At 47.9% G+C, this 71,930-nt stretch overlaps 1 protein-coding gene across 1 annotated transcript; it reads left to right on the forward strand.

Moving 5' to 3' along the window:
* The first annotated feature begins 17,867 nt into the window (after positions 1–17,867).
* ENDOU (endonuclease, poly(U) specific) lies at positions 17,868–47,920 on the forward strand. Its single transcript, XM_084829740.1, has 8 exons — positions 17,868–17,961; positions 21,308–21,442; positions 26,700–26,865; positions 32,236–32,438; positions 34,908–35,021; positions 36,831–36,937; positions 40,446–40,588; positions 44,530–47,920. Exons 1-8 carry the CDS (start codon positions 17,868–17,870, stop codon positions 44,642–44,644), a joined length of 1,077 nt encoding a protein of 358 aa, XP_084685866.1. The 3' UTR covers positions 44,645–47,920.
* The last annotated feature ends 24,010 nt before the right edge of the window (positions 47,921–71,930 follow it).

Genomic DNA, 71,930 nt, shown 5'->3' on the forward strand with positions numbered 1-71,930 from the left:
CCCAAATAAGGAATGCAAATGGTGGCGCCCATGGGTGCTGCCATTTGCGTACGTGCTTCCCCCCCCCCAAAGTCAGCCGTGATAGGCTATGTAAAGATTCACGTAGCCTATCACGTCTGACTTTGAAAATCTAGCCATGATAGGCTACGTAAATCTTTATGTAGCCTATCACGTTTTTTTTTACTTTACTTGGAAGACCGGCCGCCGCCGCTGCTGCGCCACTGCCGAACCGCCGCCGGAACCCGCCGCCACGAGGGACATTTGCATGAGGTAAGTCCCATCCGGGGGGGGGGGGCGGGGGTGTCGGAGAATTTCCCTACCAATTTCGGCATTCAGCCTCCCGGAGATTCGTGGAGAAATTCTCTGACATCCCTACCTACGTGCCTGCCTCTAAAATGAGGTACTCCTCCTCTTTTTTACATCTTCTGTGGCTAGATGCAAGGGGATGTGAGTGGCTGTACCCATCCGTGCACCCTCTCCAATGCTTAAAATTCCCTTTGCAAGGTGCTCCTCTACCATATCCTATACCTGTGGGTCTCCTGATATTGTTGGACTCCAACTCCCATCAGCCCCAGCCAGCATGGCCAATGGTCAGTGAGGATGGGGAATTGTAGTCCAAGAATATCTGATGGGACACAAGTTCCTCACCTCCAATGTAGGGGCCTTTTTCTAACTACCCGGAAAATGGTACCAATATTGATGCCACAATTTAATAGGTGGATCTAGTTTCAGGGCTAGGGGACAAGTTAAGAGACCCTGACCCTGATGCTGTACCATGCCTGCAACTTCACACCTAGGGATATCAGAGAATTCCACGACAGATCTCGGTGAGGCTGAATGCCAGTGCATTCGGTCCCCTGAAATCCGTCGCGGAACGAAGCCCCCGCCCCCCCGCCCCCCAAAAGGCATGCGGGACCAAGTCCCCGCCGCCCGCACCCCACGAAAGGCGCGTGAAACAGAGCACTTACCTGCTCCCGTCCGCGCTGCTTTGCGAATGGCGGCCGTCCTGACCGCCATTCGCTTCCTCCTCTTCCTAGCCGTGATAGGCTACGTAAATACTTACGTAGCCTATCAAGGCTAACGCAGGGACGCCATTTGTGTCCCTGCAGAGGCCGTGATAGGCTATGTAATTATTTACGTGGCCTATCATGGCGGGGGGGGGGAACCCAGCATATGCAAATGGCGGTGGCTACAATAGCCACCATTTGCGGCCCTGCAGGGCTGCCCAGCAGCTGGATGTCCGGCTGCAGACGGCTGGAGCCGGCCGGTGGCTCTGCGGCTTGGCTGTGGAGCAGAGCTGGCCGGGCAGGATTCCGGGGGGAGGGATGGAGCGCCTTCCCCTCATCGAGGATTCTGGGGGGAGGGACGGAGCTCCTTCCCCCCACCGCGGATGCCCCTGCATGGAGCCAGGTAAGGGATTCGTACATCCCTATTCACACCACACTGTAGTATCGTAATGAGACTCTTGGCAATCTTGAATTCACACCTGGCTCAAGGTGTCATAAGAACACAAGAAGAGCCATGCAAGGGTCCAGCTAGTCCAGCATCCTGTTCCCACAGTGGTCACCCAGCTGCCCACAGGAAACCCACAAGCAGGACATGAGTGCAATAACACCCCCCCACCCATGTTCCCCAGCATGTTCCCCAATAGTGTCTGTGTGACATGGCTGCGGAAACACACCTGCAAATTAGTTTAAAATATGTAGGCTGCCAAAGACTTCTGTTTATTAACACATCAAATTCAGATTGTCTTTGTTTTTTTTGGAGCTGTGTAAGGGTTATTCATTCACTAATCACTAATCATCTGGCATTTCACTGTTCAACTGATCATTTAAATAGCAATATGAAATATTAGAACATTAGCTAATATTAGCAATATAAAATATTAAGAAAATATAGGAATACAAAATACATGATTTATCAGTATGATAAATCAACTGAGGCTGCAATCCCATGCACACGTATCTGAGAGGAAGCCCCACTGAACTTCAGTGGGACATATTCCCAAGTAAACACATATAAGATTTCAGTAAATGCCTCTTGAATAACTGAAATACCAGCCATAATCAGTCTGACAACCCTTTGTTAAAAAACTAACTTTTTTGTTGTTTATTTCTATCTTGTAGAGTAATTTATATAGGGTTGGCGGAGAATTTCTCCCCGAAACTTTGGGGGGCCGAGCGCCAATGTGTTCGGCCCCCGAACAAGTTTCGGGGAGAAATTCTCCGCCCCCCCCGCCCCCCGCACCCACCCTGGGACGGTATTTACCTTTGGCGAATGTCCCTCCCGGCGGTGGGTCCGGCCGGCGGTTCGGCGGGTCTTTGTCCGGGGCGGGAGCGGCAGCCGGTCTTTCGACCGGCTGCCGCCGCTGCCATTCCAATAAAAGAAAAAAAAAAAAACGCCCCCGTGATAGGCTACGTGACGATTAACGTAGCCTATCACGGCTAGATTTGCAAAGTCAGCCGTGATAGGCTACGTACATCGTCACGTAGCCTATCACGGGTGACTTAAAAAAAAAAACACGTACGGATAATGGCGGCCCCCATAGGGAGCCGCCATTTGCGTTCCTTATTTGGTCCCTGTAGTCTACGTAAATGTTTACGTAGACTACGGCGAAAATAAGGGCAACACTATTTGCGTTGCCCTTATTTTCGCCGTCGTCTACGTAAATCTTTACGTAGACTACAGCGACCAAATAAGGAACGCAAATGGCGGCTCCCTATGGGGGCCGCCATTTGCGTACGCGATTTTTTTTTTAAGTCACCCGTGATAGGCTACGTGACGATGTACGTAGCCTATCACGGCTGACTTTGCAGATCTAGCCATGATAGGCTACGTTAATCGTCACGTAGCCTATCACGGGGCCTTTTTTTTTAACTTTTTAGTTTGTGGCCGGGCGAGGCGAGGCGCCTCCTCCCCGGCCTGAATTTTGGCCAGGCGAAGTGGGAAGCCTCCCCCCCGGCCTGAATTTCGGCCGGGTGAGGCAGGAAGCCTCCCTCCCCCGGCCTGAACTTCGTGGGGGGAGCAGCGAAGCGCCTCCCCCCCACCGCGAAAAGCTTCGAGGACAGGTAAGGGACTTCCGTGCACCCCTAAATTTATATTGTTGTTATATAGCTGGCTTTAAATTGCATTTTTGTTATTGTAAATGGTGTAGAACGTCCTGGAAAAGTGGCACCTCAATATTTGCATAAATAAAATAAATATGAAAATGTTAGTTCTTTTTGAATGTAAGTACAAAATCTGCACATGGCAGGCACCATTTGAAGAGACGTGGGGCTATATAGCTCAGAGGCCATAGCTCACTGGTAGAGCTCCTGTGTTGCATTAGGGCTGTGCACCACTTCGGTCTGAATCCCGAATAATGAAGGGAAGTGGGCTGCTTCGGGGATGCCTCAGCATGATCTGAAGTGGATCCGAAAAGCACTGAGGCACCCCAAAGTGAAGCAGCTGGTCGCTGAGGTGCCTTGGTCCACTTCGGAGATTCGTAGCTCTTCTGATGCCTTCTGACCAGCCCAGATAGCCTGGCTCCAAATGTATCAACTTGAGAAAGATCAGGGAAGGGGCAAAGAGCAGAACAGAGTGGGAAAGGGACAGGAGGAGGAGGAGGGAGTGAGCCTTGGTGAGTGGCAACTCTAGTTGCCAAATTAGGGCTGAATGTAACCCAGCAGTCTCCAATCAGTGACAGTGGTGGTGGTGGGATACTGGTGGTGGTGGGATATCTCTCCACTCAATACTGGAGTGGAGAGATCAGCTTGCCTTTTTTGTTTTATTGTGAGAGAGAGCACATGCTGTTTTGGTGGTGGTTTGTTTGTTGTTAGAGAGAGATCTATATATGGTGTGTGTGCGCACAACTTTGTGTTTCTTCTTTATTCCCAATCCCATTTCAACTATCCTCTTTCTTCCTTTTGTAGATTCTTTACTTTAAACAACAACAAAAAATTTAGTACTTCGAGTTTCCTCCCTGGTTCTTTAGCTCCCCCCGCCCCACTCATTCTTCTTGTTTGTTCATTTAAAAAACCAGAAAATTTTACTTTAGTTGCCTTTAGCTTCCACACCAATCCTCCTCAATTCTCTCTCAACCATTAGTTTGCCCTTACTTTCATTCTGTCTCTCTCTCTCTCTCTCTCTCTGTGTGTGTGTGTATGTATATATATGTGTGTGTGTGTATGTGTATATATATATATATATATATATATATATATATATATATATATATATATATACACATACACACACACACACAAAAAGAGAGAGAGAGAGAGAGAGAGAGAGAGAGAACTTCCCTGTCCTTGTTCTTGGATCCCATCTACCCCTACCCCCCACCACCTGTCTCAATTCCTGTATTCCTTCCCTTCCCATTTTTTATCTCTTTTCCCTAAAAAACCAAAACCAAAACCCTTTTCTCTTCTATTAGGATTATAGATTGTCATCCCACCCACCCCTTGCTTGTAGGTAGTTCAGTGTTTGCTTTTCTTTTGCTCGTGTGTGTGTGTGTGTGTGTGTGCGCACGTGCTTGTGCTGTGGACAAGCAAACAGTGTGTGGCAAAGCACTATACAGTCCACATTTTAAAAAAAAAGTGGGCAAAGGACTACACACATTGACATCTATTATTTAATAATATAACACTACACTGTGTGGCAAAGCAAGCAAGCCCAATGTGAGGCATCTTCGGGGTGTTGTTGGCAGGGGCAGAGGTGGGTGAGGTGCTGCTGGGACCAGTCCAGATAGTGCATCTTTGGGCAGTGGGGCAGCAGAGCAGCAGAGCGCAGAGGCCAGTCGCGGTGCCCGAAGATCACTGTTTGAGGAGGCTGGTGCAGGCAGAGGCAATGGCAGTCTGGCCAAAGGAGCAGCATCTCTTCCTTCTCTAGCAGAAGAGGGGAGCCCACTGATGGATGGTACATCAGAGGTGTCTGATGTCTTCAGCGTGGTGGAGGGTCAAGAGGAGGGGCTCCTCCAGGGTGTGGGGGAAGATGAGCAGCAGGCAGAGGCTCAATCTCCAGCACCTGACCGCTCTTCCCGTGTTCCCCCTGCTCATATGGTGACCCCCGAGAGTCAAGGCAGGCAGTCTCTGTCTCCACAGGAACATCAGGGCAGCATCATCTGGGACCACTTTGAGGTGGGAGCGGATCACAGCACTGCCACCTGCCGCCACTGCAAGGCGTCTCTGAGCAGGGGGAAGCAGCCAGGGCATTACACCGCCAGCAGCCTGCTCCTGCACTTAAGGAGGCAGCACCAATCGGTCTTGCTCAGGGAAGAGGCCCCCACATCCCAGCAGGCTGGCAGCAGAGGCAAGCAGAAGGCTGATGGTGCCACAGCCCCTGCAAGCTCTCCGTCTCCCACCCCCAAGAGGCTTAGGCAGGCCACCATGGAGGAGATGGGTGAGGGAAGGATGGGTCCACAAGGTGGAGGTTTCCAGGACCTGACCAGATCACCAACTGCATATTTAAAGATGAAGTGGATAATGATGTGCATTTTACTACACTCTCAATTCCTTCAGCTCACTTGCATCATTTTTTTTTAATTAAAAACTGTATGAAATTTGACAGGTGTGGTGTGGCTAATTTCTTAAATTAAAATATAAAATAAATATAAAATATTCATTCTGTGTCCGCTAAAAACACACACACACACTAGCACAAAAACTACTCCAGCCTGTTTCCCCAGGTAATGTGTATTCCAAATTCAGCCAAAGAGAGCCTGAGGTCATCCACTGTGAAGCTGAATGGGAAAGAGGAGAGGGGTATTGCACTTCAAAGAAAACTGCCTCAGAGATTAGGAATAGTGACCTCTAGGGATGGGGAGAATTTCTCCCCGAAACTTCAGGGGGCCGAGTGCCAATGCATTCGGCCCCCCAAAATCGGCGGTGAAATTCTCCGCCCCCCCGCCCCCCCCCCCGGGATGGGACTTACCTTTCACGAATGTCCCTCCTGGTGGCGGGTCCCGGTGGCGGTTCGTCGGGTCTTCGTCAGGGGTGGGGGTGACAGCCGGTCTTTTGACCGGCTGCCGCCGCCGCCATTACAAGGAAAGTAAAAAACAAAACAAAACCCCGTGATAGGCTACGTAACAATTAACGTAGCCTATCACGGCTAGATCTCCAAAGTCAGCCGTGATAGGCTATGTTAATCGTCACGTAGCCTATCACGGGTGACTTTGAAAAAAAAAAGCGCGTACACAAATGGCGGCCCCCATAGGGAGCCGCCATTTGCGTTCCTTATTTGGTCCCTGTAGTCTACGTAAAGATTTATGTAGACTACGGCGAAAATAAGGGCAACGCAAATAGCCTATCACAGGTGTGTGTGTGTGTGTTTTACTTTTTTATTTTGTAATGGTGGTGGCGGCAGCCGGTCGGGAGACCGGCCGCCGCCCCCGCCCCCGCCGAACCGCCACCGAACCACCGCCGGGACCCACCGCCGAGAGGGACATTCGCTGAAGGTAAGTCCCATCCCGGGGGGGGGGGGGGCTGGGGGAGAATTTCCCCAACACTTTCGGGGGGCCAAATGCCTCGGTGCTCGGCCTCCTGAAGATTCATGGAGAAATTCTCCCTATGAAAGATCTTAATGTCCCTGATAGCCATGATAGTGCGCTCACTGAACTTGAGCCGGACATCCTCGAGAGTGATGTCAAGTGGGCCTTAGGAAGCATTACTAACAACAAAGCTAGCGGAGATGACAGTATTCCAGCTGAGCTATTTAAAATCCTAAAAGATGATGCTGTTAAAGTGCTGCATTCAATATGCCAACAAATCTGGAACACTCAACAGTGGCCACAAGACTGGAAAAGGTCAGTTTACATTCCAATTCCAAGGAAGGGCAATGCCAAAGAGTGTTCAAACTACTGCACAATTGCACTCATTTCACATGCCAGCAAGGTGATGCTCAAAATCCTACAGGCTAGGCTTCAGCAGTATGCAAACCGAGAACTACCGGAAGTACAAGCGGGGTTTCGAAGAGGCAGAGGAACTAGAGATCAAATTGCCAACATTCGCTGGATCATGGAGAAAGCAAGAGAATTCCAGAAAAACGTCTATTTCTGCTTCATTGACTACACTAAAGCCTTTGATTGTGTGGATCACAACAAACTGTGGCAAATTCTTAAAGAGATGGGAGTACCAGACCACCTTATCTGTCTCCTGAGAAACCTGTACGAGGGTCAAGAAGCAACAGTAAGAACCAGACATGGAACAACCGAGTGGTTCCAAATTGGGAAAGGAGTATGACAAGGCTGCATATTGTCACCCTGCTTATTTAACTTATATGCAGAGTACATCATGAGAAACGCCAGGTTGGATGAATCACAGGTCGGAATTAAGATTGCCGGGAGAATTATCAACAACCTCCGATATGCAGACGATACCACCCTAACGGCAGAAAGTGAAGAGGATCTAAAGAGCCTCTTGTTGAGGGTGACAGAGGAGAGTGCAAAAGCTGGTTTGAAATTCAACATTAAAAAAACGAAGATCATGGCATCTGGCCCCATCACTTCCTGGCATATAGAAGGGGAAGAAATGGAAGCAGTGACAGATTTTACTTTCTTGGGCTCCAAGATCACCGCAGATGGCGACTGTAGCCATGAAATTAAAAGACGCTTGCTCCTTGGGAGGAAAGCTATGGCAAACCTAGACAGCATAGTAAGAAGCAGAGACATCACCTTGCCAACAAAGGTCCGTCTAATCAAAGCTATGGTTTTCCCAGTGGTAACGTATGGCTGTGAGAGCTGGACTATAACGAAGGCTGAGCACAGAAGAATTGATGCTTTCGAACTGTGGTGCTGGAGAAGACTCTTACGAGTCCCCTGGACTGCAAGGAGGTCAAATCAGTCAGTCCTAAAGGAAATCAACCCTGAGTGCTCATTGGAAGGACAGATACTGAAGCTGAAGCTCCAATATTTTGGCCACCTAATGCGAAGAGAAAACTCCCTGGAAAAGACCCTGATGCTGGGAAGGATTGAAGGCAAAAGGAGAAGGGGACGGCAGAGGATGAGATGGCAAGATAGCATCACCGATGCAATGAATATGAACTTGAGCACGCTCCGGGAGAGAGCGCAGGACAGGAAGGCCTGGCATGCTATGGTCCATGGGGTCACGAAGAGTCGGACACGACTGAACGACTGAACAACAACAAATTATTTAAAATTACGTAATGTTTATAATACTATAGTTGGGTGTATGTGTTTTTGTTTTTTGGTGAAGTGTTGTGAACTGCCCAGAGAGCCTTGGCTATTGGGCAGTATAGAAATGAAATTGACAATGATAATGATGATGATGTCTGCCGAATTCAGACAAATAGGTACAGTTTTTGTGTGTGCATGCATGTGGTACATGCATTTTTTTTTTAAGGAAATTGCCAATAACTTTTTAATTTCTTGGCAGAATTGGATGACATTTTCAGGAATAATTGTCCCTTCTGAGAGGATCAAGAATGCAAAGTTTCAGATGAATAGGTTTAAGGAACTTTGTGCAAGAGCAACTATAACAGTTGGGGGGGGTCTAAAAATAGGATCCGCTTATACCCCTTATGCTTTTTGTAGGCAATTGGTATGAAAACAACATACAGCAAAGAGGTGGCTTTAGGTAAGAAGCCTGAAAAAAATCAGAAGGATAGGTGCAGCATTTTTTGTGGAAGGGGAGTGTTCACATTTTGAAGGGGGAGGGGTAAGTGATAAAAAAAAAATACTTTTCTTTGTCCAGGGTCAAACTTTGAGTGGTGGTGATTGGGATAGGGTGGGGCGGGGGCTGTTCTATAATGTTCAGGAGAAGGTGGCTGTATGGCAATGATTGACTTTTGCCCATGTTGCCACCAAGAAACAACATCTCCTTTCGAATTCCTAGAACAATTCTGCACTTTTTGAATATGTTTCCATTAAAAAAATAAAAATAATAATGAATTGGTGGATAAATAGATAAATGTACACTTAAATAAAGAAAACAAAAGATAGGCAGCTGCCTGAAACATTGGGAGAGAGGTAAGATTGAAAGCAGAGCTAGCTTTGGTTTGTTGGCATGTACATTTGTCATTCAAATTGGGAAGTGGGAAGCAAGGAAGGGTCCTACCACAACTGATCTTGCTTATGTTATGCTTTCACCTTTAGATCAGGGGTGTTGAACCTCTTTCAGCCTGAGGGCCAAATTTCATTTTGGAGGAGTTCTCGGGGGCAGCGTCCCAGTGATAGGAGGAAGCTTTCTATGCTGCATGAAACCCTTGTCCCATGACGACCAGATTAGGATTCCACTGACTCAGGCCATGACTGCAAACTTCCTGGAGATACTGCTGTGAAATTTCTCTGGTTATTCAAGTTTGCAACTCATTGTAATGCTCTGGATTTCAACAACCTTAGCAGCCAAGCCACTAGGAAGTTAATTTGGGTATTGTCATGACTGGTAAGCCTGAGTCGTTAAAAAACCTCTGAGTATGGCAGTCCTCACCTTTACAGAGGACAGTCACATAATCCAGATTGCAACATAAAATACACATCTGCAAAGATCCAGTTATTATGCCACACCCTTCACCATCCAGCAAAACCAGAATCATGATAGCAAAGGTACACACAATACAGGATGGAAGATGATGTATGTGTCACTCTGCCTCCGAAACAAAGTCTGAAATGTCACTGCATTTGTCCATCTGTTTCTTGTATTACCCCCATTCCTGTTCCTTCTCTCCCCTCTCTTCCTGTGGTATATTATTAGCCTTACCTTTCTCTCCTTCCCCAAACTGATATCTCCCCACTCCCCATCTGGATTTAAATGGTAAACTCCTCAAGACAACTGAGATGTGCCATTTGCTTATGTAAAGGGACACATACAGGATTGTCAGAGAAATCCACAATGGAACCAAATGAGTCCAGATTTTTATGACTCTGACCTGCAGATTCCACAGTGGACCTGTTTTTCCCCTGTCGGACAGATTCTGCGGACTTGTGGACCATTTTTCTAACTTTCCCAAATTTTGCACAAATGTTGTCATAGAAAAATATGAATTTAGGGGGGAAAAAGCAGGCTAAAAGCAGCCTATTTCCCCCATAGGCTAAAGCATATAAATGTGAATTTTGGGGGAATTTGCATATTTGAGGGGGAAATTTGCACATTTTCCCACATGTTCATTTGCACAAATGTCCATCTGTTGACATTTGGAAACTTAAAAAAAAAAAAATCCAATTCCATCAATGGGTGGATGACAGAACAAAAGTTGCCTGACAGTCTGTGAAACACAGATGGAATGGATTTTACACAATCCCTACATCCTTACATTGATGGTACTATGTAATTAATAACCAACATCATTGATGAAAGGACAATGAAAGGAGTAAAGCAGGAGTGGGGAACCACAGGTCTGGGGGCCAAATTTGGCCCACCAAGGTTTCACAGATGGCCACACCCCCTTCCCCTGGCCCCACCCCTTTCCCTCAATCAACCAATCATGTGGTGGTTTGGTGCAGTTTTTTGTACAGTCAGATGTACAATAGTTTTATTTAAATTATAATAATTATTTCTAAATATGCATCAATAAGTATAAATTCACATATGCAGATGTTATGCAAAGCAGTGTCTTCTTTTGTCCTCTTTCATAAGTGGCCACCCTACTTGAAACACTTCTTGTCCTGGAGGCAAACATCTATCACCACTGGGGCCACAAACAGGAATTTCCTGCCTGATGCCTATGCTAATTTGATTTATATCGCAATGCAACGCATAGACTCATGCCTACGGCAGCAGGAGCATTGTTGGCTGACATTTGTGCACACGCCTCTTCCCGCCCTGTGTCATGCCCTGCTATTGCTCTCCATCCCCCAAAGCTCCTCCTTGCTTTGCTCCACAAAAACCACCCACGTCTATATATATCTATAAAATCAGGGAGCAGTGTAAGCCTGCTCAGCTTGGTTGATTCTTTCTATTCCCTGTGCCTCTTTGAGTCGTCCTCTGTGCCACTGGAACAATGAAGACTTGGGCATTTATCCTCCTGATAGGGGTTGTCTGTGGCCTGGCATCTGGATGTAAGTGATTTGAGAGATCTAAATGTTTAGATTAGTAGCGGGTGGGGTGTCTGTGTGTGGCCCTGATGTCGGACTGCAAGTCCCATCAGCCCTAACTAGCATAGCTGATAGTGAGGAATGATGACAGTGGCAGTCCAACAACATCTGCAAGGACCCATCTTCCCCATCCTTGATTTAGCTTGGAAGATCTGTGTCCAGAGAGAGAATGTGTGTGTGCGAAAGAGATGTGTTAGGGTCTGATCCTGCAAGCTGCTGAGGAAAAATTTCCTCAGAATTCCAGGGCCCTCTCAAGGAGGGGAGGGGGTGCAGCTCAGCTGTAGAGCACCTGCTTTGTATGCCGAAGGTCCCAGGTTCCATCCCTGGCATCTCCAGGTAGGGCTGGGAATGAATCCTGCCTGAAACCCTGGAGAGCCATTGTTGCTAGTCAGTGTCGACAATACTGGGCTAGATGGACCCGTGCTCTGACTCAGTATAAGGCAGCTTCCTATGTTCCTCAGAAAATCCTAAATTGGGAGACTCACTGTCCTGCACATTTTCACGTGGGAATAGCCATATTGGACAAAGTGTGTTTTTCTCTCTCTCTGAGTAAACATGTGTAGGATTAGGCTGCAACTGTATGCTCCATTACCTGGGAGTAAATCTAATTGAACTCAGGGCTTACTCCTGAGTAGTGTCAGGTTCTCAGCTCAATAAGGAATGAAGCTGGAGGTCGAGGCTGAGTTAAACACTCCCTTATTTGTGCACGAAGGTTGATCGCCAACAGGTGGGAACAACAACCTTCTTCTAACAAACATACACTTATATACCTTAGATATGAGACAGCCCAAAGGTCCATATAATCTTACTGTAGCCTAATGGCCAATCACAATACAGCATACTATTAGCATATATCATTACTCAAGGTTTTTCCTGATCATATGGCAACTTCTAAATTAGTACAGACTTTGCAACGCTCACAAAAACCACTGGTTAGCAAGCAGCAACTTCTAACTGCAGGTACACCAATTTCTAACAGCGAGGGGGAAACACAGGAAACATCTGGTACATTGCTCAATTTTCTGAACAGCCTTACTAAGCTCCTTTCTCAAAAGGAGCTCAAGACCTGGAGACTTTGACCCTCAGTTTAGGTTAAAGTGAACCAGGCCAAAATGCCTTTAGGATAATCAAATCCTGCTAATATATGGAATAAGCGAAATTCCCCTCAGTAGGCATGCCTAGGAGTGCAGTGTTAGGCTGCAATCCTATACATACTTGAACTCAATGGGGATTATTGCTGAGTAAAATCTTTAGGCTGCAAACTTAAACATGTTTACTAGGGAGGAAGCCACCCTGAACACAGTGAGACTGACTTCCACAAAAATACACCTAGCTAGGGTTGCCCTGGTAGGGCTGGTTCACGCATGCATATACATCACTTGATTACTTTTTGTTTGATTGCTGTTGAATCGTGAACGGATTCTGTTGTAAAAAGCCTGGCATTTGAGATCTTAGCAGGTAATAGAATGTTCTCTTTCTCTAAGGTTAGATGAGTGATATATCATGCAAGTCATCCCTTTGTATTATCAGTCATCAAGTGAATGGCCATGTAGTGTGAATGTTTCTCAGGGATGATTCACATGCTGCTGTCAAACATCAAAGTCTGCTGTTTTGCTATCTGTATATTATGTTGCTATTTTTTGCCCAGGCATCTCATTCTGCACCCACAGATACACACACCCACACGAGCGCACGCACACTCACTCGCGTACGCACGCACGCATGCACACACACATACACACACACACACACACATAGCGTGTTAATTTCACCTCATTTCTAGGTAAGATGCATAGAGATACCACATTACTGCAAAATCCTCTTGGTTTGGAGGTTACTGAAAATGACCCCCTCTCCCTTGAACACCTGCTTCACCCATATGTGTTTGGGGAATGACGCTCATAGGGAAAAGATGGAATTTCAGAATATACCATTCCACCCCGTAGAGAAGTTCAATTTAAGATGGCTGAGGCTGCAATCCTGTACCCGTTTCTTTGGGAGTAAACCCCACTGACCTCAGTGGGACTTACATCAGAGTAGACATGGATAGGAGTGAGCTGTTAGGCCACTTACTTAAAACAGCAGCTATGTATGCAGGCAAGGGAGAAATATGCAGTCAGTCAGAGGTGTTGTGTGCGAGTTTCCAGTGCAGCAGATCAGCTGGCTAAAAAAGCAAGCAGGTTTAAAGTGAGAAGGGGTTTGCCTGTTCAGCCAGGAGATAAGCTACAGCAAAATTCTTCAGACCATCTTTGGCTGTGCGTGCCCCTTTCCCCACCTATGCATAAGGCTAAAGAGGATTGCATGGCCTTAGTAACATTTGGATTTAAGTCATATTCATGTCCTGGCCGTGTTGTTATTTTTAAGACACATCTTAAGGTGATAATCTTTCTGACCATTTGAGAATGTCCGCTCAATATGAGCAGACGTGGGCCAAACCGGATAGAAAGGAATGTTCTCCACGGTAGCATAACCTCTAGAACTATCAGATTCCCTTTAAGGGTTGATTCACCAAAGGCTGATCCTATCAAGTGGAGCCATTTTAGGAAGTGACTAAGTGCATGTGTGGTAATGTTTCAAGATGATTTTGTAGGGCAGCCTTCCCCAACCTACTGCCCTCCAGATCTTGTGGACTTCAACTCCCATCAGCTCTGACCAAGATCCTGGGAGTTGAAATCCAAAACATCTGGAGGGTAGCAGGTTGGAGAAGGCTGGTGTAGAGTGCTGGGATGTTTGAACCCCAAGCATCTGGTGGTGGGAAGCACTGGGGTGGCTTGCCAGAGGAGGGAGCACTACAGCTCCACCATTATAGATGGCCAGATGGTGGTACTGCACATACCAGCTCAGCAGAGGTCCAGGGACACAAATAGGGTCCCACCTGCTCTTATAAAGTTGCTGAGCTGACTTTACCCTAGCTAGGGATGGGCGAATGAGTGATGTTGGAGATCATTAGGATTCTCCGAACACCATCTTGCCGCTTGTCTCAGGCCTGATTCCTGTTCACGTTTGCGATCACTGCTTGCTCTGTGCGAAAGGGAAAATTTCACAATTCGAGCAGCTGTCGAACATGAAATTTGCACAAATTCCCCCAAATTTGTGCTAATTTCCTGATTTGCGCAACTTTCCTCCATAGACTAAAGCAGGCTGATTCAGTCTACAGAGAAAATTTGTACAAATTAGGAAATCTGAGCAGAAGTGAACAGGGAAAGTCGCACAAATTGAACAAATGTCAGGCAATGTGCGAACATTTTCAGCAGACATATGCTCTTGCTCGTGATCATATTTGGGTCTTTGAACAGGGCATGCTCGCACGTTTTGTGAGCAAAACCAAAATGTCCATACATCCCTAATCCTAGTTCCTCAGCCTGAGCAACCTGTCAGCCAGGCACCATCCCTGCATACTGGCTTGCCTGCTTCCTTACTTGCCTCCATTCTTACAGATTGCCAAAGATGGAATAGCAAAGCCCAAAAGATGCATGTGACCCATAACACACAATACTACCTGGAAGAAATTGGTTGCAGATTGGCTACCACAACTGTAACAATTGAGATCACTACAGAATTGCCCTCACTCATTCCTTCCTCACAGACAACACACTATAATTTGCAGGAGTTTGTTCATCCTTTTTAATTGCAGAGCTAAAAGGTGGCCTCTCGGGGTTTCTCCCTTTGGGCTACCAATATTTCAAGTAGCTGTTTTAAACAGTGCAAGGTGAATATTAGAAAGAAATGTACGAAAGAGCTTTGTCTATTACATCATTGGGAAAGCAAATAAAATGTTCTGGGAACAAAATCCCATGAGGAATGATGGAAAAAGCCTGGAGAAGGGAAGATTAAGAGGAGATATGATAGCTATCTTCAAATATCTGAAGGGATGTTACATAGAATACGGGGCAGACCTGTCACTCCAGTGGGCAGGACCAGTGATGTAAAAGATCTGAGACCCAGAGAGGTGCTGCCAGTCAAATTCATGGAAATTGTAGGAAAATGGATTTCAGCTAAACATTGGCAGAGACTTTGTAAGAGCTGTTTGACAGAGGCAGTGATAGCAATGATGAGAAAGAGGATGAGGAAAAATGGCTCATTGAGGGAGTGGGGGTGCTGAAGGTACCTTGTCCAAGGGCCCTCAAAAATCTGGAGTCAGCACTGGGCTAGGGATGTATGAGAAATACATTTCAGTTCATTTTTTTATCAGGATTTACCTGAGGTCCATGTCCTTACACTTCCGAGCTTGCCATGGGCTTCAGGGACAAAAAACACACAAAACATTCAACACCATGCATACATTTGAAAAATGTGCATGGAAAAAAATGTACATTTGAAAAATGTGTACAAATACACTTTAATCAGTGGGAGAAGAATACATGCATTGAAAAATGTGCATAATTGATGCATACATTTGGAAAAATAAGGCTTGAAAATGCACATGGATTTTCATGTGAAGAGAAAAAAACTACTACAAAGCTTGCAATCTGATATAGAATCAAGTCTGAACCAGCTTCAAAATGGAGTATGGAGAACTTTGGTGAGCTCAAGTTTTGCTCAAGTTTCGCACATCCCGACACTGGACAGAAGGGACAGTCTGCATTGGGAGGTGGTGGGATCTCCTTCTCTGGAGGCATTTAAGCAGAGGTTGGACAGCCATCTGTCAGTGATGCTGTAGTTGCAAGATTCCTGCACTGAGCATGGGGTTGGTCTAGATGACTCCCATGTTCCTTTCCAACTCTAAATTCTATGATTCTATTTGGCAAGCAGTGCTGTTACTGTGCATTGCTCTTGATATCTGAGGAAGATTACCCAGGAAAAATGATCTTGGTCATACTTTCAGTTAGTACACTTCCATGTCTCTGAGTGGTTTGGAAAAAGCCATTTCAGTGTTTCTAGTCCCTGCAGTCCTCCAGACCCAAGGAATGTTTCAGCCTGGTGCATGTGCAGTACAGGTTGGGGAGGCTTGCACAGAGCTGCTGATATAATTGTGCCTGTGTGTTGGTGTGTGGGGATATCTTGCATTTTGAAGTGGAGTGATTTCCAGAAAATTCTGCTAGCCATTCCTAATTTTGTCATGTTTTAATTGCATCCCCTCATCTCAAGGCACAGTTGTGTGAACACCTAGACATTCCCATGATATCCCAATTTCCAGGATAGTTCCATCTTTTCATGCCAAATCCTCTCCACACACACGAGAACAGTTTACACAGACTATAAAACCCATGATGCAGCATGACTGCAAGGAAAACAATTTCTGGCCCATTAACGGGAGGGAGAAATTCACTGAGAGTAGTAGCACAACGAGAACTGCTATAAATTCGACCAATTTCTGTGGGGAAAATGCTGCTTAGGGCAAAGAAAATAGAACTGAAAACTATTTGCGCGATCTTGCACAAGTGTGCATGAATACGAGTCCACCTGTCCACTATGTAGCCCTGCAAAGTCATATTCCCCTCTTATAAATATCCTTGTCAATTTCATCTGCTCCACACAGTATTTCGTTTAGCCCAGCACAGCCATATTCTGTACTTATCAAAGAACTTGTCATTTCCGCCCCCCCCCCCCGCCCACTCCAGAAGTGCCAAAGTGGTGGATAAAATTGACAAGTATGGAATATGGCTCACCTGGGCTAAATGAAGTAGAGTGTGGAGAGGATTAAACTGACAATTATATTTACAAGAGGGGAATATGCCTCTGTGGGGCTACAGAGCGGACAGGTGAATTTGCAATTGTGCACACATATACAAGAATGCCATAAATATGACCACATTTGCACAAATTTAAAGGTCCCCCCAAAGATCCAATTTGTGCAGATTACCATTTGCACAAATTGCAAGCCCCCCCCCCCCATCATTTCTAGAATTGGAAAAAATCTGCTGCTGTGTGCTTCCACTTACCGGAACAGAAACATTGTGGAATTCTGTCAGCCTTGAACCAAACAGAATTCCCAGCATCACCCATTGCTACTTTTTGGCGGCACACTACAGCACTCAGTCAGGAGCATTTTTTTGGATACATCCATACATCCAAAGTAGCAGGTAGGAATGTATAGATTTTGTTAAATCTATTCCATCTGTGTTTTGTGGATTGTCAGGTGTCCTTTGTCCCATTAGGGATGTACAAGAATTTTGTTCCTGTTTGCAAACACACATTTGCACTCATGTACATTTGTGCAAGTGTGCATTAGTGCTAATGTACACTACCACAAATGTGCACTTGTGCAAATCCCCCCAAAAGAGTTTTTTAAAAAAGTCTGCAAGTCAGCACAACTTGGAAAAATCCAGTCCATTGCAGAATCTGCAGGTCAGATTCATAGAAACCCAAACTCATTTGAATCTGTTGTGGATTTCTCCAACATCCATAGCATTAGGTAGTTTTGCCAAAGACAACACCTTCATAGGAATCATGTACTATGCATAGCTGGGGTTGGCAACCTGGTCCCCTCCAGATGTTTTGGACTACAGCTCCCACAATCCCTGACCACTGATAATACTGGCTGGGGTTTGTGGGAGTTGTAGACCAAAACATTGGGTGGGGGGAACAGATTGCCTACCGCTGATGTACAGGGATCATGTTTTGTGAGAAAAAATGAAATTCTCATACACCCCTAGTCATAGGTGGGTGAGCAGCAGAAGCCTATCAGGGCATAGGGACACTGAAAGATTTGATCCGAGGGGAGCGGCTAAGCTAGAAAACCCATCAGAAAGTGGCTGATGGGGCAGTGGAATAGTGATGTGTGAGAAGGAGGCTACTGCATTATTTAACAATAATGAAAGGCCTCATATCTCAGTGGCAGAGCACATGCTTTGCATGTAGAATGTTCAGTCCCTGGCATCTTCAGTTGAAAGGAGGTGCTATGAAAGACATCACTTTGTCTGAGATGCTGGAGAGATGCTACCAGTCGGAGAAGACAATACTGGGATGGATAGACAGCAAAGAGCAAAGCTTGGGCAAGTGGACACCAGTCAGCCCAACCCAACTGGACTTCAGCTTGCACAGCAGGACTTCCCCTTCCTCGCCTTTCCCTTGAATGTGCTCTAGATGGTCCTTCAACCCTCTGGAGCAGATTTGAGGGCAGGAATGGGGGAGGGGCTGCATGCAGGAGGATGCCTCTGTTCTGCCAGCAGTGTCCATTCCACCAGTAGACAAACATTTTGCTTTTCTCTGTGCCCCACTTTGCACAGAGAAAAGGACTCAGGCAGTGCTTGGAGTAGCAGTATCTCCAAGTGCTGGCCAAGTCCTGCGATTCATGTGCTGCTCATCGTCCTGATTGGGATGGAAAGTGGCATGTGAGTAGTAGACTCAGACAGAGCTTGGGGGAGCAGCTTCTGCAAGTGCCCAGGCAAGGCACAGGCTTCTCATTGTCCTGATGAGGATGGCGAGTGGCATGCTAAAGGGAATCCCTGCTGTTATCTCCAATCACTGATGGAGATAATAGCAGAGATAATCACTGATTGGAGATAACACCATGGATTCCTGTTAGCCTTCAGGTGGCAGGGCTGGGGGAGGGGGAAAGGCTTCCACAGGCCATATGGGGAACCTCCATGGCTGGATAAGGCCCACGGGCCAGAGGTTCCCCATCTCTGCTCTAAAACATCAACCTTTGTCACCCCTCTATGACAGAGCTCCACAAATGGCCTCCCAATAAAAACAAACAAACAAAAATAGCAAACACATGCCACCCTGCACAGATTTACCTGTGCCCAAACAAAGAATGAAGAAACATCCCATTGATTGAATAGACTTTATATGTGCAAATCTTTAGGTAGAACTGTGCCCATTTTTAAGGACATGTTTTATGCACTTTTCAAAATCTATTCTGGTTTAACTGCTCTTACTTGATGCTTGCTCTTTTGTGCAGCTGCGCAGGGGAGTTCCTTAATGGGTCATAACAGCTGCTACACTGAGCAAGCATCTCTTTCATCATCACATATCACAATGAGTGGATGAGTCATTCGCTTGGATGAAATAAATCCACCATCAAGATGATGATGGAAAATGAAGTGAGCATGACTGAAGGAGGAAATGCAGCAGCATAGATCACATTTCTTCAAATCTAAACCAAATTTGCTTTAGGTTTTGGCTTTCAAGTTAAAGAGCAAAGGTGGGCGGAGGAGCTATTACAATATAAACTGTTAGCACTAAAGCTCCATGCCAATTACAGGACCCTCAAATGGACTGAATGAATGTGGAGATCTTAGCCTGGATGTGATGCGGGGGGGGGGGGTATAGAGAGCTGAAGGCAGTTAAAAGACTAATAATTGCTTAAGGCCCTATTTGATCAGAAGTGACAGGAAGCCAAATCAATCAATCAATCAATCAATCAATCAATCAGTGTACTGTGGAAACAAAGCCTTTCCTAAAATCACTTTGAACTCATTTAAAAAGTGTTGTGTCTGCCTCTTGTGTTGTGCATACAAAATGCCAAAATGTCATATTCTGACTTCTAATGATGCACTTTGCAAAACCTGCACTTTGAAAATCATGGAGGTCATTACAAATCAAAATGCGCCTTTCCCACACATTCAGAGCAAGCTCTGGGAATTCCACTGACTCCATAAAGATGGTATCTCTTACCATGAACAAGTAAGGGCAAAAAGTCTGATGTCATCACCTACTCTACCCAGGCTTATGAGTGGTGTTAGGTAAGCTGCTGTGTTCACAGTAATTTCCCCTGGAGGAATAGCATGTATTACAAATCTCCTATCCTGAAAACAAGTGAACACTTGTGTGGACTTAGGTTGTGGCATTGTGAATAAAATTATTTCCTTCCTTTCTTCCTTGATGGAACTCATGCTGGCATACAAAGGATTCCTCAGTGACTTTCTATCCAGGCAGGGACCAAGCATAGCGTTAGAGAAAGGGTACCTTTTACTGAGGCCCAAAGATCTGGGTGATAGTGGCCAAGGCTGCAACCCTATTACTAGAAGAGGAAAATAATGAAGCTAAATTATAGATAATGGAACAAATGTCTTTTCTGTTGCTCCCAAGGGGAGGGATGTACAAGAATTTCATTTCAGTTTGCAAATCTTATGAACTTGGCCTGTTTGCAACCCTGAACGTGAATAGGAATGCATTTTATTATTTTTTAAAAACGTTTGCATGTTCCCGAATATGTGATTCCTGAACTTGCTGTCATGTTCAAAAAGTGCTCTCTTTTTTTGGTGTGAAAAATGTGCACCTAAAAATCCTCATTTCCCCCTAAATACACTTTTTCATATTTTAGTTGATGGGGGAAAGTGCACACTTTTGAAAAATGTGCACAGAAATGCACACTTTTCCCATGCAAACAATCCAAAAAATAGGTTGCAAACTTGCAAATGACAATGGGAGTGAGATGAAACAAGCTTTGAAGTGAAGTTCAGACAATTTCAGAGAGGTCGGACATCCCTAGTTTTCCCATCTCTACCAGAGGGAAAGGGTGGTGTATGGATTAGGTACAAATTACAAGAAAGGGGATCTTGGACTAAACATCTGGAGGAACTTCCTGATGGTCTAAGCTGTTCAACAGTGGAACAGACTGCCTTGGGAGGTGGTGGACTCTCCTTTGTCAGAGGTTTTCAAGTAGGTAGGGAGGCCATGTATTGGGGATGCTGTAGCTGCTGATTTCCCACATCAGCAGGGGGGCTGGACTACATGACCTGTGAGATCCCTTCCACCTCTAGGATTCTAAGATCCTACTGAGTCTTGGTTTTGTAGTCTCACCCTTCGTCCTGTGTCCACATAGCATTATATGTCTCCTAACCTTGGCTACATATCTTACCTTCTTCAAGGGAACAGGAATGAAATAATACTATGCCATTAATAGAAGTGCCATGGAGCATGTACAGGGTGCCTTTCCCCAGGCTACTGAGCAAATGGAGGCAGTCCGTGAAGAATTAAGGAGCTGGGGAGGCACCATTGCTCAATGGCAGAGCAAATGCTTTACATGTATTGCCATGCTGGCTGATGATGGGATCTGTAGTCCAACACCTATGGCGGGCACTAGGTTGGGGAAGGTTGTCTTAGGTTCCATTCCAGGCCTCTTGAGCTCAAAGGATCTCTGGTAGCCAGTGATGTAAAAGATCTGAGACCCGGAGGCCCTATTGATTCTGAGAGGCCCCCCTCTCCTTTGATAGCATTTCCAGAACACAGGCCACAAATGGCTGCAGAACACTTAAAGGTTACGGCTCGTGGCAGTAACTAGCACTCCTAAACTTTATGCTGGCACTCCACCCCTCACCTACTGAATATGCGCACTGTTTCTATTCACTGTAATATGCTGTTAATCCACAAATCGCCCCACCTTAATTCCAGCTTTGTATGGCCCACCCGATTCCTGCAAAGGACGATGTAATGAGAAGTACAACCGAAGAGATGTTTGCCATTGTAATGATAAATGTGGAAAGCATCGGAACTGCTGTGAAGACTACCACCTTCACTGTGGACAGGGTGAGTGAAAATACATATTGTGTCTGTGCATTCGCACATAATGGTACAGACCAGTTCAGATTGTTGATCACTGTTCTCTATTTCAAAGAACACATTCCTGTAATGTACCTGAAGAAAATGTGGGGAAATGAAATACAATCAGTAGATTTCATCTTGGGAATTGGGAATGGGACCACAACAGTTCTACGGGGGATGGAAGGCGACTTTTGCATCCAGGCCAGAGGATGGTGGACACTTGAGAGGCTAGGGATGTTGAAGAAATTCACAGCAGAATCAAATGAGTTCCTATTTCTAGAAACTAGGAACCTGTGGATTCTGCAGAGGACCATCTTTTTCTGAATCATGCAGATTTACGGACCGGTTTTTCACTTCTGGGGAGGATATGTGCTGATCTGCATTAGCATTAATTCACCCTAGTTGTTCAGATGTGCTAATTGACATTAACTAATGCAGATGAGCTCATTTGTGCATGTGCAAAGTAGAGTGACATTTTGGTTAAAAAAAATCCAGTTCTGCCAATGAGCCGGTGATGGAACGAAAGATGCCTGACAGTCCACAAAACACAGACAGAACGGATTTAACAAAATCCTTACATCCCTACTTGTGGGTTGTGCATGCAGGCACACAGTGTGTTGCCACACTAATGACAAAGGTGGGGCGTACAAGAATATTTAAGGCGATCCTGCTTTTTTCCACCCCAGTTTTCATTTTGTCCCATCTTACCATGGGAGAATACAGTGGCTGGTTGCAGTCAAGCCTAGAAAGTGAGAGGTGTTTTTCTTAACCAAACATCCAAATGGCCAGCTTTGGGTTTTTGTTTTTTGCCTAATCTGTACTGTATCTTCAGGGGCAATTGGCATGTTCTATGGGCACTCATGCTTATAAATAGCTTTGGCCTGGTCACAACTGTGGCTGGGCAGTGGGGTGGGGTGCATAGGGATGAGTCATCAGTGAGTACCCAGAGGAGCCAAAAAGGTGAAATGAGATTCCCATGGCTTGCCAGACAGGGCTGTGGGACTTAGGCAAGGCTGGCGTCAAGGGTAGGCATGATTGGGCACCTGTCAAGGGCCCACACCCCAGCAGGGGCCCACTGACAAGAGCTGCCTGGACTTTCTCTTCCTCTTCACCACCTTGCTTGTTCACCTGCCTCTCACTCTGGCCCAGACAACGGTGGTGGTGAGAAGGAGGTGCAGCAGATGCCATGGCCTGCTTGCTCCCTGGCGCTCTGCCTGTCAATCAAGCAAGTGGGAGCAATGATGAGAGAGAGGAGGAGGAGCAAGAGCAGCTGGTGACAATTGTGATGAGAAGGTGGACTCTCGGAGGGAGGGGAACCATGGAGGTGTCTTGTTCAAGAGCCCTCAGAAACCTGGAGACAACACTGATCTCTGGACTCAGGACCAAGTCAGGCTCAGCCTCCTGAAATAAGCTCAGCGCTTATTTCCCTCCCACCTTAATAATGCCCATACAGCTTTATCCACTGCAGAGTTCCTTGTTGTAAATAATAATGCTTGTAGCCCTAGTCACTTGATTTCTGGGTTCGGGTGCAATGGAATAGTGCATCTGATGGGCAAGAAGGATGTGACACAATCATTTAGAAGTTGTGCAAACTTTTCTGGGAAGTGCAACAGTCCAGGTAAGTGCAACAAGGATGCCGAGAGAAATACGGGAAGTTGCAGAAATCTTCACCATTGTGAAGATCTTCGACCTACATTTGTGGACAAGTACACCAAATTATGTGATGCAAGTCCTTGTCAAGATGGATACAACCATAGGAATAAACAGAAAGGTGTTGTACCTTGCTGGAGTTGATTGAATTATGCTTGACTCATGGGTTTTGGATCTTGATGCCAGCAGATACGGTTCCTCTCAGGATCATGGAGGTGCTCTAAAAAGTCAGATACCAAAGCCACTTGGGCTGTGTGCACAAGGGCCTTGATCTGGTTTACACTGGGGGCAGGCAGATGGTAGGTTGGGATCTACTGAAAGATCTCTGGGTGATCTGCAATAGATCAGCAAGGATTTCTGACTCCAAATGGTTTAACACTAGAAAAAAACAAAACACATCTCCCCCCCAGCTTCTAAACAGCAGTAGGTTTAAGTGTGGAAGGACCTTGTTTGAGAGCTCCAGTTCTGTCACCACAAACAAATCCCTGGGCTGAGCATGTGCTCAGAGGCACCCTTGTTTCTTCATTCTTTGTCCACATTTCTGGCTCCACTTGGTGGACCTCAGGGTTCTAGGGACAAATGAATGTAGGGATGTATGGACTGTGTAAAATGCGCTCCGTCTGTGTTTCGCGGATTGTCAGGTGCTTTTCATTCTGTCATCCACCCACAGACAGATGCGATTTTTTTTCTGTGATGCGGAAAATACAGAAATAATTGCGTAAGTATTTACGTAAGTATTTACATAATTTACCCCAGTACATAACATTTAGTGTATGGTCCCCTATTCCATTCTACATTTCCTCAGCAGAAAGTTACATATTTTTCTACAAATTCATATGTGTAAATTGCGGGAAAGTAGAAAAATCATCCAACAGTCCACAGACCCCGCAGGTTCTGAGGGGGGCTCTCTGCAGTGGATTCCGTAGGTCGGATTCTTAGAAATCCGAGCTCATTTTAGTCCGTCTTGAATTTTCTCCAGCATCCCTAAGTAGATCCTGCAAGCCCATATTCCGCTCATCCCTGATTTACATGCAACCATTTCTCCCTTCTTTTGCAGCTAGTACAGAGGACAAAGAAAAGAGCAGAGCGGCTGATAGTGAGTACTACTTGCATCACTTTTTAGATGATCTGTGTGACTTGTACAACAGCTTAAACCAACAGTGGGTGTTGAGCTGTTTGGCTGGTGGGAATAGGGATGGGGGAGAATTTCTCCCTGAAACTTCGGGGGGCCGAGCGCCAATGCATTCGGTCCTCCGAAGGTTGTTCGGGGAGAAATTCTCCGCCCCACTGCCCCCCGCCCCCCCCAGGATGGGACTTACCTTTCACGAATGTCCCTCCCTGCGGCGAGTCCCGGTGGCGGTTCGGCAGGTCTTCGTCAGGGGCGGGGGCGGCAGCCAGTTTTTCAACTGGCTGCCGCCATTACAAGCAAAGTAAAAAAAACCAAAAACACCCCTGTGATAGGCTACGTAACGATTAACGTAGCCTATCACGGCTAGATTTGCAAAGTCAGCCATGATAGGCTACGTTAATCGTCACATAGCCTATCACGGGTGACTTAAAAAAAAAAAAAAAGCACGTACGGCTAATGGCGGCCCCCATAGGGAGCCGCCATTCGCGTTCCTTATTTGGTCCCTGTAGTCTACATAAAGATTTACGTAGACTACGGCGAGAATAAGGACAACGCAAATAGCATAAAGATTTACGTAGACTACAGGGACCAAATAAGGAATGCGAATGGCGGCTCCCTATGGGGGCCGCCATTTGCGTACGGGCTTTTTTTTTTTCTTCAAAGTCACCCGTGATAGGCTACGTGACGATGTACGTAGCCTATCACGGCTGACTTTGCAGATCTAGCCGTGATAGGCTACATTAATCGTTACATAGCCTATCACAGGGGCGTTTTTTTTTTTCTTTCTTTTGAAGTTCGCGGCCGGGGAGACGGGGCGCTTCTCCCCGGCCTGAATTTCGGCCGGGCAAGGCGGGAAGCCTCCCCCCCGGCCTGAATTTTGGCCGGGCGAGGAGGGAAGCCTCCCCCCCCGGCCTGAACTTCGGGGGGAGCAGCGAAGCGCCTCCCCCCCACCGCGAAGCAAGCTGTGAGACCAGGTAAGTGACTTTCATGTACCCCTAGGTGGGAATTCTTGGTAGCTGCTGGGAATTCTTGTGCAGCAACTTGTGCAGCAACTGAGCTACTGGCAACCACTGGGAGATGGTATTGGAGGCACAGGGATTTTCTCACTGGCTAGCAGCAGCTACCTGTGTTGGTAAGGACTACTGACATTAGCAACAGCTGCTAGCCCGAGGTCTCCAGTGTAGTGCCCCTGGGCACCAATGTGTCCGAAGACATCTCTCTTGAGGCCTGCCAGGCTCCCTGCCCCTCCTGATGTTTGCTTGATTTCTTAAGATTCTGTGACATTATTATTTTTTAACTGGGAGGTTGGCATGCTGGAAAGTGAAGTGCTGCCCTCCAGCGTCATTTTTATTTGGGTTCAAAGGGGTGGGTTTGTGTCTTGGAGCTCAGACCCTGCCTCTGCCTTGGACTTAGGTTCTTGGGCAAGTTACTTTCCCTTTTGTCTCACCACTTTGCTTTCTGGGAAAGTGTTTTGTGAACAGCCAAGCCTCCCCCCCCCCCATGGCAGCCATTTTCTATAGTCAAAAATATATATTCAAGTATGCATTTTCATGTAGACTTTTAAACATCTCAGATTTATGCAGAAGAGGGACAAAATGGAATTCTCAATTAACACGTGCAAAACTGACACAGTCCAGAAATAGACTGATTTGTCCATCCCTAGTGTGTAACTTAAGCGATCTCTTTACAGCCTGTTTTCTGTTACTCACCACAAAGACTGGTTCTTGCTACCTTTGACCCACCCTGATTTCAGGAATATATGAGGTTACTGTTTTTGGAGGGAGATCTTTCAAGAATGCAGTAATATAACAGGAGGGGAGGTTCACATGGATCCTAAATTGGCACTACTATCTATCTTTAGTGTCCCTAATGAACATTTACCAGCCAAAGAAATGCTGACTTTTATGATAGTAGCATCATGTTAAGTAATACTGAAGAATTGGAAAGAATTTACAGATCTATCAAAAATTACGTGGCATAACTATCTTTGAAATATTGTGTTGGCTGAAAAAACTAAACAGATAAAGGCACAAAGGCAATGAAAAGAATCCGACACCTTCCATACAGTCTGGTATAAATGTATTGACATGATTAACAAACAAGGTTCCCAGAGAAAACCAACAGCATGTCATGGATAGATCTGGAAAGATACATTTAGATAATTGCAACTAAATCTTAAACCTCTGATGAACTTCTGTAGATAAATATAAAGTTATTAATATATTGAAACTCTAGTGATTCCTGTTAACTGTAACTGGATTTCCTATGTAATGTATGTGTTTTGTTAGTTGAAAAAAGTTGTAATATATTATATACCCATTAATTACATTGAAAACATCTGATTAAAGCGCAATAAAAATAATGATTTAAAAAAGGAATATATGAGGTGTAGCCCATTGTAGGCATCTTACAGATTTGTTGCATCACATCCTTCTGCTAAAATCATTGACCCTTCTTGCACAGAGGGATTCTCCAGGAGTGACGATGCTATCACCAATGATGAATTGCAGCAAACATCAGAGCAGCTTTACCAAAGTGACCACAACAAAGCAGAGGAATCTGACATCACCCTTAACAAGCAACGCTTAACTTCAAATACTAAGGACCAAGAGGATCAATCTCCTGAACCGTGAGTTTCACACAAGCTTGGTGCATATTTAGCCTAGTGGAAAACAGAGTGTGAAAGCAGCAAAGTTAATGTAGGCAAAGGGCAGGCAGCCTGGTGCCATCCAGATGTTTGGGACTACAAGTTCCATCGCCCCCAGCAGCATGTCCAATGGTCAGGGATTATGTGGGCTGTAGCCCAAAACACCTGCAAGTCACCAGGTTGATTACCCCCAGTGTAGACAATTAAGTGGTTGTGTCTCAGCTACAGGAAATATACATTCTGGAGTGAGCACTGGAGGGCGGAAATCTATTTAGCAGTTTAGCAGACAGAAATGCTTATTGGGATTTGCATGTGGATAGCCAAAATCTAAAGATTTTACTTTCTTAAGTGCAAGTTGATATTTGATTTGTTTTTGTTTGTTAGTTGCTGTTTTTCTAATATACATCCATGAGTTTGCATATATCCATAGCAATGGATACAAAAGAAATGCATATATATGAAAATATAACTTACTACCAATTATACATAGGCTTCAACAAAAGCAGACCAGATATCCAAAGAAGTATCCATTTGGATATTTGATTTGTAAACAGTAAATAAATCTTCTCTCTCTCTCTCTCTCTCTCTTAAAGGGAGGGATTTCCCCCTTTTTACCAAGCCTCCGTGTATCACTACTTTGGAAGCAAGACTTGTTACAACCCCAAATAGTAGTTTTTTGAATTGCAAATATCAGACTTCCTGTTTTCTTACATGCCACTTGGCTACAAAGTAAATTCTCCTAACATTCTGCTTCATCCTATTCATGTTTACTCAGAAGTAAGTCAGAAGTGAATTACACTGTGTTCAATGGGACTTGCATGCATAGGATTGCAGACTGACAGAGCAATCCTCTACATCAGGGGTCCCTAACCTCCGGGCCGCAGACCAGGACTGGTCCATGGCCTGTCAGCAACCGGGCCACAGGGGTGTGCAAAACCCCCTCACCTTGGGTCTGTGGGGGGTCCTCAGAGGGGGAGGTGATCAGTCTCTCCCCCCGCCGGAATCCTCGCCAGCCACAGCTGGCTCTGCTCCACGGCGAGTCCGTGGAGCTGCCGGCTGGCTCCAGCTGCTGATGGACTTCTGGCTGCTGGGACGCAAATGGCATCCCTGTTCTACAAGTAATAGGCTACGTAAATCTTTACATAGCCTATTACTGCAAAGAATAGGGAAGCAAATGGCATCCAGAAGTCTGCCAGCGGAACCCCCCCCCCCCCGGTCCATGGAAAAATTGGACCAGTCCCTGGCACCAAAAAATTTGGGGACCCCTGCTCTACATCAACCTTTACCACCCTGGTGCTCTCCAGATATTTTGGACTTCAACTTCCATCAGCCCCAACTAGCATGGCCAATGGTCAGGAATGCTGGGAGTGATGGTTCAAAACATTTGGAGGAAAAGCTGGTATACACCAGTTATGCCAGGCTGGTAGAAGGACAGCAGAACAGCCACCATATTCTATACATCAGGAATGGGCAATTCGTGGCCCCCCAGATTTTTTGGCCTACAGTTCCCATCAGCCCTAGCCATCATAGCCAATGGTGAGGAATGGAGGGAGTTGTGGGATAAAAGATCTGGAGGACCCGTAGTAGGGATGTACAGATTTTGTTAAATCTGTTCCATTTGTGTTTTGTAGATTATAAGGTGTCCTTCATTCCAGAATTGGATTTTTTTAGGGGTGTATGAGTATTTCATTCCATTTGTGCAAATGCGCATTAGAGAGAATGTGCATTTCCGTTAATGTGCATTACCACCAATGTGCTTTAGCGCAAGTATGAATTTGCACAACTCCCCCCTCCCCAAGTAAAATAATGGTCCACAAGTTTGCAGAATCTATGCGACCCAGGAAAAGGTGGTCTGCCGCTGAATTCGCAGGTCAGATTCATAGAAACCTGAACTCATTTGAATCCATTGTGGATTTCTCAGACATCCCTAGCCACAAGTTGCCCACCCCTGCTATGAGCGCTCAGCCTGGGAGGGTAGTGGAAAAACATGCAAGCAGAAAATACAAAAACTGCACAAAAAAGGAGACATTCCCTCAGCATCCCGGAAACACCACCAAAGCCCAGCAGTCCGGACCATGCAGGCAACAACGCCTGCATGCTGTGCATATAGAGAGCCATGCTGAGAGCCAGTGTGGCGTAGTGGCTAGATTGCTGGACTGGGAGCTGGGAGATCCGGGTTCTAGTCCCCACTCAGCCATGGAAGCTCACTGGGTGACTTTGGGCCAGTCATGGACTCTCAGCCCAACACACCTCACAGGGTTGTCATTGTGAGGATAAAATGGAGAGGAGGAGGATAATGTAGGCCGCCTTGGGTTCCTTGCAAGAGGAAAAGAAGCAGAATATAAATGCAACAAACAAACAAACAAATAAAATATAGAAGGAGCTAATGAACTCATGCCAGTGGGGACACGCCTCCGGTTCACACTCTGGCATCACCAAATGCCCAACATGCCAGATGACTCCAGAGCAGGCACATTTCATCAGCCCCAGTGGCTCAGCCTGTAATGACCCTGCTCTTGCTTTCCCCAGGCAGGGGGTTCAAATCCCCTTAGGGGCCTCACAACACATATAAAGGGGAGGAAGGAGAGGCCACCCAACACAGAGCCCATGTAGCTCCCTGGGCAGGACCACTGCTGAGAGCACACACAGCCCTCCTGGGACAACGGTTCGAGATCCGCTTAGGGAGGGAAAAACAACAACACTTTTCACAAACAGCAAAAGGGAGGCTGGGAAGCAGGAGATGGGGTTAGAGTCTCACCAAGGGGTGGTGGTGGATGTCCCCTCTCACCTTTTGCATGTCTGGCAAAAAGGAATCATGTCTGAATCAAAAGCGACAGAGCTCCTGGACTCCACGGCACATTACAAGCTCCACAGAGCAGCTGTCTGTAACCACTTAGTCACAGCAACAGAAAAGGAACATAGAATCACATAGAATCATAGGGTTGGAAGGGGCCTACAAGACCATCGAGTCCAACCCCCTACACAATGCAGGAAGCCTGATTTCCAGACGGTCTCGGGCTGACCCTGCTTAGCTTCAGAGATCAGACGAGATCACGCGCATCTAGTCCTTTGCTCTGGGGCATTTGTCTTTTTTCCCCAGCCACAGAAGCATAGGGGCTGCAGGGGGAGCCGTCATCCTGTGGAAACCTCATTTTTACTTCCAGATGGTCCCAGGTTTAAATTCACACTAGGAAAGGGGAGAGGGCCTCCCATCCTAGGCACAGCTGAACCAATCAGGAGGAGCACCACTATACAATAGCCTGGAGTCTGCATGGGCTAGGGATGTAGGGATGGCATGAAATCCATTCCACCTATGTTTCATGGATTGTCAGGTTCCTTTTGTTCTGTCATGCGCCCATCCATGGAATCAGATTTTTTTTTTTGTTTCCGATTTGGTGCAAATGCGCATTTGGCGTAAATGCACAGTGCAAAAATGTGCAATTCCCCCCAAATGCACATTTTCATGCTTTAGCCTATGGGGGAAATGCACATTTTTGGCTGGCTTTTTTATTTTGTGTATGTTTCTTTAGCAAAATTTGCACAAAGTTCAGGAAAGTTAGAAAAACGACCCACAAGTCTGTGGAATCCACCCAACACGGGGAAAGCCAGTCTGCTGCGGAATCCGTGGAATTCATGAAAATCCAAACTCATTTGGTTCCAGTGCAGATTTCCCTGACATCCCTAGCATCGCTCTGACATTTCTCCAATAACCAGCCCTTTTGGCTCAGCCCACCCCCTGCTGGGATGGGATGGTTCCTGAAAGGGAAAGACATTCACCCCAGCAAGTGTTCTTGTGCCTTGGACAATGGCACTGGATCCTGTCACTCATGGCAGCAGCTAAGTGTGAATCAGCAAAACTTGAGCCTGCCAAAGTTCTCAGAATTCTGCCTCGTAGCGTTCCTTTTGATTCAAGTCTGTATTAGATTGCAAGTTCTGTTGATTTTCTTTTTTGCATCGAAATCTATGCATCTGTGCATATTTTTTCCAACTGCACGCATCATTTGTGCACAAATTTGAAGTGTACACATTCTTCTCCCATTGATTGAAGTGTATTTATGCGCATTTGTCAAAAGTATGCATTTCCATGTGCATCTGTCCAAAGTATACATTTTTTTCACATACATTTCCTGAATGTGTGCATGCTGTCGAACCCATTTTTGTGGTCTGAGACTTTGGCTGCAGATTATGTCCGAGTCTGTGTTCAGTCCGGAAGGTGCAAGCTGGGTAAATCCTGATAAAAACAAACAAACTGAAACAAATTTCTCACACATCCCTATAAACAGAAGCCCCATGGACCTTAGGGATGGGGGAGAATTTCTCCCTGAAACTTCGGGGGGCCGAGTGCCAACATGTTCGGCCCCCCGAAGTAGCTTCGGGGAGAAATTCTCCGCCCCCCCGCACCCCGCACCCCCCCCCCCGGGATGGGACTTACCTTTCCCGAATGTCCCTCCCGGCAGCGGGTCCCGGCGGCAGTTCGTCAGGTCTTCAACAGGGGCAGAGGCGGCAGCCGGTCTTTCGACCGGCCGCCGCTGCCGCCATTCCAATAAAAGTAAAAAAAAAAAAACGCCCCCGTGATAGGCTACGTGACGATTAACGTAGCCTATCACGGCTAGATCTGCAAAGTCAGCCGTGATAGGCTACGTTAATCGTCACATAGCCTATCACGGGTGACTTTAAAAAAAAAAAAGCACGTACGCAAATGGCGGCCCCCATAGGGAGCCGCCATTCACGTTCCTTATTTGGTCGCTGTAGTCTACGTAAAGATTACATAGACTACGGCAAAAATAAGGGCAACGCTATTTGGCAAAGCTACAGAGACCAAATAAGGAACGTGAATTTGCATACGCGCTTTTTTTTTTTAAGTCACCCGTGATAGGCTATGTGACGATTAATGTAGCCTATCACGTTTTTTTTTTTTTTAACTTTTTATTTCGCGGCTGGGTGAGGTGAGGCGCCTCCCCCCCGGCCTGAATTTCGGCCGGGCAAGGCGGGAAGCCTCCCCCCCCGGCCTGAACTTCGGGGGGAGCAGTGAAGCGCCTCCCCCCCACCGCGAAGCAAGCTGCGAGACCAGGTAAGTGGCTTTCGTGCACCCCTACCCATGGTAAGCCTTACCTGCTGTATAACTGTCTGTCCTGCAGCATGTGAGGGTACAGGAGCCTGTCCTTAGCAAGTCACTGGTCAACCCTGCGAAGTGACGGCTGTGGACATGCTGGTCACTGTTGCTGGTCAATGGGTGGGCCTCCTTTCTGGGCTACCATAACAGGATATGGGGTGAATCCTGTCCTTGTGGGGAGGGTAGCCCTGCGGAGAGCAAGACCATCTTTATAGCAGGGAAACCATTTTCTTATGCAGGCTCTTCGGCTACGTCAATGAGGAGAAACTTTTCTCCAAGCCAACTTATGCCAGCTTCATTAAGCTGCTGGATAATTATCATAAAAGGGTCGGGACAGGGGAAGACTTCACCGCAGAGCAGCTGGAGGAGCAGGATACCTTCCTCAAGGAGATCATGAAGACGGAGGTCATGAAAGACCTTTACAGATTCCTTCACAGCAAACGTGAGTCCCTGTTAGGACTGAGGGCTACGCAGTGTAATATCATTGCATGCCATCTCTAAAAGAAGAAAAATGTCTGAATTGTAAATGGACCAGTGAGGATAGTTAGGGCAGGGGTGGGCTAGATGAGGCGCTCAGGCTGCACGAAGCCCCCGGGGGGGGGGGTTTGAGGCCACCTGTGGGTGCTCTGCCACAGCGAGGGGCACACACTTTGTTTCCCAGCAGAACTGTGTTTCCCCCAGCTGTTTGGCAGGCGGGGAGGAGTACGATCCTTGCACAGGGTGTGCAAGGAGTGCATGCTTTGTTTCTCTGCAGAATCACTCTCCCCCCCCACTGCCAAACAGCTGTCCCTGCATGCCTTGTTTTCCAGCAGAATCATTGGGGATCCAATGATCCACTTCTGGTGGTGGTGGTGGTGAAGTGTGCAGCACACAGTGGGTTGGGGGGGTATAATTTGCTCCCCCAACCCACAGAAGTTACCCACCCTTGATATATGGAGAAACATTTGTTCCCCCTTACAGATAGATAGATAGATAGATAGATAGATAGATAGATAGATAGATAGATAGACAGACAGACAGAATCAGAGAAGATAATTAGCAGTAGCTTTAGGACAGGCAAAAGGAAGTGTTTTCTCATTAGGGACAGGTGAATCTGTCAAGTTCGATTTCACTGATGTTCTCACTTTCCCGATACTAAATTCATTCCATTCCAAGTGTGTATCACATTGCAGTTTTTAGTCTACACAAAAAATTGTATGCATTTTCATGCACATTTAAAAAATAAATAAATCTGCATTGTTGTACATAGTTCTTCCAAACGTATGCATTTCCCCCCATTGAATAACACATTTTGGTGTGCATTCTTGCAGAAAGACACATCTTTGTGAATGTCTTTGCAACATATCATATGCACTTTTGTACTTTGGGGGGTGGGTGGGGGTAACTGCACGCCAAACTTCAGAAATGTATAGATTTCAGCAGCAAACTGCATTCTGGTTCATGATTAGGTTTGGGGAGTGAACAAATTTCCCGCCCATCCCTTCTTTTCAGGCAACGCATAACTTACGGACTTCTTCTACCACAAGGTGTGATGATGACCGTTCCTTTAGATGTGTGCTTTTTCTTACTTTCTCTTTTAGGATGAGACAATTTTATATATTTCGGCTGTGAACAGCTATTAGGTATGGAAGCTAAATGAAACCTCCATGTTCAATGGCAGGGCACCAGCAACAGCAGAGGGCCATTATCAGTGGAGGCTGGTGGCTCTGATTTCGGTGGAGCTGTAAATCCATTCTGTGTTTCAGTGAGAACCAGCCAGAACTCTAAAGGAGCTGTCCAAGGTATGGAACCTAGTTTGAGTACAGGGTGCAGCACCTTGGATAGCTCCTTTAGCATTCTGGCTGGTTCTCCTGAAACTCAGAATGGATTCGCAGCCCCACCAAAATCAGAGCTACCAGCCTCCACAGGCTCTTATCTTCATGCCCTGCTACTAAGTTTCCAGAGTTACCCAGCTGGCTGCTGCTGCAAGAAGCAATAGAACAATTGGTATAAGTAAACTGCTGAAGTTTACTTATCCCAACTGTTTTATTGCTTCTCAATTTAGGGTTGGCATAAATTTCCTGTTTGGCCTGGTCGCTGCTGCAAACAGTATGCTGATGTAGGGCCTTGGTCCGATCCAATGAGGCAGTTCTTATGCTCTCATTTTCCTCCTGCAATTGCTATCCTCACCTGCTACTCCCATTTCCACTTCATCTAAGGGCACAATTACATGACACAGACTTAAGGCACACCCCTATGCATGTTTAGACAGACACAAGGCCTACAGCTCCCAGCATGCCCCAGCCAGCTAAGTGACATGCCGTGAAGTGACATGTGTGAATTACGTGGCTGTGCATGGATCTGTTCCATGCATTCAGCACAATACTGAGAGAGGGAGGGTGCCAATCCAGTGGGAACGAACCTTATGATTGGCACCCCTGACCTGGTGCATTTTCCCCATGCACCCTTTCGCGATGTGGGATTATACAACATGGACATGCATCCCATGCTGGTGGGAGCTTGTGTGAACAAGGCTAGTCATGCAATCTCCTAAGGGGATCCTGGGATCTGCAGCTCCATCAAGGGGCAAGTAATCTCTTGGAGAAAAATTGCAGCACCCTCACAAAACTATGAGTCCCAAGTTTGTTGGTGGGGGAAAGCTATGACAGTTAAAATTGGTTTAACCCTAATATTTTAGTGTCAAGATACCTTGAGAATTGCCAGCTTGGACTTATTTCAAAGAGTGTTCCCCTGCCCCTGCCCCCACCCCAGGGTGCTGCATAAAACACTCTTAGCACCCCTTGATTTGCCATGCCCCTGTTAGGGAAAATGCTACAGAGGAGGTACAGAAGCATGTCAAGATGGCATAGTTTGGTTCTTTTTGATGAGGAATTAATACCTTTTTGTCCACCCCTCATCATCTCTCTCCTAGATCACTACAATACAGAGCCAGAGTTTGTTGCTGACCTCAAGAAGATGTGGTTTGGCCTTTATTCCAGGGGCAATGATGATGGTGACTCCAGTGGGTTTGAGCACGTCTTTATAGGTACACTCATAAAAACCATCCAACTCTACCTTTCACTCTTTTATGCATTTTTTACACTTCTTTTCAGCCATCGTTTGCTTGTCTGCTGCTGCTTTGGCATGCGCGCGCGCGCACGCGTGCACACACACACACACACATATAGAGAGAGAGCGGAGATGACAGTATTCCAGCTGAGCTATTTAAAATCCTAAAAGATGATGCTGTTAAAGTGCTGCACTGCACTCAATATGCCAACAAATTTGGAACACTCAGCAGTGGCCACAAGACTGGAAAAGGTCAGTTTACATCCCAATTCCAAAGAAGGGCAACGCCAAAGAGTGTTCAAACTACCGCACAATTGCACTCATTTCACATGCCAGCAAGGTGATGCTCAAAATCCTACAAGCTAGGCTTCAGCAGTATGTGAACCGAGAACTACTGGAAGTACAAGCTGGGTTTTGAAGAGGCAGAGGAACTAGAGATCAAATCGCCAACATTCGCTGGATCATGGAGAAAGCAAGAGAATTCCAGAAAAATTTCTATTTCTGCTTCATTGACTATGCTAAAGCCTTTGATTGTGTGGATCACAACAAACTGTGGCAAATTCTTCAAGAGATGGGAGTACCAGACCACCTTACCTGTCTCCTGAGAAACCTGTACGAGGGTCAAGAAGCAACAGTAAGAACCGGACATGGAACAACTGATTGGTTCAAAACTGGGAAAGGAGTACGGCAAGGCTGTATATTGTTGCCCTGCTTATTTAATTTATATGCAGAGTACATCATGAGAAATGCCGGGTTGGATGAATCAGAGGTCGGAATTAAGATTGCCAGGAGAATTATCAACAACCTCAGATACTCAGACGATACCACACTAATGGCAGAAAAAGTGAAGAGGATCTAAAGAGCATCTTGTTGAGGGTGAAAGAGGAGAGTGCAAAGGTGGTATAAAAAACTAAGAACGTGGCATCTGGCCCCATCACTTCCTGGCATATCGAAGGGGAAGAAATGGAAGCAGTGAAAGATTTTATTTTCTTGGGCTCCCAGATCACCGCAGACGGTGACTGTAGCCATGAAATTAAAAGACGCTTGCTCCTTGGGAGGAAAGCTATGGGAAACCTAGACAGCATAGTAAGAAGCAGAGACATCACCTTGCCGACAAAGGTGAATCAAGAGTGGAAGGGAGCATAAGGCTGTCGAGTTCAACTCCTTCTTCAGTTTATTAGCCTGATCCTAAGCCAGCAGTGGCCAACTTGTGCTCTTCCAGATGTTTTGGCCTACAACTCCCATCATCCATAGACAGCATACCTAATGGTGGTAGATGATGGGAGTTGCAGGACAAAACATCTCAAGGGCCACAAGTTGCCCACCGCTGTCCAATTTTATTTATTTATTTAAAATATTTGTATCCCCCCCTATATCATTAAGATCTCAGCATATCTGCTTGGACACCTACTTGGACACAAGCAAGGAAGTGTGTACAGCTTGCTGAAGTTACTCCCATTCCCCCCTCAGCCCCCCCTTTCCTAAACATCATGAATCACAACTATAGAACAACATTCCAGATTGTTCATATCATTATACTAAATCCAACTGTTGGGATGATTTTGCTTTTCCAGTGCAATATAAATAATATGCCTCTATGCATGGAGTACCTAGTGTTAGTATTTCCTTCCTTCCTTCCTTCCTTCCTTCCATCCATCCATCCATCCATCCGTCCTTCCTTCTTTCCATGCTTCCTGACACTGGAAGCATTAAAAATGCACATACTTAGTAACGGCATGATTTACAGTACATAAATCCAAAATGGAACCCATTCTTTACTATTTAGGAGAAGTCAAGAAAGGGAAAGTATCTGGATTCCATAACTGGATTCGTTTCTACCTTCTGGAGAAGCAGGGTGTAATTGACTATTTGAGCTACAACTATGATGGCCCGGTAAGTATCAGTGTGAATGCTAACAGTTTTCCAGATGGATAGAGAGATGATTAAAACCATCTTGGAGACTATGGGGACATTAAAGTAAATAAATAAATAAATAAATAAATAAACAAACAAACAAACAAACAAGCCATCAGCTTTGGACAATAACTAAAGTGAGATCCACTCATTCCCAGAGATGGTGATGCATTTGAGAATCCCTGTAAATCACAGGCAGTTCCTCTCTGGGCGGTTTTGTGAACCGCCCAGAGAGCTTCGGCTATTGGGTGGTATAGAAATGAAATAGATAGATAGATAGATAGATAGATAGATAGATAGATAGATAGATAGATAGATAGACAGACAGACAGACAGACAGACTGCCATGGGAGATTTTCTGGATCCATATTTAGGGTTGGATCCATATTTAGGTACATGCAACTGGGCTGGCAAAAACAGACTTCCTCACTCCCTGTGGCTGCAAAAGAAGGTAAATGTTGCATCAATCAATGTATAGATTCTAAATCACAGGAAGTAATAGTTCCACTCTCTTCTGCACTGGTCAGACTTCACCTCAAATACTGTGTCCAATTCTGGACACCACACTTTAAGATTCAGATAAATTAGAATGAGTTCAGAGAAGGGGAACAAAGATGATCAGGGGACTAGAAACTAAGTCCTAAAGACTGAAGGGACTTGGTATGTTTAGCCTTAAGAGAAGAAAAGCCTGAGGGGGGATATGATAGCACTTTTCAAGTTCCTAAAGGGTTTGTCACACAGAAGAGCGCCACAACCTGTTCTCTATCATCCAAGACTGTAGGACACAAAATAGTGGGCCTAATTTACAGGAAGGCATATTTCAGCTGAACATCAGGAGAAACTTCCTAATGGTCAGAGCTGTCAGACAATGGAACCAACTCCATAGGGAGGTGGTGCATTCTGTGTCACTGGAAGTAACAGGTGCTTTAAACTGGACAGGAGGTTGGACTGGATGGCCTAAATCGCCCCTTCCAACTCTATGATTCTATTATTCCTTCCCATGGTAATATCTCCAGCCCACTGAAAATGCTACATGATGGCTGTGGGACCCTGCTCAATGGGATGAGCTGTGGTATGGGGGGGATCCCCAATAGTTATGTGGTGGCTCCTTCCATAAATAGAGCCCTTCCATCCATGGAAGGCAGGTCCTGGTTCCAACCAATAGTCTGTGTGTATCTTTTTCAGGGTTGCCAACTTTTTCCATTCCTTTAAAATGGGGTGTTGAACCTCTTTCAGCCTGAGGGCTGAATTTCATTTTGGAGACTCCCTGAGGGTCTGCATTCCAGTGGTGGTCAGGGCAAAAGGGGTGGGTTCAGGGGAAGGTTTCTCCTAATCCCTCTGTATCTTGGTCTGCTGGATGGCAGTGGGGTGAAGGCTTTTTACTAGCCCTCCTCTTTCAAGGTGGAATTACTGCAAGCTTTATAGAAAGGTTATTTCAGTGCTATAGAAAAAGCAACCATTGGTGCTCTTTTTTTCTCAGCCAGTTAAGTCTCCCAAGAGCAGGGATGGTGCTAGGCTGAACTTTCGCCTCATAGTAGGAATGGAGATACTCCAGGGTGGGCTTGCTTTGGGGGAGCTAAAAGCTCAGAGGTGCTTTCTTCCTCTTGCTGTCTGATTGATAACCAATGTGTTCCACATTCTAGTTGTTTTGTGTGCTTTTAATGTTTGCTAGTGGTGTTAAATATAGATATAGGTTTAGTGAGAAAGGGGCCACACTCTCTGCCCTTTGCTCTATGATGGTGGACCAAGTTAGACATGAACTCTATGACTTTAAAAAATAATAACAGTGGCTCCTTCTCTCTCTCTCTCTCTCTCTCTCTCTCTCTCTCTCTCTGTCTCTCTCTGTCTCTCTCTCTTCCTCTCTGTGTGCGTGTGTATTTTAAATGTACTGTGTGCAGTGAGCTAGGGTGGCAAAAAGCAAGTGTCCATAAATATTGTAGACAGTATAAGCACTATATAAATAAGTGCACAGTCAAGCAGTAACCTGTAAGAGTTCAGCTGGATACCTTTTTTACTTCTAGCATTCGTTTATTATTTTTGAAGTTAAAAATAATATATATTCTAAAATAAAGAATGCTTACCAAAAGGTAGGAACTGCTACAAAACAACCAAACAAAATTGTTTGTGATAGTTCTGCTGTGTTGCATCGTGCACCGCCACTGCTCAGAATGTGGCTTTCCAAACTTTGGCTTGTGCAAACTGTAGCACAGTGGTTGAGAGATCAAGGTTTCGAGCAATGTCTTTCTCGATGGACAACACACCTGCACCAAGCCCCATAAATCGTCTTGGTGGCCCTGGAAAATTGACTATGGGGGGGGGACCAAAGGTGTTCCTCGCCCAGGGCGTGAGGGCTGTCCCTCTGTGTGTGTGTGTGAGAGAGAGGGGGGGGGATTTATCTTGATTAGAAATCTGGTGCTGGGGGAGAGTTTTAAGCCACAGGGGATAGATCTGAACTTCATGATGAATTGTAACTCAGCAGTCTGAGGGAGGCTGAAGTGTTCCCCCATTTCCAATTATAATAAGTGTTGATTGCAGGTCCTCTGGCCCTCTATGTGAAATATTAAAATACCCTCTAGATCCAGCAACTCCTGGGACATCACAGCTCTTCCCCATCCAATTGGAAGCTATGGTTTGTCATGCCCCAAACAGATGTGACAACCTTCCCCTGCCACCAGCCGTGACGGCCCCCTCCTTAAGGTCCTCATTGTGCTTCCTGCATCCCTCAAGCCAGTTCCAAAGGGAATATTGCTGCCCACCTAATCACATCAACCTGGACACCTCTTTTCCCCGATCTGGCTGAGTCCTCTGACCTATCCTGCTATTTGCTCTGACATACGGTAGCAACAACTGTTCCCTTCAGAGGCTGCTCTCTACAAGATATATTGCCTCAGCCTGCCACCTAGGCTTGCTGATTGGTAAGGCAGGGGCGGGTTATAGTATGTGGTGATCACTGGGCCATTACAGGGAAGTGAAAATGCTGAGCACTAGGATATCAGTCACCTGTTATATCCAGTCCCATCTATTGCCTACGCCAAAACACAAACTGGTTGATTAAACTGTCTATGGCCACATAACTGGATTTTTCTAGGCAAGTTGTTCTATATGATGCATTCCATGACAGAAAAGGCCTTGCTCTTTATGCTGACAGGTTTTATCTCCCCAGCAAAAGGTAATGTGGGGCACACACAGAGGATACAAGGCCCTATTCACCATAAGATGAGCCCCTTGTTCACTCCTCACAAAACAGGAACACCTATATTTTTCTGCCGAACCTTAGAAGTGCAGTGTGCTCTGTCACCGACAGGTCATCAATCATCACAAGTGCTCATATCTTTAGGAGGAGACTGCAAAATTATTCTCTGTTTTTATGTGTCAAGAGTGGAAGAGTTTCAACCATTGAAATATTTCACTGCTGCAAATATCTTATATCCTTAACCTCCTGAACGTTTTCTGGTGCCTTCCTTTTTCTTTTTCTTTTTTAATTTAGTGGACCTCATACCCAGATGTGTTGGGGATGCAGTTCAATTGGGATGGATTTTACAAAGAGGTTGGAACATCCTTCATTGGAAGCAGTCCTGAATTTGAATTTGGCCTCTATTCGCTGTGTTTCATTGCTAGGCCTGGGAAAGTGTGAGTACAATGACAGAGCCAAGAGCTCATTTTTGCTGCTCTTAAAGAGGAGGTTACCATGCCAATAAATGATCTGTTGGAGGCCCACGCACAATTTTAGAACTTTCAGCTTCCTGTGAAGTGTAACAATACTATAAAGTTTCAAATTCTGAATGAAATGGTAATGTTCCTGCTAAGACAGAGAAAAAAATAATGTAGGGCGCAATCCTGTGGCTGCTAGACAGCAGGTAGACAGCCATAGGATTTTTTGTTTTCTGGCAACTGATCTCAGAGCCAGCGCTCTGAGGTCAGTTCCCAGAAAACCACCTCCCTGCCCCTACCCCCGCCACCTTGTAGGCAGCGCGGTTTGTCCCTGGCTCCATGCTCGGGAGAGTGGCACAGAGTGGGGGAAAAGGGGGCATTCCTGGGGGTGAGGAGGGGAGGGGATTGTGGAAGTGCCATTACAATGTTTCCTATGCACCGTCTGGCCTCTGCCTCGTTCTCTGAGGCGCCCCGGCTAGACAGCCTAAATCAGCTTTCTAGCCCTTCCATGCTCCACCCACCCTGCATTGGATAGTCAGTCACCTCCAAGTTCAGAGGCAGCCGACTATCCCCATTGGATTGCACCCTTGGATCAGGAATAGGCAGGGATGTACGGATTGCGTAAAATCCATCCCATCCATCTGTGTTTCATGGATTGTCAGGTGCCATCCGTTCCATCTATCCTTCATGGATTGTCAGGCACCTTTTGCACTGAAATTTTTTTTTTGAATGTGTGTAAATTCATATTTGCGCAAATGCACATTTGCATAAATTTGAGCATGCAAAAATGTGCAAATTCCCTAGGAATAGGGAACCTCTGGGCAATGGGCCTAATTTGGCCTGTAACATCCCCATTTTGGCCCATGAAGCTGGATTGGGGATGGACGCTCCTATTTCCCTGTGTCGCACCCGGCTGCACTTGTCAGGGCTATCTAGCGAAATCTGCTCCCTTCTTTGATCACCGAGCAGAGCAGGCTTTCCCTATCTAGCGGTAGCACTAATGTGTTGACTATGGAAACCCTGCTCTTATCTCTGATTCATGAATAGAGATAAGAGCACAGTGTACTTTGTCAGCTGAGAAGGGAAAGGGACTCAGATGACATAAGGGGGTGGGGCTTTGGGGGAAAGGGATAGAGCTTCAGGGGGAACACCCCTAACTTCATCTGGGTGTCCTAGGAGTCAATCCAGCTCCTAGAGCTGGAACAGTTCCCCACCCCTGATCAGAGGTGCAGCTAGCTTTGAGGGAGTCCAGGGCAAGTTGCTTTCCCAGAGCCGCCCCCCCCACTGCCACTGACTGCTCCCTTCTGCCACTGCCAGCCCCCTCATTGCAACCACCACCACCACTGCTGCAGATGCTGCCACCCATTCCTCCTTCCTTCCTTCCTTCCTTCCTTCCTTCCTTCCTTTAAAAACAACAACAATCTGGTGGTGGTGGTGGCAGCATCATCACCATCATCTCATTGTCCTCCTCCCAGCCTGATGTGCCATTTTAAAAAGTAAAGGTTGTTTTGTTTTGTTTTTTACTTACATTTAATTTTTGAGTAGCAATGTTCTTAACCAACCATATGCTGCCTTTGGGGTGCCATGGCCAATAAGGACACAGGAGCAGTGAAGGGGCAGTTTTATGTCACTCCTGTGCACTCATTGGCTGTGTCTCCCAAAGTCAGCATCTGATTGGTTCAGATCACTGCTACTCCAAATGTAAGTAAAAAATCCTTTCCTTTTAAAATGGTGCACCATGGAGCCTTCAGGCTTTCCCAGCTAGGGATGTCAGAGAATTCCGCCACGGATCTCGGGGAGGCCGAATGCCAGTGCATTCGGCCCCCCGAAATCGGTGGCGGAACGGCCTGCCCCCCTGCCCCCCCCCAGGACAAGACTTACCTGAGGCGGATCTTCTGGGTGGCGGCAGCTCCAGCAGCAGCTCCGGCGGCAGTTCGGCGGTGGTGGCGGCTGTGGCGGCCGGTCTTCTGACCAGCTGCCGCCGCCGCCATTTCCAGTTTAAAAAAAAAAAAGACGTGATAGGCTACATAAAGATTTACATAGCCTATCACGGCTAGGTTTAAAAAAAAAAAAAACGTGATAGGCTATGTAAATGTTTACATAGCCTATCACGTCTGACTTTAAAAAAAGAAAAGAAAACCTGCACGTACGCAAATGGCGGTGGCTACGGTCGCCGCCATTTACGTTCCTTATTTTGGCACGTCTTAGTCTACGTCAAGATTCACGAAATGATTTACGTCAAGATTTACGAAAAAAGTCCACTACGCTATTTGCGTTCCCCTTATTTTCGCCGTCTTAGTCTACGTAAATCTTGACGTAGACTAAGACGTGCCAAAATTTTGCGTACGCTCGTTGTTGTTTTTAAGTCAGATGTGATAGGCTACATAAACATTTAAGTAGCCTATCACGGCTGACTGCAGGGACTCAAACGGCGGCGGCTACGGCCGTCGCCATTTGTGTCCCTGCCAGCCAGCGGCCGGATGTCTGGCTGCTGGCAGAGCTGGCCGGCGGCTCCGCAGAATCCCTGCAGAGCAGAGCCGGCCGGCCAGGATTCCGGGGGGAGGGATGGAATGCCTCCCCCCCACCATCAACATAATCCGCAAACAGGTAAGTGACTTTTGTACATCCCTATTCCCAGCTGGCTGCCAGGCGGCTTCTTTTTCTAGTGCCAGGGCCAGGCTGGGCTAGAAGGAGAGGGAGTTCAAGGGGTCAGGTGGGGGACCTCTAGATGCCATGGTCCCAGACCTGCACTCCAATGTCCATCCCTGGCTGTGCCACTGTCCGTGATATAGATTCCAGTCCAATGGCAGCCACTGAGAGGCTTCTGAGGAGCTTATGATCAGGACAGGAAGTCAACAGTCCCCCCCTGTTCTAGGCCCTAGCTTTTGATACTCTGCTGGTGGTACACTGCCATTAAATATAGAGGCTCCATTTTAGCCAGCATGACTAATAGCTGTTGATAGACCTATCCTCCATGGATCCATTTAAATCAAGGTAATGGCCATTGATGCACTTTGAGGTAGTGATGTGCAGAACAAGCACTGCATTTCTCCACAACTTTTGGAATACAGTTGGACAGTCAAATATCCTTTGTTATGTTTGATGCCAGAGGGTTAAGAAGATGATACAGGTGAAATTTGGGATAGGGATTTGTGTATTTGGGAGGGAGCACAACACAGGTGACTCGGGAGTAGAGATGTTGGAGAAATCTGCAACGGATTCAAATGACTTTGGGTTTCTATGAATCCGGTCTGTGGATTCTGCAGCAGACTGCCTTTTTACAAGTCACATGGATTCTGTGGACCTGCGGACCATTTTGGGGGGGGGGGATTTGTGCAAATTCACACTTGTGCCAATGCACATTAAAGCTAATGTGCACTTGCTGTAATGCACATTACTGCTAATGCACACTTGCACAAGTGGAACACATTTCTCATAAATCCCTAAAAAAACTGACTCCGTCAATGAGTAGATGATGGAATGAAAGACACCTGACAATTCGCGAAACACAGACGGAAAAGATTTAACAAGATCTGTACGTTCCTGCTTGGGAGCATCAAAGAACAATTCACAGGGACCCATCTATACAACATGGCTTTGTGCTTGTAGGTGCTGATGCTGTTTTATGAATAGTTCTGCTCTTGTTCAGATCATAGGTCAAAAGAGCCTGGTTGAGCAGATGTTTTGAGATGTGATCTGCACACCATTCATAAGGCTGGTGCCCCAATGCACCAATCCTTTTTTTTTTTCCTTTTAAGGAAAATAAAATTTGTGTTGATGACAATGCAAGAGTTGCAGCAGGTTGCTTCATTGAGAGCTAATAGTTTCTCAGTCTGGAGCAACTGATCAGAGCTCAGGCGTATTCTAAATAATGGGTTGGTGTTAGAGAGGTTATTAAGGGTCCATTTTCTGTTCTTCAGGTGTCGTCTGAAAATTGGGGGCCATGATCTGGGGATCCAGACATATACTTGGGATAAATCCACCTATGGCAGTGGCAAAAAGTACATAGCCACAGCTTATGTGGTGTCCCCATGAGGCTGCAAGATCCTGAGAGTGAAAACATCCAGAATGACCAGAAGCAATCAACACAACTCCAGCGGTACTCCTGTCTTCACCAGCAGATGCTTAACAATGGACCTCATCTTTACTCTTTCAATTCTGCATTCGTGTTGCTTGCTCACGTCATGTGGAGCGTGCAACAGAACTTGAGGCTGGAGAGATATGATGCATGGAGTAGCTATGGCAGAGCTAGGAATTGCACGAACCATTCATGCTCTGAGTCATTTCCTGCCAGAGGTGACACCAGATTTTGCCCAAAATGAAATCTGAGTTGAATTCAGGTCCTGCCTGAAGAATTTCAGTGGAAATGAAATCATTTTGATGAACTGGCAAAAGGATTTCAGGGAGGTTCTGAATATTATTCCTAGGTTGCCACCAGCTTTCCCCTAAAGAAAAATTTGAGGTCAAATGGAGGTTCTTTCTTGGGCAAAGCCTCTTAAGAAATTTCACAGGATGCCAAAATATTTTCGAAAAGACTAGCAGTATTTCTCAGGCAGCTTCTTCACTTCTCTATTTGCAGTCCAACAAGGATTGGCTACTCGAACATGGAAGTGATAAGGAGATGTGGAAGAGATCCTGTCCCAGTATTCATCACAGCCATGATACTCTCTTTATGATCACCTTGGTGGTACATCAGTTGGAGAAGACCCAATGATCAGAATACTGGTCAGGTCCCAAAATATGCACACCTCCAAACCTGCACAAGCCCAAGAGTCTTAGGTAGGGATAGACAAAACTCTCAGTTTTAGTTTTCCCCAGTTTCTCATTTTTCCAGTTTTAAATTCAGATCATCCCAACCTTTGAGAATTGATTTTTTAAAAAAGTTTGCATGAAACTTCATATCCATTTGCTGCACACTTCTCCTAATACGTATAATGCATTTTAATATTATTTTCACAAATATGCATATTTTCTTGTACACTTTTCCTCAATATATGCATTTTTGTATTTGAGAACTTGATTGGAATATTTGGAGAAGTGCAAATTTTGAAGGAGAACTGAACTGAATGTGAACTGTGAACTGAACACATTTCTCTCCCCTGTCCTGAGTCTTGGGTCCTTCGCAGTGTCCCCCCACCCCCACCCCACCCCAAAGTCTCTGAGAGCCAGTGAAATTAGAACTGAGCCAAGGTAATGTAGGTTCAAAACCATGCTGAGCCATGGACTAAGTGGCTGGTCTTAGACCAAGCTGCCATATCTCAGCTCTCCAACCTATAATATGGAGAAAATGGAATCCTGCCTCCACAGGGGCTGTTGTGAGGAAGAATGAGAGATGGCAAAGAGCGTTGCATAATAAAAGTGCTACCAACATTATTATGAATAATGTCACGTGCTTGTGTGTGGCTTCAGTCTTGGCTTGAGAGGCTGACAGACTTTGTGATGAGCTTGTTTACATAACCCATTATCTCCAGCAGTGGTGTTCCTCCTCTCTAAACTCACCCCTATCTTGGTCGATAACAACAGTGCACAGCCCGGGAGGGGGGGGGGGTGCAGTAAATTGCCTTTACTGCAGTTCCACAAGGGTGCCCTCAGCTGCCCACTGCTACCAGATTCCTTGCTTCCAAAACATCTGGAGGGCTGATGGAGGAGCCCATGAAACTTCTGTCAGAGGAAGTTGCTCGCTGGGAGCTTTCCATGGTGCTGGAACCTCCTGGCTGCCTGGCATTTCGGGTGCTTGCTATGGACTGTTCAGAACAGGGGAGGGCAGAAAGTAGATTGTCAGATGTTTTGGACTTCAGCTCCCAGCATTCCTGACCATTGGCTATGCCAGCAAGGGCTTCTGGGCGTTGAAGTCCCAAATGTCTGAAGATCAAGATCTACCTTCTGTCCACCTCTGGATCAGAACAACCCCCTCCATTTGCTATTGGAGGAAGTGAAATTGCTGGTGGTCACATGGCTATTTCCCATTCATAGACCTAACTTTCATGAATTAGTCTCATCTTTTATTTCATTTTTTAACAGTGTAAGCTAGTGGGCAGTACTTTATGCTAGGGCTGTGCACCGCCTTGTTCCGAAGTCCAAATAACGAGGCGAAGTGGGCTGTTTCGGAACAAGTGCCTCACGATATGAAGCAGATCAGAGCAGTACCAAGGTTCCCCGGGGCAAAGCGCCCCCACCATGAAGTGCCTCCTCTGCCTCATATGTTCAGAGCTCTACTGAATGCCTCAGCAGTCCAGACTGGCTGTCTCCAAAATATATCTTCTCTCAAAGCTCATGTGGAGGGGCATGAGGAAGAGGAGGAGGCAGAGGTGGAGGAGGGAGGGAGAGGGGAGGCAAGTAGAGGCAGGAAGGCGGGGGGAGGTGGGCAGGTGAGTGCAGGAGGATGAGGGGGTGTGCTTTGGCGAATAGGAACCCTCAGGCAGAACCAACAGTAGAAGCCTCCAATCAGAGAGAGCAGTGGAGGAAGTGGTATATATATGTCAGCGAAAAGCTGCATTCACTCACTCATTGCTCTAGCTGTGTCTCTGAGAGAGGGCTGGTCTATGGCTAGATGATCATGTGTGCATGCGTTTGTGTGTGCATGCATTGCTTGGAGTTGTTCCTTCTATTTCTTCGATCTCCATTGGGATCTCCTCAGAATTTAAAGTTATAGGAAACCTCTTGGTTGTAGTGGGAGCGTCCCCTTCCCTCTCTTCTTGATTGTCTGTCCCCATGGGGACAGTGTCTTTTGCAGCACCTCCTCCAGCGGCTTTTTTCCTATCCTTCCAACTTGTTTGTTATTGTTAGATTAGATTTATCTCCCCTTTCCATTTCTGTTCAAACTACCATAGCTTTTCTTGCAAACAGCTGCAACGCTCCCCCTCTCCCAGCAGTCCTGTGTTTGTTTTTTTATCTTGATTGCAGACTCCGTAAATGGGAGTGTTTGGTGTGTAACATCAGCGCTTACTTCTGCTTTCTCCATTCCATTTCCTTGTCATGTTTGTCTGTCCACTCTGTCTGTTTTACATTTTTACAAACCCAGTCTTATTGCAATTTTTAAAAACAAACATTGACTCCTGGGCGTGTTCCCCCCCCCTTTGAACTCATATTGAAGCATTTAGTTTTCTGCCTTTCTAAATTCTAGCAGCCTAGGTGTGTACCCCCCCATGCTGAAGTGAACTGTTTATGTTTTCTCTGTGTTGATCCTCCAAAAACAGAAATAAAAGAAGGTGTTCTTTTAAAAAAATTATTGTTTGATTTGGCTGTTATCTAATTGCCTGCACTGTCGCCCTGTACTTCTTGAAGTTATCCTGCTTCCCATAAAAGAACATGAAAAATAAAACAATAAATTAAAGACACCCATCATTTGCTTAGGTAGTTCTATCTTTCTTTAGCTCTTGTGTGTGCATCCGTGTGTGCGTGCGTGCTCGGTTATAGTTAGGGATGTACGACAGTCACTTACCTTTTCATAGCTTGGATTCGCAGTGGGGGGGAGCTACGCAAAGGCAGCTACGCAAATGGCATGGTGGCCGCCATTTGCGTGGCTGCCTTTGCCATGATAGGTTACGTAAATACTTACGTAGCCTGTCATGGCAGCCTGGCAGCTACAGCGGCCGCCATTTGAGTCCACAGCAGCCGGCCGAGAGACCAGCTGCTGCCGCCGCTGCCAGAACATCTGCCCCGGGGGGGATTCCGCAGGGGGGGCGAGGGGGAGGCCGTTCCACCACAGGTTTCAGGGGGTGAAATCCGTGGCAGAATTCTCCACCATCCCTAGCTGTAGTTCCACCAACACTATATGTCCAAATTTTAAAGCAGTGTGGAAAAACCATGAGACACATAGTATATATATTCATTACCTTTACTATTCCAATAACAGTTCACTGTGTGGCAAAGCAGTCCAGCACAATATGAGGCATCTTCGGGTTGTTAGCAGGGGCAGAGGTGGGCGAGGCACTGCTGTCAGCAGCAGCACCATTAGGCCAGCTGTCTGTCCCCTAGTCCAGACAGTGCATCCCGGTGCAGTAGGGCAGCAGAGCACGGAGGCCAGTTGCAGTGCCCAGAGGTCACTGCTCGAGGAGGCTGGCGTGAGCAGGTGCAGTAGTCGCACTCTTGCCCAAGGCGGAGCAGCATCTCCTTCTGTAGTGGACCAGGGCAGCCTGCTGATGGATGTTACATCAGAGGTCTGACATCCTCTGCGTGGTGGGGGGCAAAGAGGAGGGGATCCTCCAGGGTGTGTTGGAGGAGGAGCAGCTAGCAGATGCTCCAGCACCCCACCCCTCTTCCATTGTTCCCCCCACTCGTGTGGTGCCCCTCAAGACTCAAGGCAGGCTGTCTGCATCTCCTCCTCCTCCCCCAAACCATCAGGGCAGCATTGCGTGGGACCACTTTGAGTTGGGAGTGGATCCCAGCACTGCCGTCTGCCGCCACTGCAAGGCATCTCTGAGCAGGGGGAAGCAGTCAGGGCACTACAGCACCAGCAGCTTGGCCCTACACTTAAGGAGGCAGCACCAATTGGTCTTGCTTGGGGAAGAGACCCTGACATCCCAGCAGGACAGCAGCAGGGGCAAGCAGAAGGCTGGTAGTGCCTCCAGAACTCCCACAGGCTCTCTTTCTCTCACTTCAAAGAGGCTTAGGCAGGCTGCCATGGAGGATGGGGTGGGGGAAGGATGGGTCCACCAGGTGGAGGCTTCCAGTGTCTGACCAGATCACCAACTGCATCGGTGAGATGGTGGTGTTTGATGACCAGCCATTCTGCCTTGTAGAAAATGCAGGTTTCAAGAGGTTGATGGCCCTGGTGGTGCCATACTACAAGCTGCCATGTCACTCCACCCTTAGCAGATGGGTAGTGCTCTCCCTGTACTGGGCATGCTGGGAGAAATTGGTAGACCGTCTGCTCCAGGCAGAGTCACAGATGGTGCACTTAACCTCAAACATTTGGTCCAGTGAGGGCGGAGCACACTCTTACTCGTCCCTGATGGCCCACTGGTGGGCAGCCCAGGGACAGTAGCTGCCAGCACTTCTGGTACTGGCACGAAGGGTGGGTATTGCTGGGCCCTCCTTCACATGCAAGTCATGGGCCAGTCCCACATGGCAGCAGAAGTAACGGAGGCCATGAACCACATGGTGGAGGGGTGGCTGGCCGGTCACCTGCTCACCCACAGATACATGGTCATGGATGGGGGCACCAACATGGTGAAGTCTGTGCACGATGGCAGATTTGAGGGGATCCGCTGCATCACTCATATCTTCAACCTGACCGTGATGGCTGCCCTCAGAATGGGCAGCAGCAAGGCATATCTCACCCCCATGTCCAGCATCTGTAACCTGTTGGAGAGCTGCAGGAAGGTGGCTGGGAACTTCCACCACAGTGCCAAGGGCAGTAGGCTACTGTGGGAGAAGCAGGCGGAGTTGGGGCTCCCGCAGCACAGACTGGTGCAGGACGTGGCAACGTGCTGGAACTCCTCCTACCTCATGCTTGAGTGTATGTTGGAGCAACAGCATGCTGTTCACGAGGTATCTGGGGTCAGGGAGATTGGCATCCAGGCACCCCTGGGCAGGCAGCAGTGGGATGCCATGTCCCAGCTTGTGGTGGTCCTCAGGCTGTTCCTTGAGGCCATGGAGACGCTGAGCACCAGCACGGCCCTCCTCAGCTAGGTGATCCCTGTGGCCCGACATCTCCAGAAGCAGATGGGCAAACTTCTGGAGAGTAGGGATCCCGTCACAGGCAGGCGCTTCCTGCCAGACGTGCGGGAAGTGATGACAAGGCTGACGGATGGCCTAGTTCAGCAGGTAGAGCCCCTGTACTGGGAGAGTATGTACATCTTGGCCACCCTGTTTGATCCACGCCTGAAAGATGGCCTTTGTGGGGAAAACTCATGGATGATGCTGTGGGTGGAGAAACTGGTGGGGCAAGTGAGGGGGGAACAGGCAAAGAGGCGGGGGCAGGTGCAGGAGGAGGAGGAGGAGGAGGCATTGGCAGAGAGATTGTTCCCCATCGCTTCTAGTGGCCTCACTTCCAGCAGGACCACATGCCACGGGTTATGGGCCAGGGCAATGCAGTCAGTGGTTGGTGGGAGAGGCTCCCAACCCATCTGCCAGGATGCCACCACAGCGTTACCTGGCAGAGCCTCTGGAGGACTAGACCATGGACCCCATGGCCTACTGGTCATCCCATAGCCAAGATTGGCTGGACTTGGCTCATATGGCCAAGGAAAGACTCAGCTGCCCACCCACCAGCATCCCAAGGGAGAGGGTGTTCTCCATGGAGTGGTGACACCCCACCGCTCCTGCTTGGATGCCGACTTAGTGGAGCATCTGGTCTTCCTCAAAGTCAACCTGCCCCTGCTGGGCTACCCCACCCTCAATCCCTCAGGCGACTGAGCTGCACATACAATCGCACTAACTGTGCCATTTTCCCTTCTTTGGGCTGCTTTGTCTTGTCTTTCCTTGAGTCAGGCGTAGCATTCCAGTCACTCACTTGTGAAAAGTAGGACTTATTTTCTTCCAATTATTCTTTCGCTGAGTTTCAATACACCAACCCATATCTGTATCTGTAAAGGTCCTCCACTCAGGGCATATGTCCTCCTCCTCCTCCATACTTAATTGTGTCAATCTCTGTGCTCGGTGATGGAACATAGCTCTGAATGTAAGGGGATGCTGTAGCATCTGTCTCCCCCCAATTCCAGTGAGATGGCATCGGTCAGCTACGTGGATGGGCCCTCCTGTCAGGCAGGCTGTGTTGTCTTCCACCCCCAGGGAAAGAGTGTCAGGAGAACCCATTTCAATATTTTCTTATTTTTAATGTCAACATCCCCGCCTTGCATTGGTGGGTTTATTGTTTCAAAACAGTACGTTCCTGTATTACTTGGGCTGGAAGACAGTGATTCATTCTCCAGTTTCATGTCCCGGTGAATAATGCCATGTCACTGCCAATCCCCTCCCTCTTCCCTTTGGCACATAGGGAGTTCTCTTTATGCATTGTTCCTTCATGTGCTCTTGGTGTTAGGCCCAGGGTGATAGACCTGCAGTCACCCCTCATGGTGTTCCCCTACGTAAGAGCCCTCTGGGAGGTCTTGGATTTTTTTTGTTTCCATGTCCAACTGCCTTGACCCAGGTGGGTCTTCCATGAAGAAAACACCCTGTTGGGCAACTTGTTGTCCCATCTCAAGAAGACCTTTGAGTAGGCTAGGCACTCTACCCTCTTCAGAATTGAGTTGCCACTCTGGGCCAGCCACTCTCCCCTCCTCCGAATAAAGCTGGCCCTCTGGGCTAGGCACTCTATCCTTCTCAGAATAAAGCCAGCCCTCCGGGGCCAGCCACTCTCCCCTCCTCTGAAGGCATTTTGGGTTTTGAGGGACTGCTGACTTTTTCCCGCCCCGACCTCCTCACTTAGCTTCTTGAGAGAGCCTAACCCTCTTGATAGAGCATTCTGCTCTCTGGAGTCTGGGTGTGTGGTCTCATGCTCACTCTCCTCTTTGTGCCAAAGCATTTCCCCAGTTACCCGCCACCGTCTCTGCACTGCATTCAGTAGTCATAGAACAGAATTTGTAATGGCTGGACCAGTTCTATATGCTTTTGGAGCAGGAGAAAAAGGAAGAATGAGACAATACATAACTATTGCAAAGCTCCACTGCCTCACTGGCACCAGAATTGCCCTCCCATTGATGTATCGTAAAGGATTTACCACGTACTCATCCTGAGAGGGCCCTCTCATGAGTCGTGACTGTGTTTTATCCTTAATCTTCCCCATGCCATTCCCACCCTTGTGGTCATGGCCGGTCAACCAGTCCGCCCTTGTGTTGTCCCCCGTCCCCCCCCAGCCTCTTTGGCAGCAGAATTGTGCTCCCATGGATGTTCCCTTAGGGGAACTATAGTCATACCTTCCAATTGCTTGGCCTCAAAAGTGTCCTGTATTGTTATTCGTCATCACCTCCCTGGGTCACCGACCCTGCTACTCCACCCTCCAGCCCTCGGGCAACTGAGCGGCACACTCAATCACAGTGCTGTTTATTGTGAATTTGTAAAGTTGATGTCCTTCGTACAGTCACGAAGGGCATCACCTTTCCATTAGCAGTAGCTGAGAATGGAATAACCCCCGGCCCATCTGCCTGCCCTCCTGTCCCTGGGCAAAGGAACCTAAACGGGTCTGATGTGATTTCCAAGTTTCAATGCAATGCCCATGTTTATGCATGGCTTGTGTTTTAGACAAACTTGGCAGGATCAACCGGGTCACCTGCCCACCCCACGGCCCGTGCACATTGCCTGAGTGGAGAAGCTGGGCTTGGTGTCTAGGACCCCACGGGGCTATTGCTTATTGGCACGATCCTGCACCCATGGGTTTCTCTCTGCAAGCCTCCACCTGCCTCCGCCTGCCCACCTCCGCACGGCTCCTCCAGCATGGCGTCCTAAAATGGCTGAATGCTGCCCCCACCATCCAGAGTGTTCCTCCCTCTGCAGGACTGGCTAGGCCTTTGGCTCTGAGCCATAGCAGCAAAGACCCATGCTCACCCAGCCGTGTCTTCCTTGAGGAAGGAGTAGGCACTTTTGTTAGGCTGGAGTCACTTTGCACCCAGCTTGCTGGCACCAGGCCACCGCTCACTACAGAATATACATCGGTGTTGTCTTGTTAGCGGGCCCAGGTTCCTCTTCCCGACACAATATGCCCTATTGGGAAGGGCTTGGCAGTTCAGTCCATCATGCCCTTTTCTTCTGTCCTCCCGGGCGGTGCAGTTGCCATCCCATCACCGTGTACCCTCGTTAAAGGATTTGAGGTGTGGTCCTCCCACATGGGGTCTATGCATTGTATTTTAATGTCCTCCTGAACCTGTTCCCTCCTCTACCTGCCCACCCCAGGCTCCTCCAGCCTGCCTGGTGTATCCTCGTTAAAGGATCGGGGGGGGGGGGTCCTGCCGCATGGAGTCTATGTACTGTATCTCCTCCTCCGGAACGCATTCCCTTCAGGCTCCGCCAGTCCACCTGCCTATCCAGGCTCACCAGCCTCCCCGGTGTACTCTCATTAAAGAATTTCAAGTGTGGTCCTCCGGCATGGGGGCTACATATTATATTTTAATCTCCTCTCATCTGGAACCCATTTGCACCCCTGCCTGCCTTCCCCAGGCTCCACCAGCCTGCCTGCCTGCCTGCCTGTCCCAGGTTCCACCTGTCCTCCTGCCTATTCAGGCTCACCAGCCTCCCTGGTGTACCCTTGTTAAAGACCTTCAAGTGTGGTCCTCCTGCATGGGATCTATGTATTATATTTTAATCTCCTCTCCTCCTCTGGAACCCGTTCGCACCCCTGCCTGCCTGCCCGGCTCCTCCAGGCTCTGCCAGTCTCCTGCCTGCCCCAGGCTCCGCCAGTCCTCCTGCCTATTCAGGCTCACCAGCCTCCCCGGTGTACACTCATTAAAGGATTTCAGGTGTGGTCCTCCTGTATGAGGTCTATGTATTGTATTTTAATGTCCTCTCCTCCTCTGGAACCCATTTGCACCCCTGCCAGCCTGTCCCAGGTTCACCAGCCCACCTGCCTGCCTGCCCCAGGTTTGCCAGCTTGCCTGCCTATCCAGGCTCCACCAGGCTCTGCCAGTCCACCTGCGTGTAGGGATGTACGAATCCCTTACCTGGCTCCACGCAGGGGCATCTGTGGGGGGGGAGGTGCTCTGTCCCTCCCCCCGGAATCCTCCCTGGCCGACTCCTCTCTGCGGCAGCTCCGCTGAGCCACCGGCCGAGGCTGTCCACAGCTGGAGTTCCGGCCACGGCCGGGCTGCTGGGGTCACAAATGGCGGCCGTCGTCACGGCTGCCATTTCTGTCCTTGCAAGCAGCCGTGATAGTTACGTAGCCTATCACGAACTAAATACTTACGTAGCCTATCACAAACAAAGCCAGCCAGGCAAATGGCGTAGTGGCTGCCTTTACCGTGATAGGCCACATAAATACTTACATAGCCCATCACGGCAAAGAGCAAGGGTGCAAATCGCGTAGCGGCTGCCATTTGCATCCCTGCTTTTTGCCGTGATAGGCTACGTAAATACTTACATAGTCTATCATGGCTGCAAGGATGCAAATGGCGGCCACAGCAGCCCGGCCACCACGGCTGGCCAGGAGACCAGCCGCCGCCGCCGGAGCCGCCACATCTGGCCCAGGTAAGTTCCATCGCGGGGGGATTCCGCGGGGTGGCGGGGGGCGGGAGGCTGTTCCACCACGGATTTCGGGGGGCCGGATTCTAATGAATCTGGCCTCACTGGAATCCGTGGCGGAATTCTCTGACATCCCTACCTGCGTGTCCAGGCTCTGCCAGTCTGCCTGCTCACCCCAGGCTCCATGAGCCAGCCTGCCTTCTCCAGGCTCTGCCAGCCTCCTGCCTGCCCCATTTGCACCCCTACTTGCCTGCCCCAGGCTCGCCAGGCTAGCCCACCTGCTTGTTTGCCTAGGCTCCATGATCCGGCCGGCCTCTTCCAGGCTCTGCAAGCCTGTCTGACTCCTACAGGTTCTGCCAGTCTGCCTGCCTACCCCAGGCTCCACCAGCCTCTGCCAGGCTCCCTCTTCCCACCTCCATGTGCCACTGAAACTACTCTCACTGTCTGTGTCCACTCCCCTAGCAGATCTTCCCAACAGATGCTCTCGTTGTCATTTAGGAGCAGTAGAACCACCAAAGGCGCCAACTGGCAGAGCTGCTGTGTCTTCCTGCCTCTGTCACAAGACCACCGAGAGCCTGAGGTCAGCAGAGATGACCGACTGCATGAACTGAATAATCAATATGCACGTGCAGCACTCTCTGTTCCTTCTGGTCCTGAGAATCAAGTTTTACATTAAACCTGTTCAAGTTTGTAAAGGAACGGTCTGGCCAAGAAAAGAAAAGGTCAAACAGAAATATCAATACTCATTCGGCTAGAGTAAACAACAGCAGATAGAAATGTCTTCCAGCCTGCCTGGCAGGTAAAGTGTATATGCAGCCATAATGAGGCTGAAGCGGTGATTCCTCAGAATAAACTTGTTCTTCACTTCAGAGAAACCTGCACTATTGGGCATGGTGACCCCCAATTCAGCACACCATCCCTTCTGTGTTTGCTTTGAGTTTCTTGTACAAATGAAATTTCACCTCCGCCTAGCACACAAGGTGGTGGGTCAGACTGCCTGGGCTTTGGGATGCAATGCCCTGGAGTGGGGGCTGGGAGAAGCCCAGGTTTCACACACATCCATGGAAAGAGGGAGAAGTTACAGCGCTTGGCTTTGGGAGTTTTCAAGGAAAAAGTCAAATTTCACCTGCGCCTAGCACACCAGCTGGTGGGCCAAACTGCCTATGCTCTGGGAGACGTGATGCCCTGGAGGGGGGCTTGGAGAGGCCCAGGTTTCACACACATCTGGGGAAACAGGGAGAAGTCCTGGTGCTTTGCTTGGAGAGTTTCTTTGGAAAACCTCAGATATTAACTCCGCCTAGCACAAAAATCCCTAGGCCAAACTGTCTGACATTTTTCAGGTGGCCAGGCCTCCTCTCCAGAGGAGTGGAAAGGTTTCCACATTTCATGCCTATATCCTAAACACTGGAAAGGTTATGACCGTTTGTGCTTTCCCATGCAAGTCAATGGGAAAACATCAAAAATGGACAATCTGGATATCCAAATCTCGCTTCAGATTCGGATCCGAATCAAAGCGGAAGGGGTCTGAATCTGCCCAAAGTGGATTGGGGTCACTTCAGATGATCTGAAGTGGCATCCAAAGTGGATCAGGATCTGAAGTACTCAGCCCTACTTTACACACCTTTTTGTTTTTAAAGGAAAGATGAGACTTGTGGTCGTGAATTCTATACTTTTATCATTTTATTGACTTATTGCAAGTATTGATATGCCACTTTTCAGGATGCAGATCCTACCATGGCAAATTACAAGTAAAATAAAAATAATAAAATCACAGTAAACAATATTAACACATTTTTTAAAAAAATAATCAGGATCCTCCACACAGGACAGTTGGTGGAAGATGGCCCTGGGGCAAGAAGAATCCAGCTGAAACATAGGAAGCTGCCTTATGCTGAGTCAGACCCTTGGTCCATCTAGCCCAGTATTGTCAACACTGACTGGCAGTGGCTCTCCGGGGTTTCAGGTGGGATTCCTTCCTAGCCCTACCTGGAGATGCTGGAACATGAGCAAGAGCTCTGGTATCATCAGCTATCTCCCTCTCTCCTGAAATCCCAATAGAAGGAGGGGAGTTCCATCTTTGCGGCAGAGGCTGGGTGACCACCTAGCCTCTGAGAGCATTGCTGCCTCCAGAGACAGGCCAGTAGGGCCCCTTTAAGGAGAGGTTTAATGCTCAAATACAAAGAAGGACTCTTCAAGAGGAACAGACTCCTCAGGAGCAAGGCCTGTAATGAACTGCAGCTGAGCAGGGCTCAGGAGGCTCTGGCAATATAAGCCGGCAGTATCAGTCTAGCCGTTGCTGGAAGCAACGCCTTCTACCAGCTCCCCTGTGGTGCACCTCTGGCCTTGTTCGGTGACAGAGCCTTTGTGCTACTGACCTCGGCTTCCTGCTTGACTCAGCTTGGACGTGTATTGTATCTGACTGCTCTTCTGTGTTTTGACCTTGGCTGCTCTGTTTTGGAACTCTCCCGCTTGCCTGGTAAAACCGTGCCTTTGGCCATTGCCTGTTTATTGACCTGCTTTTGGGTTGCCCTGTAGTTTAACCTAACACAGAACCTGATCCAGCTGTAGCAGGACACCCAGTGAGCTTCATGGCTGAATTTAAACCTGGGCCTTCCCAATCCTAGTCAACACACTAATACAGCATTGCCCAATCTGATGTCCTCCAGGTGTTTTAGACTACAACTCCTAACACTCCTGATCATTGGCCATGCTGGCTGGGGATGATGGGAATTGAAGTCCAAAACATCTGGAGGCCCCCAGCTTGGGGAAGGCTGGCATTGCAGATTGCCCTTGAATTACAGCTGGCCTCCAAGAGCCCTCAATGCCTGCAGACTGATCTGAAGCCACATGGGGGTGCTCAGGGCACACTTTCTCCTGCTGTGGCTGCACTGGCTGGCACCAACCTGGCTGCATTGCTCCACGGTCGTAGGATTCTGTTTCTAGTAGCAAAAGCCTGACCACATTTGAGGGCTTCCTTAGACACACTGACCACCCCTGGTCGACTCTTTTCACCACCCCTACTCTCCAGTCTCCTGGCCACCACTGAGGCAATTGCCACAGGCTAGCCTGCCCTTTCCCAACCTGACCCAACTCCCTCCAGATGCATTTGGAGTACAACTCCCATCATCCCCACCTATCAGCCATTCTGGTACAGGATGATGGCAGCTGTAGTTCAACACACCTGGAGGGCAGCAGCTTGGGGAAGCTTGCCATAAGCGGAACATGTGGCAGGGACAAATTGTGCCTTACCTCATGTCTCCCTGAGGGTTAAGGAACTCCTCTAAAATCATAGAATAGTAGGGTTGGAAGGGGCCCACAAGGCCATCGAGTCCAACCCCCTGCTCAATGCAGGAATCCAGGTCAGAGCATCCCTGACAGATAGCTGTCCAGCCTCGTCTTGAATGCCTCCAGTGTGGGAGAGCCCACCACTTCCCTAGGTAATTGGTTCCATTGTCGTATTGCTCTAACAGGAAGTTTTTCCTGATGTTCAGCCAGAATCTGGCTTTCTGTACCTTGAGCCCATTATTCCGTGTCCTGCACTCTGGGATGATTGAGAAGAGATCCTGGCCTTCTTCTCTGTGACAACCTTTCAAGTACTTGAAGAGTGCTATCATCTCTCCCCTCAGTCTTCTCTTCTCAAGGCTAAACATGCCCAGTTCTTTCAGTCTCTCTTCATGGGGCTTTGTTTCCAGTCCCCTGATCATCTTTGTTGATGATCATTCCACTCTATAATGGCTCTGCCATCTTATGGCCAAAAGATCCAAAGGGAAGAATCCACAAGGAACTGCATGGACCCCTTCGCCTCCCTCCCAACTCACCCATATTGTCTAATGCCTGGAGACAGATGGTCTGCAACCTGATGTTGGAGATACACACCAGATATGTATGGCAGGTTGATCCTGGCTGATAGACTATCTCCAAGAGAATGGTTTCTAGAAGCTCAGTTGAAATGTGTCCATCATGTACACGAACCAGGCTAGCAGCCGTGAAAGAAATACATTTGACTCTGGTTTGTTTGAATGAACCAAAGTTGCAGCACTTCACAGTTTCCCCAAGTTCAGACTTCACAGGAAACTGTGGTTTATGCAAAGCTTCTTTCCCTTGCATGTAGCAGGGGAGGGGAGGGGAGGGGTAATGCATGAATCCAAGACTCATTGGAGCATGTTGTGGCTAAACCACAGTTTAGCATTGTGTCTGAACTAGGGATGGATGAACCTGCCCATGCCCAGCTTCCTGAGGTGCTCGCTGAGCTGCCCATGCCTGCTTGCAGCACCGTATGAGGTTCTAGTCAGCTCAGTGAGCACCCCACAAGACAGTGCAGCCACCACTACCCCTTTGTAGGGAGCCAGCCGGAGTCCCTGTCACCACCCGCCAACCACCTCTTCTCCCCTCCTTGCAAGGAGGGAAGAATGGGCAATTGCTAGGAGTCACCAGCTGCCTCTCAAGCCTGCATGGCCTCCTTCCTTGCACAGAAGGAGACCATGCAGGCTCGACAGGCCATGAGGTTAGGAGTTACCCTCCAACTGCGCCCTCTCCCTTCCTTGCAAGGCGGGGAGGGCGCATGGTTGGAGGGTGACTCCTGCCTTTGCTGTGTTAAGCCTTCATGGGTTCCTTCCTTGCAAGGAGCCCATGAAGGCTTGAGTCAGGAGGCTGCAGCTCCCGACGAAGGTGGGCTGCTCCCAGGCTCTTGTCGAGCTCCGGGGTGCTTGACAACCAGGTTCATCAGCATCCTAGGGCTTGGTGAGCACTGGGGGGACAGACGGAGGGGAGTCTGCTGGGCTTCTGGACCTGCCTGAGCCTTCGCAACATCCCTAGCCTGACCTGGACCCCTGTGTTTATTCAATGGGGCTTACTCCCAAATTAGTGCACACAGGATTGCAACCTTAAAAAATGTCTCTAGGGAGCATTGAATGGGTGCTAGGGTGGCCATGTGCCCCCTCTTACAGAGGACAGTCCTCTGCTTTGAAGCATCCCCCATTTGAAGGGCTGTCCAAGTCCACTTTAAAGATAAAGAACTACCTGAAAGAAGAGCTGGGCCTCGAAGTTGCCCGTTAACAACACCAGGACAGCAGACTGAGCAAGGCACACAGGTCACCTGGTCACAGCCTTCCACACTGTGCTGAGCTGTACTGAATTTATATTTAAGTTATAGTAATTGGCTCTAAATTTGCAACTATATGTATGAATTAACACGTGCAAATGGCATGCGAAGCGGTATCCCCTTTTGTCTTCTTTGGTGATGCATGTCCTTTTTTCGGCGATTCATAAGTGCTAGCCCTTCAGACTACATTGCAGGACCTGGAGACCCACCACCACCCAAAATCTTTACCTGCCGTGAAACTATCCCCCACACACACACACATATAATGTCAATTTACGTTTCTAGTGCAGGAGGTGGACCCTGCCCCAGAGCTCTGCTACACCATTCTCTGGGCTTGCTCAGGATGGCCAACCCACTGACTAGCCCCAAAAGTTGCCAGCATCCCCATGTCATCTCTTCTGCCTTCCATCCCTCCTGCCCCCTCCAGCCGGCCGGTGTGGGAGAGGAGGAGCAGCAGCAGCAGCATCCTCAGGTCCCAGGGTGGAGAGACGCAGCTTGAATAGGGGCCTAGTGAATGCCGGGCTTCAAGCTGGAGCCGCTGGGAGCTGGGATGCGAGTGGCTTGACAGATGGCTCAGCTGCAACAGTTTCTGAGCAGAGGGGCGGGCCTCCCTCCACCATCTGCCAGGGGGTCACAGGGACACCCAAACATTGCCATTCTGGGGAGGGGTGGAGAGAGGGAAAGTCACACACACACACACACAAAGGAGATGCCAGGGCTTGATTTATAGAAACGCATTTGCTCACTGAAACCTATGGCTGGCTCCACAGGGCCTCGACAGGACAGACAGTTTGTTTATTCTGAGCGACCCTGCAGCTGGTTTACAGCTGTGGCCTGCACAGGCTTCCCTAGTGAAGTGGAAAGGGTAGGGCAGTACACCCCTGGCTGGCGGCACAGTAGCTGGCATGGATGGGCTGTGTGGCGAGCTGGCCAAAAGGGACATCGCAAGCCATGTGTGCGGTACCCTTGGCCACGTTTGGGATCCTTCCCGCTGCTATTTGCCTTGCGGGATTGGCCTCTGTCAAACGTCTCTGTCTAATGGGGATCCCTCTTTGTTCATGCTTGTGGTGAGTGCCGGATCCAGTTTTGTGGGGGCCCTTGGGCAAGTCATGGGCCCCGTCCCTCAGTGAGCCTATCTTCTCACTGCCCTTGTTGCCAGCTCCTCTGCTCCTCCTCCTCTTTTTTCATCATTGCTCCCACTCGCTTGCTTGACAGGGTGCAGGCAGGCCGTAGCATCTCCTGCGCCTCCTTCTCACCACCACCATTGTCTGGGCCAGAAAGAGAGGCAGGTGAAGAAGCAGGTTGCAGTGGTGAAGAGGAGGAGCAACTCCAGGGCTCCTTGTCAGTGGGCCCCTGCTTGGTTGTGGGCCCTGAGCAAGTGCCCAACCATGCCTACCCTTGATGCTGTCCCTGCTTGGGATCCCAGCATAATGAAGCTACAATGCAATGCAAAGGCTTGTCTGTGCTCTTATGTACCTCCGAGAAGCCCCCTAAGGGCGCAATCCTATCGGGATAGGTGGCAACCTCCAAACTCGGAGGTGACCGCCTATCCAATGCACAGCAGGAGAAGTGCTAAGAGGATCATCCCCTGCGCACTTCAGCCACCCTGCATTTGCGGCTAGACAGACAATGTTGGCTGTCTAGCTGTGGGAAGGCAGAGCGGGCGAAGCGGCTGCCGGACGACACATAGGATGTGTCGTACCAGCATTTCCTCCTTTCCCAACCAGGGACGCCCCCAGGAATGCCCCGTTTCCACTGCTTCATACTCGTCTTCCAAGCACGGAGCTGTCCCAAGCTGCCTGCAAGGCAGCGCGGGAGCGGGGGGAAGGTCAGTTCTCAGGGAACCGACCTCAGAACGCGGGGTCCGAGGTCAGTTCCAGGAAACCGATGTATGCTATGGCCATGGGATTGCTCCCTAAGTGGCTTTGGATTAGACTTGTAGCCCTTATTCATTTGAAAAACAAAACAGAATATAGTGTTGTTTTTAAATGCTGTACTTTTATGCTGTATGTTATTGTCTTATGGATTGTTGAAAACTGCCCGGGGGGGCTTCAGCTATTGGGTGGTACAGAAATGAAATTGTTGTTGTTGTTGTTAATAATAATAATAATAATAATAATAATAATAATAATTGCTCCTCTAATTCACCAGTCCCCCCCTGCTACCCCCAACTTGCCTTTCCATGAAAAACTTTAATGCTTTCAGCAAATCTACTGGGTATTAGCCCTAGACCTCAGTGTTATCACATAGCAATGAATTTGATATGTTCTTGCAATAGCTGCTTTGTTTAGGACATCATAATCCTTTTGGGGCTTAAATATCACCTTTTGTGCCAAGGCCAAATACATGTACTTGAAAATGAATCTGTGTTTCCCAAAATGCAGTGTGACCATGGGTGAAATGCACATGGTGAGGCAGGTGGCGCTGGAGGAATCCACTAATTGTTTATGGAACTTTGAGGCTACATAATCTATGGTGCAGTGCAAATGTGAGCAAAAATTCATGTATAACACACTGGAGAATCGGGACAATTGGGAAATGTCCAACACGTTGGACAACTGAGAAATAAGCAAACGATTGGTCCCCACACTGATTCAGGCCAATGATAGAGCTGGCAAGAAATGATTCCTAAGGGTTTTGTACATGGCTTATTTCATATAACTGCCTCAAACTTCCCTTGGAGGTATATTAGTGCAGATACAGTGTGTTAAACTATTGATCAAGGTGATAAAGTCATAAAGATCTCAGGATGTGGCTTTCAAATCGAGTGTGAGTAGATGTGCATTCAAATCTCCACCCAACCCCCTTGCAGTCAGAGAGTTTGGATGCTATTGCAAAGGGACCTGGCTCAGAGGTGGAACATGGGTTTTTCATCTAGATCAATTCCCAGCAACTCCAGCAGGATGGCTGGAAAACAAACCCCTTCCTGCTGAGGTTCTGGAAAACTGCTTCCAGATTAACCTTGGGGTACAGGCTTAGGTTGACCCCCAGGTACAGGTTTAGATTAGCAGGTGCAGCCCATGGGTCAGACCTAGTTCTAGAGGCAATGTTTTGAGGTCTCTAGAAGCCTTATCAAATTATATATCAAGGTGTAAAGCAGGCTTGCCCAACCCTGAGGCCTCCAAGTATCTTAAACTACAGCTCCCATCATTGCAGATAGCAGGTCCATGCTGGCTGAGGATGATGGGAGTTGCAGTCCAAGACATCTGAAGGCTGCCAGGTTCGGGCAGGCTGGTCTACAGTATGCTCACAAAATCACTCATAAGGAGAAGAATCATAGAACAGTAGGGCTGGAAGGGGCCTACAAGGCCATCGAGTCCAACCCCCTGCTCAATGCAGGAATCCAAGTCAGAGCATCCCTGACAGATGGCTGTCCAGCCTCGTCTTGAAAGCCTCCAGTGTAGGAGGGCCCACTACCTCCTGAGGTAAGTGGTTCTAGGGCTGTGCACCGCTTCATCTGAACCCCGAGTCAAAGTGGGCTGCTTCAGGTCACTTTGAGCCCCTTCCGAGGTGAAGTGGAAGGGGCATGAAGTGACCCAGAGCAGGTTGGGGGCTCTCTGAAGAGCTCAGTGTGCTTTGGAGCTTCGGCACCCTCAGCTCAGCTGTGCTGGTGCCTCCAGGTCCTTACCTGAGCTGCCCACCTCCTCCGCCTCCACCTCTGTCTTCGCCGCCACCTTCTCCTCATCCTCCACTGCCGTCGTCGCCACCACTGCTGCCATCTCTGCCGCCACCAGCTCCTGAGGCCTGGATGCGCGCCGACTCCTCTTGCAGGGAGACGCCATATTTAAAATGGCAACTTCCAGGGACTTCCAGGGGGTTGCCATTTTAAAAATGGCGACTCCTTGCACTAAGAGTCAGTGTGCGTCCAGGCCTCAGGAGCTGGCAGAGGTGATGACGGCAGCAGCGGCAAAGGCAGCGAAGGCAGCGAAGGCGGTGGCAAGAGCGAAGAATGCAGAGAAGGCTGTGGCAAGGAGAAGGCAGCAGCAGAGGTGGCAGTGGTGGTGGAGGAGGCAGCAGCGACAAAGGAGAAGGCGGTGATGGAGGAGGAGGCAGTGGTGGCAAGGTAAGGAGCTGGGGGGTTGTGTGGGGGCATCAAGGGGGGACTTGAAGCGGGGTTCAGCATACGAATCCCACTTCGGGTTTGGGGCTGAGTTGTGTTGGCCCCCTCCCCCGAATCAGCCCGAGCTGAATCAGGCCCGCCTCCGAAGCCACAAAGTGGCTTCCAAGTTGGATCAGGGGGTCCCTGCACAGCCCTAATTGGTTCCATTGTTGTATTGCTCTGACAGTCAGGAAGTTTCTCCTGATGTTCAGCCAGAATCTGGCTTCCTGTCACTTGAGCCCATGATTCCATGTCCTGCACTCTGGGATGATCGAGAAGAGGTACTGGCCTTCCTCTCTGTGACAGCCTTCCAAGTACTTGAAGAGCGCTATCATTCCTTCTCACAGACCAACACCTCCCAGGGGTTCCTGCAGAGAGTGAATAACTGTTACGCCAATTTGAGTATTTAGCATGCAGATATGCCCCTGGTATGTCTTTTACTGACTTTAAAATGCATAAAGTCCCCCAATCAACATAACATGGCCTCTTCCCTTGGAGAGGAACCATAGGACTCAGTGGTACAGTCTGTAGAATGTCTCAGGTAGGTTCCATCCCTGGCATCCCTAGGATCACTTTGCAGGTGATGTGAAAAGATGCTCTAATTGAGACCCTGTAGAGCTGCTGCCTGTCGGAGCGAGCAGAAGATTGGACAGACAGTCCAACCTGGTAAGGTGTAAGGTAGCTGCCTATGGTGTGTTTTTTTAATAGATTTTTTACACCAGTCTTCTTCAACCTGGTGCCCTCCAGATGCCTTCGACTACAACTCCCAGCAACCCATGCTGGCTGCAGGATGCTAGGAGTTGCAGTCCAACACTTCTGGAGGGCACCGGGTTGGGGGAGTCTGCGTTGCACCTTACCCTGACAGTAAGAGAGAAGCAGCACGGATCGGCTTTAATGTTTACTCCGATTTCCCCTTTGTCTCTCAAGGTGCTGCTACATGTTTTGGACAGAAGGGGAAAGTGTGTGCGTGTGAGTGAAGTAAGCTTGGGGAATCCAATTCAACAGGGGGCATTGGAACAAAAACTTGAAACCCAACAAAGGCTTGTGCGATTGTCTGGGAAGAGAGGGAGGGGCAGAGGCTGGCAAGCCGGTTGTCAGGCATCTGTTGCCAATGGAGAGATGACGTGGGGCTCCCCCAGGCCTGCATCTGACAGGGGGAGCGTGATCTCTCAGAGGGGCTGCTGGAGCCTCACACCCCACCTGAGCGCAGCCAAGTTGGGGAATTTAAGATGGTGGTGATGCCAGCACCTCCCCGGAGGCCCTTGTGGGTTCCTTTTCAGTTGTGTTCGCTTAATGACTTTGCAACAGAGCATCTGGGTGACGGTTGGGCAACAGTCCCTGTAGGTTGCTTCCGGTGCAGCTCTGAAACAGCAGAAGGGGCTGCTATGGAGACAATGGCTTGGCACATCCTTCCCAAAGTTATTGCATCGCTTCAACCCTGTTTGAAACAATGGTTTCTTAAGTGCCCCCCCCCTACACACACACACATACACACACACACTGGTTTTTTTCCCCCAGGTGGAGGGTCAGTGCTAAAAGATGTCTTAGGGCAGAGGCTATCTTAATTTGTTCCAGGGAGCCTCTCTGAATCATTAGAAATAAAAGCTTGTCAATCAAAATCCCTTAAATGTAGCTTAAGGCAGGAGCGGTGAGCAGGTGGACTTCAGGCTTGCTTGCGAGATCTACTAGGGATGTAATTTTTGCTCACAAAACACGTGAGCATGCCCCATTCGAAGCTCTGAATGCAAGCACAAGCACGTGTCCGCCGAAAGCACTGGTAAATTGTCCAGCAGGTGCTCGTGCTCATTCCAGATTCCGAGTTTAATGTTAATAAAAGAAATATTGAGGGCATATCTGCACTCCATATACTTAAAATGTGAGGGTTTTTTACTTGAACCCTTAGATCCACCTGGAGCCTGGTACAAAAGACATGTACACTTAGAATTAAGGAATTCTGAGCCCAGGAATTTGTTTTCGGCACCAGAACTGAATGGAGCTCGCTGTTCTTCTGCAAAGAAATCCACTCCTGGTTACCCCAAAGCTTTCTTCATTTTAGCAGTATAATTAGGGAGGGGTTTGTTGATGCTTTTCTAAACAACAACAGCAACATCAGGAGTCAGAAACCCTTGCTGATCTACTGCAAATCACCCAGGGATCTACCAGTAGATCCAGATCCATTTTCTGCCCACCAATGGCTTTGAATTCCATGCTGTAAATTCTAAGTACCATTCATTTAGCCTTCCCCAATCTGGTGTCCTCCAGATGTTTTGGATTCGAATTCTCATCAGCCCCAGCCAGCTTAGCCAAAAGTGAGGGATGATGGGAGTTATAGTCCAAAACATTTGGAGGGCACCAAGTTTGGGAAAGCTGAATTAAAGGCTGAGAGAGTGTCAGTTGTTTATTACATTTTTACTGTATGAAGGGCACCAAGAGGCCAATTTAGGTAGCCCTGTAGGGCTCCCTCTTCTGTGGGGTGATGTGCTGAAGCAGCAGGTCATGGAATCTGGTCTAAGGCGGTCCCAGGGCATAGCCTGAAGGCACATGAGGCAGACACCTTGCTGAAGCTAAGCAGGTTTGAGTCTGGTCAGTGCTTGGAGGGGAGACCACCTGGGAACCACATGTAGCCACCTTGAGTTCCATGATGGAAGAAAGGTGGGATAGAAATGTAATAAATACAATAAAATAAGGCACTTAGCACCAATGTGACGATGCAATGCATTCTCTTATAGCAGCTTCACCCCAGCCTCAACAGTTCGGAGTCTTCCCAACCCAACACCAAGTTGGAATAGGTCCATTTCACATTTTTGGCTTCTCTGTACCTTTGTAGAATCGCTAGGATTGCCAGGTTTCCAGCGTCCCAAAGCCTGAGGGTCATCATGGGACATGACATCGGGCCCTGTGATGTCATGGGTCTTTCTGCTCTTACACACAGAGTGGCCACTTATGCATCACCAGATAAAAGGACAAACGAGGACATGGATTTGTGTAAAATGTGCACATTCCAATTTATATATGCACATTTAGAAATCCTTACTATAATTTAAACGGAAATACAATATACCTCACCCTAGTGGGGAAGATTGTGACCAGGTGACCTGTGAGCCTTGCTCAGTTTCCTGTCCATGTGCTGTTGATGGGCATCTTTAGGGCTCCTGCTCTCCCATCTTATGGTTCTTTATCCTGCACTTGGACTGGACAGCCCTTCAAATAGAGGACGCCCTCTGTAAAGTAGGACACATAGAATCATAGAATCATAGAATAGTAGGGTTGGAAGGGGCCTACAAGGCCATCGAGTCCAACCCCCTGCTCAATGCAGGAATCCAAGTCAGAGCATCCCTGACAAATGGCTGTCCAGCCTCGTCTTAAAGGCCTCCAGTGTGGGAGAGCCCACCACCTCCCCAGGTAATTGGTTCCATTGCCGTATTGCTCTGACACTCAGGAAGTTTTTCCTGATGTTCAGCCGGAATCTGGCTTCCTGTAACTTGAGCCCATTATTCCGTGTCCTGCACTCTGGGATGATCAAGAAGAGATCCTGGCCTTCTTCTCTGTGACAACCTTTCAAGTACTTGAAGAGTGCTATCATATCTCCCCTCAGTCTTCTCTTCTCAAGGCTAAACATGCCCAGTTCTTTCAGTCTCTCTTCATAGGGCTTTGTTTCCAGTCCCCTGATCATCTTTGTTGCCCTCCTTTGAACCCTCTCCAGCTTGTCTGCATCCTTCTTAAAGTGTGGTGCCCAGAACTGGACACAGTACTCCAGATGAGGCCTAACCAGTGCTGAGTAGAGGGGAACTAGTACTTCCCGGGATTTGGAAGCGATGCTTCTATTAATGCAGCCCAAAATAGCATTTGCCTTTTTTGCAGCCACATCACATTGTTGGCTCATATTCAGCTTGTGATCGACGACAATTCCAAGATCCTTCTCGCTCGTAGTGTGGTTGAGCCACGTATCCCCCATCTTGTAACTGTGCATTTGGTTTCTTTTTCCTAGGTGCAGAACTTGGCATTTGTCCCTATTAAATGCCATTCTGTTGTTTTCTGCCCAGCGCTCCAGTCTATCCAGATCACTTTGAATTTTGTTTCTGTCTTCCAAAGTATTAGCTATCCCTCCCAATTTTGTGTCATCTGCAAATTTGATCAGCATTCCCTGCACCTCCTCCTCCAAGTCATTAATAAAAATGTTGAAGAGCACTGGGCCCAGGACTGAGCCCTGCGGTACCCCACTCGTTACCTCTCCCCAGCTTGAGAAGGTCCCATTGATAAGCACTCTTTGAGTCCGATTCTGTAGCCAACTGTGGATCCACCGGATCGTTGTTTCATCTAGCCCACTTTGAGCAAGTTTGCTCATCAGGATATCATGGGGCACTTTGTCGAAAGCTTTGCTGAAGTCGAGGTATATGATGTCTACAGCATTCCCACGGTCTACAAGGGAGGTGACTTGATCAAAAAATGAGATCAGATTTGTCTGGCAGGACTTGTTTTTGACAAATCCATGTTGGCTTCGAGTAATCACGGCATTGTTGTCAAGGTGCTTCCAGATGGATTGCTTTATGATCTGCTCCAGAATTTTCCCAGGGATTGATGTCAGACTGACTGGTCTGTAGTTCCCAGGTTCCTCCTTTTTACCCTTTTTGAAGATAGGGACAACGTTAGCCCTCCTCCAGTCATCTGGCACTTCCCCGGTCCTCCATGATTTCTCAAAGAGAATAGACAGCGGTTCTGAGAGTTCTTCTGCCAGTTCCTTTATTACTCTAGGATGCAGTTCATCTGGCCCTGGAGATTTGAACTCATTCAAAGTAATGAGGTGTTCCTTGACCATATGCCTGTCGATCTCAAGCTGCAATCCTGCCCCTTCAGCCTGTACTTCGCCTTTGCCAGGGGGGTCATAGACCCTCTTTTGGGAGAAGACTGAGCCAAAGTAGGAATTGAGCACCTCTGCCTTTTCTTTGTCATCTGTTATCATTTTGCCATCCTTATTTAATAGCTGAACAACCATTTCTTTCCTCTGCCTTTTACTATGCACGTAGCTGAAGAAAGCCTTTTTGTTGTTTTTAGCATCCCTCGCTAACCTCACCTCGTTCTCCGCTTTAGCCTTCCTGACGCCATCCCTGCAATTCTGTGCTACCTGCCTGTACTCTTCCTTTGTTACTTGGCCTTCTTTCCACTTCCTATATGTGTCCTTTTTTGTTTTCAGGTCATCCCTAAGCTTTTTGTGAAGCCACATTGGCTTCTTCTGTTGTCTTCCACCTTTTCTTCTTGTTGGAATTGTTTGTGATTGTGCCTTGAGAATTTCCTTTTTTAAAAGTTCCCACCCATCTTGGACTCCTTTTCTCGCTAGCATTGTTTGCCATGGGTCCTTACTGATCATTGTTCTGAGTTTATTAAAATCAGCTTTCCTAAAATCCAGGGTACGCGTTTGAGTACACTCGGCTTTTGCTTCCCTTAGAACCAAGAACTCAAGTACAACATGGTCGCTTTCCCCCAGAGTTCCTGTAACTGCTACTTTATCCACTAAGTCATCTCTGTTGGTTAGGATCAAGTCAAGGATAGCCGATCCTCTAGTTCCTTCCTCTACTTTCTGTAGGAGGAAGTTATCCGCCACACAAGTCAGGAATTTCCTGGAGGGGCCATGTTTTGCAGAATTTGTCTCCCAACAAATATCGGGGAAATTGAAGTCCCCCATTACTACTACATCATGCTTCCTTAAAACATTGGCTATTTGCTTTTCAAAAGTTTCATCCTTGGCTTCTCCTTGATTGGGTGGCCGGTGGACTCCGACCACCAGGTTCCTTTTATTCTTTGCTCCATTTATTTCAACCCAGATGCTCTCAATGGGGCTACCAAGCTCCTCCTCCTGTATTTCTGTGCAGAGATATGTATTTTTCACATACAGTGCAACCCCGCCTCCCTTTCTGTTCCTCCTGTTCTTTTTGAACAAGTTATATCCTTCAACTGCTGTATTCCAGTCATGAGAGTCATCCCACCAAGTCTCAGTTATACCTATCAAGTCATAATTTCCCTCCTGTATTAAGAGTTCAAGTTCGTTCTGTTTGTTTCCCATACTCTGGGCATTAGTATATAGACATCGAAGACCATGTGCTTCATAGTCTGGCTTTCTTCCTACATGTGTCTGAAGACTATTATTGGGCGCTATCAGCGCTGTTCTCTCCATTGCAGTGCATGCGCCTACGTCCATTGTTACCCCCAACATTACATCTCCCTTCCCCGTAGGATTCAGTTTAAAGCCCTCCTGATGAAGTTCTTCATGCTGTGGCCAAACACATTCTTCCCAGCCTTTGTGAGGTGCAACCCATCCCTAGCCAACAGCCCATCTTCCAGGAAGTATAGCCCGTGGTCCCAGAATCCAAATCTCTCTCGTCGGCACCACCTTCGTAGCCAGTCATTCACCCGGAGTATTTTTCGTTCCCTTTCTATCCCTCTTCTAACTACTGGAAGGATGGATGAGAAAACTATCTGGGCCCCAAAGTTCTTGAGTTTCCTTCCCAAAGCTTCAAAGTCTGACGTGATTTCTTCGTAGCTCTGCTTGGCGGTATCATTTGTTCCCACATGGATGAGAAGAAAGGGATACCTGTCAGTGGGCTTTATGAGTGCAGGCAACCTTTCAGTCACGTCTCTAATCTGTCCTCCTGGGAGACAACATACCTGGCGAGTCCACGGGTCTTCACGACATACTTGGGTCTCGATCCCACGCAGCAAGGAGTCTCCCACTACTACCACTCTTCTCTTCTTCTTCTTGTAGGCCTGGGTTTCATCGCCTCTGTTTGACTGACCTTTAGCCTCTTGCTCACTCTCATGCAGGTTCCCCTGTGATTCTTCCTCTGCAGGCTGTCCTCCAGTCTCATCTGCAAGTACCTGGAATCGGTTCCACAGCTCCACCGCTTCCACTGGTGCAGAGTGGCGTCTAGTTCTTCTTCTCCTAACTGTCACCGTTTTCCAAGGAGTATCCTCTACTCCATTTTTCTTCTCCTCAGCATTTCCCACTTCTGCCTCATCTTGCTGTTGCTCTTCAAGCTTCTGGTCTGCCCTTTGCTGCTGTAGTTCCCCCATTCTGTCCAAGAACTCTTCGTGTTCTCTTATTCACCGGAGGGTTGACAGTCGCCGCTCCAGTCCACTTACTTTTTCCTCCAGCAGCGTGATCAACTTGCACTTGTTGCAGGTGTAGGCCATGTTGTTCTCAGGCAAGAAAACAAACATGGCACACACCTTGCAGGTCACCACCACTGGGGAGTCTTGTCCTTCCATAGCCCCGTTTCCCTTTTTGTGTCTAGCTTTGTGATTGTTCTAGACTAGCCTGTGCCTGCTCCTCTACTCAGTAGAGATTAAAAGCAGAGTCCCACTGGTGTGGAAGTGTGTGTTACAAGACAAATAAATGGAAAAAAGTTAGTTAAAAAAAAATGTTAGGGGCCTCCCCCTTGACCTCCCCTGCCGAACTCCCCTGGCCAACTCCTGTTTGCTCCCCCCGTTCGCTCGCTCTGTTCGCTCGCTCTCTGGGAGCTTGCCTGCTTCTGTAGTCCCTGGACCAGCTGGAGCAGCTTGCTCTGCTCTGCTCTGCTCAGCTGGGAGGCGGGAAACAGACTGAAGCTTCCCGCCCAGTCAGCTGCTGGGAGTACTCAGGCCACACCCCTCCAATTCAGTTGGAGCTCTCAGAAGCTCCTGGTGAGCTCACAGCCAGTCAGAAGGATAAAGCCACCCTACATCAACAATGGAGGTCTGGTACCTAGGCAGAACCAATGTGGTCCAGAGGTAAAGAGGGCAGCACTAGTGGTGTGAAGGTTTGGTAAAATGGAAACTCTCAGGGGAAAATACCTTTCGTTTTTTAGGGACAATTTCAGATGGAAATAATGGGAAATCCAGGGCAAGTGAAACCATCTTATTGCACATTTTCTTTTTCAAAATTTTATTATTTTTGGCCAAGGTAGAACACATGTATTGGGGGTGGGGGTGGGGATACTGAAGAGCCAGTGTGCTGTAGTGGTTAGAGTGATGGACTG

This window comes from Heloderma suspectum, chromosome 2 (assembly GCF_057233095.1).
Source record: "Heloderma suspectum isolate Gila_16-S chromosome 2, 16-S_ref, whole genome shotgun sequence".
Taxonomy (NCBI): Eukaryota; Metazoa; Chordata; class Lepidosauria; order Squamata; family Helodermatidae; genus Heloderma; species Heloderma suspectum.

What these genes read in the sequence shown, in the direction of transcription:
- ENDOU (XM_084829740.1), top strand. Translation starts at nt 17,868, where the DNA reads ATGAAAGACATCACTTTGTCTGAGATGCTGGAGAGATGCTACCAGTCG. An exon ending in CCACCTTCACTGTGGACAGG is followed by an intron (nt 21,443 to 26,699) that starts GTGAGTGAAAAT and finishes CTTCTTGCACAG; the next exon opens with AGGGATTCTCCAGGAGTGAC. An exon ending in CAGATTCCTTCACAGCAAAC is followed by an intron (nt 32,439 to 34,907) that starts GTGAGTCCCTGT and finishes TCTCTCTCCTAG; the next exon opens with ATCACTACAATACAGAGCCA.